The sequence below is a fragment of the Ruditapes philippinarum genome, unplaced genomic scaffold (assembly GCF_026571515.1).
Source record: "Ruditapes philippinarum isolate M1 unplaced genomic scaffold, ASM2657151v2 ctg5740_1_1_1_1, whole genome shotgun sequence".
Taxonomy (NCBI): Eukaryota; Metazoa; Mollusca; class Bivalvia; order Venerida; family Veneridae; genus Ruditapes; species Ruditapes philippinarum.
The window spans coordinates 1-70,888 of NW_026851618.1; the positions used below are offsets into that span (position 1 = coordinate 1).

The 70,888-nt window shown below is 33.2% G+C and overlaps 3 protein-coding genes across 3 annotated transcripts; all 3 read right to left on the reverse strand.

The window, feature by feature from the left end:
* Window positions 1-13: 13 nt before the first annotated feature.
* Window positions 14-6,064, reverse strand: LOC132716382 (transmembrane matrix receptor MUP-4-like; the record flags this gene model as incomplete). Its single annotated transcript, XM_060699680.1, has 8 exons — window positions 6,007-6,064; window positions 4,307-4,423; window positions 3,060-3,194; window positions 2,634-2,768; window positions 1,686-1,817; window positions 1,192-1,332; window positions 579-746; window positions 14-118 (listed from the first exon to the last, which is right to left on the reverse strand). Coding segments are annotated over exons 1-8 (991 nt in total), but the record flags the coding sequence as incomplete, so codon positions are not given.
* Window positions 6,065-11,810: 5,746 nt separating this feature from the next.
* On the reverse strand, window positions 11,811-51,221 carry LOC132716207 (phosphatidylinositol phosphatase PTPRQ-like). Its single transcript, XM_060699457.1, has 17 exons — window positions 51,015-51,221; window positions 46,590-46,733; window positions 33,249-33,545; window positions 32,359-32,661; window positions 30,442-30,639; window positions 26,301-26,399; window positions 25,096-25,283; window positions 22,865-23,057; window positions 21,085-21,240; window positions 20,505-20,636; window positions 18,916-19,058; window positions 18,139-18,234; window positions 15,696-15,765; window positions 15,109-15,285; window positions 14,808-14,933; window positions 13,081-13,141; window positions 11,811-11,850 (listed from the first exon to the last, which is right to left on the reverse strand). The coding sequence occupies exons 1-17, from the start codon at window positions 51,187-51,189 to the stop codon at window positions 11,811-11,813; spliced, it is 2,598 nt and encodes an 865-aa protein (XP_060555440.1). The 5' UTR covers window positions 51,190-51,221.
* Window positions 51,222-59,768: 8,547 nt separating this feature from the next.
* On the reverse strand, window positions 59,769-68,580 carry LOC132716290 (fibropellin-1-like; the record flags this gene model as incomplete). Its single annotated transcript, XM_060699570.1, has 10 exons — window positions 59,769-59,827; window positions 60,166-60,279; window positions 60,876-60,989; window positions 61,215-61,328; window positions 61,575-61,688; window positions 61,914-62,027; window positions 62,499-62,612; window positions 67,771-67,884; window positions 68,130-68,243; window positions 68,467-68,580. Coding segments are annotated over 10 exons (1,085 nt in total), but the record flags the coding sequence as incomplete, so codon positions are not given.
* Window positions 68,581-70,888: the final 2,308 nt, after the last annotated feature.

Genomic DNA, 70,888 nt, shown 5'->3' on the forward strand with positions numbered 1-70,888 from the left:
TCATTACATTTACACTTTTGAACATCATTCATACTGTCATAAATACATGAAGCACTTGAATCTAAACATTGGTCTTTGTTGTAAACTGGTTTGTTGCATGTTTCTCCAAGAGCTAATCCTGAAAAAAAAATATTCTTGTCACAATTCAAAATGTATTTTTTTTTCAAAATATTTTTTGTTGGTACAATAACAAAGATGATGTGGCCTACCTGTATAAAAATGAGAATATTCCGTAAACTTTCTCAAATTATGAAAACTCAAGCTTTTTATTGTCATATCAAGATTTGTCTAACGGTTCTTATCCAGACGTAAAATAAAGATTCTAGCTGATGGAAAAAAGTGGGATCGGCTATGATACAAATTTCGTAACAAGTTCCTGCAAACTCAAAGGCAAACAAATAGATGGAAAAAATCGGTTATCCCATAACTTATGCTAGAACTGATAATACATATCTCAAGTTAAATATTTCACAAGAAAATTTTATGTCTGAGACCATGTTTAAGCTCAAATTGAAATAGTCAATGAACAGGACTATTACAGAAAATTTCTTTCTTTTAGAATGTAGTGATTCACTTACTTAAGATACATCGCCTGCTCTTATTATTTCGGTTGTCGTAGTAAGTACCAACACATTGGCATGTATAAAAATTACCATCTGGCATACATATTGTATTATTGTCGAAGCAGGTAGCTATGTTTTGAACGGATGCTGTTGGCTGTGGGCATTTTTCACCAACAGAAACCTCTGATACATAAATAATAAGTTATTAATAGTGCTAATATAGCAACATACTTTATAATTATTAGAAAGTTATTATTCATTAACTTTTCAATATAAGGCACGTTTTCGCTTCAAATGTAAGGCTAATATGAAGTTGACCAGGACATTATGAACATAAAACAAGGCCATTATGCAAAATGTATGCCCTTTATGAGAAAACTCGGTTATATTTGAAATTGGAGGATTTTGGCTGGCCATAGGCTAATATGCCAGTCTTCAGCCCGATAACAAGGCCATTCGGAAAATACTTAATTATTAACATTATATGAACAGTAGACTAATATTGTGCTTTATAACATTTTCTGATTAAAAGTCAATAAAAAACCTGTTCAATAATACATGCTTATCCTAATTGCACGAATATAACAGAAAACTAGTATCACAGATCAATTAAATTTAAAATACAAACTTAAAGCACAGGATCCACCGGGTTCTGGACCATTTGTATCATAATACCCATATTGACATTGGCACACTCTAATGACATTGCATTCTGTATTGGCAGCTGAACACTGATTGGAGTCTGAACACGCTTCTCCTATTTTTTGCTCTGTTCATTTGGTTTTTTTTAAATTAAACATATTATAGAGTTTTTAAAGATTAAAAACACACTGTAATTGTAACGGATGCTTCAATTAGTATTAACCTGTCTAATATTTATATCACAAATACGTAAATCAAGAAAGTAGTTCATATAAATAGATAAAAGTGGATTTTATATCTAATTTAGTTTGTCTTTTAAAAATAAGAACACTAATAATTGGACACAATTTTTGTATATGCATTTAATATCAAGTCAATTAAACGATAAAATATATTTACATGAATATAAAAAGAGAACCAGCATAACAACTGTAAAATGTTTATACATTTCCAAAAAAACATGATGAGAGGTTAACTTACTCGTACATGTTCCAGCGGACCCGGTCCCGGTTTGAAAGTAATCGAACTTACATGAACATTTATTATCACTACATTCACTATTATATTCTTTACATTGAGAATTTGCATCACAACTTTGACCCAAATGTCTTTCTGTAAAGCAAAGTATGGAAACTCATTATTGCTTAAAATTGTAACAATATGAACTGAATTGGCCGAGTGCCATGTTATCAAATGATAAGGTAAAGTCATTGTTTCCATGGTCATGAAACTTAACACTCAGTCTATTATTTATCTGATTTCCTTATATGCTTATTGTATATATTTATGTTGTATCAATAGAAATAAAATATAGTTTAAACTAACACTGCCTAATACTGGTTGGTTCAATAGAAAGGTTAAAAAGCGTGTCTATAAGCTCTAGTTTCCTCATCAATCGGAAATAAATATTTGCGGTTTAAATAATATACGAACTAACATAAAATAAAGCTAAAATAAGTTATTTTGAGTTGAATTTAAATGTCTTCTGAATTGAAAATTTACATGCATGAGTATATGATTATCTACTAAACATACGTAAAATCACATATTATGGCTACTTAGTCCTATTTATAATATGAATTTATTCAAATGCGCAGCTGTGGTTAAACATATAAAACTATTTCATTGCAAATCATATATTCAAAATAACTTCATTCAGACAAAAAAAACATACACTTACAAACTAAAGATTAATAAAGTAGCAGTCTTAACCAAATACATATATTTTAATAATGAATAAACACATTTGTACCTGACTAATCAAATAAACATTTTTTAAAAACAAAGTTTTCACAGGCATCTAAAAATGAAAAGGAATATTTTCGTAATAACCGTAAACAAAATAATATTAACAATTACAGCAATAAATTGCAATGCATAAATAGATTAATTTTCCTATTAAATAAAAGTTTTATGTACATAGCATACTAATACAAGTGCCTGAAGGTCCGATGGCGGTCTGATAGTATCCACTCTTACACAAACATATGGTGCCCCTACATTCACTGTTTTGTTCTCTACAATGGAAATCGTTTTCACAACTCTCGTCTAAATGTCTCTCTTCTGAAATATATCCAGACAGGTTGTGATGAAATACAATGTAACGAATATTGTCTATTTCTAAAGGCGTGCGTACAATGTACAAAACATCTACTATTGAAGACAAGTACATTATGAAGTAATTTAATATTTAATCTATTTCGACTATAGCCAACTTCAAACTGTACAAATCAAACCACTTAGCTTAACTGCATATATTTCATGCATTTATTGAATATATTTTCTTTTTGTTGAAGAATAAACTTTTTAAATAGAATAAAACTTTATAAAACTTTTTCTTTCAGATTAGCATACTTGTACATCTGCCTGCTTGACCGTTTGCCGTCTTGAAGAATCCTAATGGACACGAACAAAAATCATTACTACATTCACCATCAGTAATTTGAGAGCAATGGGAATCTGTTTCACAAGTCTCACCGAGATATCTCTCTGAAAAGATTCAAAAGTTTCTCAGGCTTAACAATATCAAATATTAACTGATTAGAATATGTTTTAAACATGCAAACTAAAAATTAAACCTTTGAGCCAATGTCTATGATGTATTAGAAAGGCTTTCTGTGTCCGTTTGACAAAGGAGCTAAATACATTATTCTAACACTATCGGATTTTTTTCTATATAAACAAAGAAGGCCCGAAGCTAGCATTATTCTACAAAAATGCACTCGCCGTTCTTATTATCTCCCTGTGTATTTTCACATTGAGGGCGCCATTTTGTTTGAAAATCTGATAAATAAAAAACATTTTTTGTCGAATTTTGTGATGAAAACTATCTAGAATGAAAGAAAATGGTCTAACTAAGAAAATGAGTCCGAACACCAATATCATTAATTCAGTCGTTAACGCTGTATAGACGTTTAAAGTGTTGTTTACGTGACGTCACAATGTAGCGCCAAACAGCACGTGCAAAACAATCAAGTCAGGTATGCTATTTTAATGTCGCAAACGAGTTAAGTTTTTCATTTATTTCACTTTTAATAATTTGTATTTCGCTTGAAAAATTATAGAGTGAAATAGAATAAATAAACAAAGTTTTGTCAACGTTTTCAAAATTCGTTATTCTCAAAATGTTTCTACACACGGTAGATTTAACGGCTGTTTTTTTCAACCCACTGGAACAGCCTTTAAAGAACGTTTCTATTGGAAACTCTGAGGCGAAAACAATTTTAACCACCACACATAAAGTCCAACTTTATAATAATAATTATATTTTTTCTTGACGTGTTAAATGCTTTGTTATTAATCACTCAGGCCTATCAGCCTTCGTGATTATATTACTACGCATTTGAACTCAAACCGTGCATTATTCTACAACAATGCACTCAGAATTGATATCTATTTCCTAAATTTTATATTTCAGGCTGAAAAATAACCATTATTTAATTGTATATGTCGACATAAAATTCCAATGACTACTTTCTAACTTTAAAACGTCTGACACTTCAAACTTGCCTGATTTTTTCATTGTCTTCACTGATATAATTGTTGTCTGAAAACAACAAACTTCTTTAATTTTGAAATGAATACAAATAATATATACATACTCAGACAAAAGTTTCCTTTTGTGAAATAACCAGTTTTGCAAGTACATAATCCTGTGCACTGGGAATTTTTTGCTGAACATGGAGTTGCTGCTGTACATGTTTCGCCAATAATTTTCTCTTAAATGTGGGAAAAAACGGAAGTATTTAACAGGAATTTCAAAATGGTTGCTGTGTTGCCTGTATGTTTGAGGGGGTAATGTTTAAAGAAGACAATAGTCGTGTAAATGCCATGATTTTAAGGAGAAGTTTTAGTATTTAAGCTGGCAGTTCTATTAGGTACACAAGTATGATTTTATTTTAATAAGTCAGTAAAATGTCGTTGGGTTCATTCGAAGTGAATATTTAAAATTTAAGTTTAATTTTGTATTTCAAAATTTCATATGTTGCATATATTCCAGCTTTTTTAAGGCAACTTTTTTCAAACTTTCAGAGAAATTTGCAACATCTTGGTATTTTATGATGACAGAAATAACTGGCAAATTCTATGTCATGATAATTACTGTGTAAGTTCTAATTTTGCGATGTGGAAATAATAGTGAATTTTGCAAATTGAAATAATTTGCAAATATTTGATCGCGCAAAAATTATTATTTTGTTTTAGGCAAATTTTCTTCTATCATTTGAAAAAACGTTTTCATACAGCGTCATACATAAATAAGTTTTACTGCTCAGGTAGTGAGATTAATTTTTTAAATTTTTTTCTTATTGCTTGTTTGTTTTACGTTCGGTCTTAACAAATCACAAATGTTTGAATGAAACAATATATGTGTTAGTAACACAATAGGTAATTTATATAAAAAAGGAATGTTTCAAAATATGACAAAGAGAGGTATGATCCTTTATCAATGTATATTTCAAACAATTATATAGATAAAAAAGGTATTGAACAACTGATATAACGGCATATTTCTAATATGTACCTGCTTGATAAATGATGTCACAAAAAGTATTATATTCAAGAAATCCTATTTTCACAAATATATTTCCGCACGCAAAAAGTCCACTTTTTGACATTCGCAAAGTTTTTATGACGCATAAATATCCACGTATACAGTAGTTCATGACCGTCAGGGTGGTAGTAGGATATCCAAATAACCTATCCTAATAGAGGGTAGTTGGTTAATCGTAATTCTCAACTATATAACAGCTGGTAGTTGGTAATTCAATCCACATACTAGCATAAATATTCAACACATCATTCATTCGTGAAAACGGAATAAAAGAGAGTAGTCGGATGTCGCATACATTCCATTTAAAACAATAAATATTGTTTGGAAAAATTGTAATGGATTTATGAAAAGATAATGTTTTCTACAATATAAAACACCAACTTCACATTAATTCGACCAGGGGTCTATCCGATTTTAGTGCAGGGGGTAATTGTAGTATATAGGAAACACTTTACTGGTTATATAACAGTAATATTTATTTCTAAAAAAAACTTTCCGTTTTCAGAGAAACATGTGCAACATCCGAAAAACTAACTAACATCGAGTAAGCAGTTCTGTATTCGCACAAATAATCAACTGAGTTCCCTGGTCGATATAAGGAGACATAGTGTTTCCGTGTTGGAGAACACATCTTTATTGCTTTATATTCGTTATATCTACTCCGAAATACTTTCTGTTTTGAGGGGAAAACATGCAAAGTTCAAATAACCAACTACTTTCTGGTAGGTAGTTAGGGATTCACGGAAAAACCAACTGAGTCCTCTAGTGGACACAATGAGACAGTGTCTTTCCATGTTGGAGAAAACATCTTTCTTGTTATATTTCCATTACGTTTTTTACGGAAAAGTACTCTTAAGGGGAAAACAAGGAAGTTTCGAATTTAGCAACTACCTCCTGGTAGATAGTTTGGGATTTACGCGAATAACCAACTAAGACCCCTGATCGAGAAGACGGAAGACGGGGGAATATTATTTGTAAGAATTAATTCTTCTTTTCATAATTATATTTGTTACTTTTATTCTGAAAATTTGTTTTATGTTTTAGGGAAATACATGTAATGTTCCAATAACCAAGTACTTCTGGTTGGTAGTTGAATGTAAACGCGAATAACCAAGTCAGTCTCCTGGTAATCTATTGCAAAGGGATGTAAACACATTATAAATAATATATATCTCGTTATAGACCCTTTTATTTAAGCGATTAGCGTCGAGGAAGAGTAACTTCCCTTGCAGGATGTGACGTTAATTGGGGTTATTCTCTACGGACCGCTTTGAATGTAAGCTAATCGAAAGTTAAAAATGTTCATGATTAGTTGGAACATTTGAGTTATGCATACATAACTTCCATATATAGAGCAATAAAAACAATGATTCATGTTTATTATTGCTATGGGGGGCGTTATCATTTATTAATTAATACATGTATATTGAATTCAGAGAATTTCAAAGAGAATATTTTACGATTTTTTCTTATGCCAGTGCAAAAAGTAAGTATCAAAATCAATTACTAATGATTTATATTATACACCCATACACAAACTGAACAAATGGATATAAGATTAAATGGTCATTTTCTAGTTTTCTGTGAAATTTTCTCTCATTTAAAAGAAATATTCAGCGTTCATACAAACATAAAATAAAATTGTCAATGCTTTTTTACAAGCTTTGGAAAAGTAGCGGAATGCATCCCGAAAGGTCTGTGGTAAAAGAAATTGATTCATATAAAATCTTACAAGGAATCCGTAATGAACGTCCTGAAAGAACGTAAACATGAGGCAAAATTTCAGATTCGTAGCAGACGATAATACGATATTTTTGATATTACAAATCCATTCTTTTGATAATAAAAGTAAGATGCTTTTCCTAGAACGGTGTACATATATTTCCACAATTTAAATTAATTGAAAGTGAATGAGGTTAATTAATTGTGACAATAGATAATAGATTCATTAGTTGTTATTATAACTGCCACGGAACCTATTTAATTTATAAATAGCTACATTGTATCTTTTAGAGCTACTACATGTATTATGGTGCATATGTTGTATATACAAGAGACTCGAGGGCGTCAGTGGCGAATGGTTAAGGTCGTTGACTTCAAACCACTTGCCTCTCACCGCTGTGGGTTCGATTTCCAAAAGTGACTTTGGGTTCTTTCATGTAAGGAAGCTATCCAGCTAGCTTACGGAACGTCGGTGGTTCTACTCAGGTGCCTGTTCGAGCGAGCCTGAAATAATGCACGGAAGGGCACCTGAGGTCTTCCTCCAACAGTAAAGCTGGAACGTCGCCAAATGACCTATACTGTGTTGGTATGACGTAAAACCCAATCAAACAAACAAACAAAATATACAAGAGACACTGGGCCGTTATTTCATATATCACCAGGCTGCATATGGAAGAGTTTCATAATTACATTAGATTGCGTCACTTATACAAGATTTTTTAATTTTGACCCAAATTTGGTTAAGGATAATCCTTTGGGCTTCATTAGTGATGCCTTTCTGAATTGGTTTCTTTAAAATGTTTAATTTTAATAAACTAAATATTAAAAAGCTAAATGTACAAAATAATATTTAAAATCTGTATTTTGAATTATTACACCGCCGCCGTTGTTTTGAATCTACGGAAAACTTACGTTTTTGAAACTCAAAACACCTATTGGGTACGTGTGAATAAGCGAGTAAGTACGATTTTTAACTGCGTGGTAAAATACGGTGTTACGGAGTTACATTATTTAATTTTTATTTAGAATCAAACGAAAATGGTAACCATTTTGTTATTTAGCCATTAAACATATTGTCAAACTTATTATGGTAAACGTTTGTTTCACTGTTTCAGAGAAATATATACAATATCCGAAAAACAGACTACCTTAGGGATTTGATTAAATAACCGACTGAGTCCCCTGGGTGATTCCTTTTGAGGGGATGTAACTATATTATATAAAAGACATATCTCGCTAATAACCGTAACATTTGTTTCATTTTATAACTGCCCAAGCGCTAATTCGTCATTAGCTCTATTAATTCAACTCAAATTAAATTTCTACTGCCTGATTAAAAACTTGGACTACCCAATTCAACCGTCTTAAAAGGCCCGGTCACACAGCCTTTCGCGTCTGTATCGCGGTTAAAATTTCGCGATTGTTATTGCCCACGGTTGCCCGTGGTGGAAAATGTGCAAAATTGGCTTACCCGCGGTTTACCCGTGGTATGCCCGCGGTACAGACGCCGGCGACTGTTCCGCGTTCTTATCGCGGGTGAAGCGCGGCGGTACCGCGGCCTACCACGGGTATAATAAAGCAGCCGAACCGGGTTGTAGAAATCATAACCGCCCAGTCCCGTGAAGATCAAGCTATGGCACCGAAGAAGAGCCCACGTCGAGTTCCACGACCAAGAAGAAGAAGCAGCGTGCGAGCAAGAAGCCGAGGGCGAAGGCAGCAGATGAAGGCAGCCCAGTGCCAGTGAAGGCCGCCAAGAAGCCCAAGGCAAGAGTCACAGTGGAGGTGCAAGCTGTCGTCCACTCTGCTGCCGAAGTTCCGAGTGCTCGTGGCGAGGTCGAGGCAAGTCATGCTCTCAGTCCAAGAGCTGCCAGTCTAGTTGAAGGGGAGGAAAAATCTCTTGATGGTGAGTACAATTAATGTTATAATTTTTAAATCTTCGTCAAAAAATGGTGGACCATTGTTCGTTCAAAATTCATTCATATATAAAAAAATTGTTATGCATTGTAGAAGATAAGTAGGAAATCTTTTTTTAAATTTATTTTGTGTAAACTATTAATTTTGAGTAACGTGCAATGCATACTGTGATTAGAAACAATTTAATGGGAGGATATTTTATCTCGTGTGCCAAATTTGGAATGAAAAGCATGTCGCTGAAGAAATTATCCCCCCCCCCCCAAAATTATTATTTGTATGTATATTTTTTATAAACGATTATTGTTTATTAAAAAATACTTTTATCATTCTGCCTTTTCAGGTGTTACATCTGCTGCCACTACCACTGCTGCCATCACCACCCCTGTGACCACACCCGCTGCCAACACTGGGGAGGGGGTCATGCGAGTGGAGGAGGAGGATCCTGTGTCGGAAGAGGGCTCCATTTGGACGCTCGAAATCCACCAGTCTGTTCTGCATCACCGGGTAACGTGTACTCATCAGGTTGTGGAGGAGTACACACGCCTTGACCAGGAGCCTCACAGTGTCAGTTTCATGCAGTCAGGAGAACTTGAAATCGGTTGGCAAGGATGCAAAACGAATTCTCAACTACCCTTCTGGCTCGCGAGTGTCTATAGTTGAATATCCTCTGCTTCCTGGTCATGTCCTTGTTACTATACGGCTTCATGATGTAGGTCCGGAGTGCGCAAGCATCATCTCCCATCAGAAAGTAAGATATATTCTCAGTGTCACCTGGGAGAGGATCAGGCTGTGGGAACCAAATAATGTCATTGTTCTGGAGACCCTCTCTGAAATCACTTGCATTGTAGATGTGGGCATAAGACGAAGACCCCTTGCCGCTGACGTCTATCCAGAGGAACTTGTAGTCAGATGTGACGACTGCCAGGAGGATGGCAATGAAGAAGCACTTGTAGTTGAAGTAGTCGGACCCAGTGTTGGCAGGAGATTTACAGGCAATGTGCTTGCCGTCTATTGCACCAATGACATGCGGAAAATTCCAACTGTTCATCTTATTGTCACTAATCTGACGCCACTCTGCGGAAGTCTGTGGTGGCGCGAGCAGCTCATCACGGAACTCCTCGACGATGGCCGCACACACTTCGCGCAACACCAGATTGATGGTGTTGTGAGGGACCCTCCAGCCATACTGCATCTCACGGTACTTGGCGCCAGAAGCAAGGTGCCTCAGGGTGAGGGCAACCTTCAGGCCTGGATCAAGGGGTGCTCGCCAGTTGGTGGTCTCCTTGGTAAGGGCTGTTGTCAGTCTCTGCACAATTTCATCGAACATGGCAGGTTGCATTCTCATGAAGTTCTGGAAGGCCCTTGGATCTTTATAACGGAGCTCCACCATGAAACGATCGTACAGCCCAAGCTCAGGTCTCCCGCCAATCCAGTCGCGCACCCAGATGTTCCGGACCACCCTCCTCCTTCGTCTTCTTCTGTCAATGAGGAGCTGATGGACCTGTACGACTGGAGCAGCAAAACGAGTTCAGTACGGTGACGGGGATCCATGTTCACCCCTTTACGTCTGGAGCACAACTGACGAATGCTCGGCAAATCGCGCTTTTTATATACCTAAAATCAGACGTTGTACGGACGCGATTAGGCCATAGACGATCGTATTTGGGACGTATACAAGACGCAATTGAACGTGATAAGGCCGGTATTGGGGCGCGCTGTTAACGCGGAGAAAGGCGTTTGTCCGTGCTTACACGCGGTACACACGCTAATGCACGTGATAACAACGCGGTACAGACGTGGAACAAACGTGCTATGACCGTGCTCCATCCGCGATTACCCGCTAAAATTTCGCGTCCTACCGCGTGTAACCACGTCTTAACCGCGGCCTCAGCACGTCCTAGCACGTTCGTTCCGCGTCTGTACCGCGTCTTTACCGCGTGTGTACCACGTGTACCGCCCGCGATTACTCGCGGTCTAAATTTTTCGGCAGCCCAAAACTTTTTCATACCACGTGTAACGACGGGTAAAGTACGGCTGTATCGCGTCTTTATCGCGACCTCAAAGCGTCGAACGGCGTCTGCTTCACAGGAAGAAATTTATGGCCGTTATTCGGCCTCGATACGCCCGTGGAGGGCGTGTGACCGGGCCTTAATTTTCCGATAAGAGCTACCATCAATGCACCAAACCATGCAGCCGAATAGCTCGTATGATATATGCTACTCTGACGGAAATCAGTTATGTTCTGTTCTGTTCTAGTATGTATAGTGACGGGTTTTTACACCGACAAACAGTTTGGCCGAATTGTTAGTAAAAATAGTATTTTTTCCGCTGAAATGAAGGAACTGAACTGAATTGAACAGACACCAACCGTTAGCTTCCAAAGAGCGGGATTTGTAAATTGATTTTATTGGTTTTTTTGGCACCGTTTATTTTCAACGTTTCACACAATGTTAATGTTTGCTTACGTTCAAACCTATGTCTTAACAAACCAAAGCAACGTGAGAAATTAGCAAAACTACAAATACTTTCAGGAGATACTGAAGCATGTTGGAGTATAAGTGCCAACGTGAGACCTCCCAACTTAATGTTCTTGTATCAGCAATATGCCAATTGATCAGCGCCTCAGTATTTCAGGACGATGTGCTTTACGCACCACATAAGAAAAAGAGTATGAAATCAAACTTCCGTAAAAAGCACCTTGGAGATCATGACTGAAGAGATTATGGTTCCTGCAAAAACTACACCATGATAATTTGTGTTATGACTTTTGCAACTTTATCAAATTAGATGACTTTAAGGGTGTTTGGGGGGGGGGGCTAGAATAAGGATAAAAATGTGAACTTCCTGTTTTGATAATACTATCAAATATTTTTTCTTGTTATGTTTTTTAGTCATTTATACGTACATATGCTCGACATTTACCACTCGGCCATTGACGACCCTGCAATCAATGAATGTCTATAAATATTCAAGATCATGAACAGATCAATAAATCATTAAAACATTTACGAGGTTAGATGCATTTATTAGCGCTACAAACACCAAATATATGAACATTTTGTTTCCGTGAAGAAAAAGATGTAACAATACCTTTCAATAGTCGTAACTGGACATCATGAGTTTCGGATAACTAATCAAAAAAATAAATAATGAAATCCCTTCACTGTGATGCAAGAGATAAAGCAATGTGAACAAATTCAACAATAAAGTGAAAAATGTGATTCAGTTTAATGGTATATACATGTACATGGTGGTGAACCAATGCAAAGTTTGTGGTTCAGTGCACGATAAAAAACACTAAAATTCAATTCACATCGGGTTTTCGTAAAAACAAAGTTTAACACTTTTAAACGCTCAGTAGAATTCATCTTATAATTTGCATCAACAATTACATTCAAGCGATTTAATGTCAACCGATTAAACCGACAAAATATTTTGGCAACATGCACGGCGGAATCATCTGAATCAGTTGGGAAATGATTATTGAAAGAATCTTTTTACACAACAAAATGCCTGGTAACCTCATCGAAGAATGATCTTTCCATGTTTATCCGTTTGTATAAGATCGAAAAAGTACTTACTTATCTATATAGATACCTTTGCAATTATCTAACTGGTATAATTTACATAGATCAGACCTTGAGATATGTTTTCCATAAAATGACATATGATAACAGCAACATAACATAACAACAGGTAAATAAACAGTTATCTATAAATTATGGTGCAAAAGAAAAGGGTTCCAGTATTAACCGGTCCAACGGAAAAAGAATGCGGTGTTTGAATTCAGTGCTGTACGGTGCTCCAAAATTCGAGTTAAATAGGCCTTTTTTAATAGAAACACAATTTTGTATGGAACTTGAATTTATGATTAACCATAATATATATACGAGCACGTTAGGTCATAGAATAAATACACGTACATCGTCGTTTTAACACGTTTTTTTTCTGTGACAAGTACGAGTCATGTTGAGGTTTTTGTTTGTTTGTTTTGATTTTTACGGCACGTCAACACATAACTGACCATATCGTGCGGAATGCTATAAATGTCTTAAAATGTTATGTAAAACTTTGTAAATGACAATAAAAATGAGCCAATAAGATCCTAGAATACAAGTTAATCTCATTCAAATAATCAATGATGTTTTTTGATGGAATTGTATTAAAGAGTTCTTTGAGTGAATTAACACAATAAAATCTATTATGCCAACAATGTACTCAATATTTGTTACTTTCCGTTTATTTCTTCCTAAAAATAAACTATTACAATGTACTCAATATTTGTTACTTCTCATTTATTTCTACATGAAAATAAATAATATAACAAGGTTCTCAATATTTGTCACTCCCCGTTTATTTCTCCCTAAAATAAATTATAACAATGTACTTAATATTTGTTACTTCAAGTTTATTTATCCGTAAAATAAACTATAACAATGTACTTAAAATTTGTTACTTCCAGTTTATTAATTCCTAGAAATAAAACAATCAAAATCATGGAAACATGACAAAAACAATACCACAAATAATATAAAAATCATTAATAGAGCTTTAATTTCGCTGATCCAAATCTTTACATTTGTTAGTTAGGCAAAGCACGTTAATCAATTATGGCTGTGAGAGCAAAATAAAAACTATTTAAGGCAGCGTTATTGACTTTGGTCAACATACTCTCTCTCTCTCTCTCTCTCTCTCTCTCCCTCTCTCTCTCTCTCTTGTGTCTATCACACTGCAATATTTATCATAAAGGGAGATAATTAAGAAACCAAACAAGAATTATAGCTTTTGTACACTGCACTTTTATTTGCTTTTCTCTATAACTGTGTGAAATTTAAACAGTTTTCTACAACGCTTTCCAAGTTATTCACTGGACAAGCATTATTATGTATTTTAAGATTATTTAAAAGCCAAGTTATGTAGAGATATGGTTCTTTGACATTGCACTTTCTCTGACTAGTTTCTATAGTTTAGCAGTTTTAACAATAATTTTATTTTTGACAGCTAAGAAGTTAAACTCTAGACAAGCATTAAAATTGATTTTTTTACTATCATAACGGGAGATAGTTCTTAATTTTAATCAATATAGAATAATGACTTGTGTATTCTGCACTTCCTCTTACTAATTTAAAGTAATAATCCTGACAAGCAGTATAAAGTTATATAAAGGAAGATAATTAAAAAAGTAAGCCATGTAGTTTTAGTTATCTTACTCTTCACTTCCTCTCATTAGTCTCTACAACTGTGTGAATGTTCAATGGTATATCAAAGTTTAGAAATTATATACCGCACAACCTATCATCTAATGGAAGATATTTAAAAAAAGCAAAGTAAAATTTATGGTTCTTGAACACTTTAATTCCTCTTACTGATCTTTATCACTGTGTAAAGACTAACTCAAATTCTTTCTATACTTATTATTCTCTGGACGTACAGAAAAAGACAGACAGGGCAGCGCTTTTGGGAACATACAAGGTCCCAATGTTGAACTGATTCCATCTTTTCAAAAACAATTTCAGCTAAATATTTGAAATGGAATTTTCCGGTCTTTGATGGTATTTTAATGAAAAATACGAAATTTAAGAAACAAACATGAAAACATGTTCAGAGTGCGTGTCGGTGGTACAGGCTAATCATCCGTTTGTTCAAGAGGGTTTAAGGTTAGGTAAATGATTTTCCTTTACATTAAGAATTATGCACTGTGCAAGTCTTTTTATTAATAATTCAAAACATACTTGTAGAGAAGGACCAATTCAATTGATTCCGTCAAATCTTTCAAACATATATAAGTCCTACACTCAGTCTCACTAATGAAGATATAAAAACTACAATTAACTGACACGTGCTTGTTATCAAAATGAATGATACTCGAGTTGAGTTCTAAATATTCAAACATCTAATTAAGAATTGCGACATACCACATGAACATTGTGTATTAGCCCTATCTAACCAGTCAGATTTTGTCGCCCGATATGACGTCAAACCTTTCTTTGATGCTCCTGTCCAATTTTCCATTGCATTCACATCTATTATTGTCATTACGCCTATAAGATATTTTATATAACATTTAATAAGGGGTCACCAAATCAACAGGGTAGTATTAATAATTGACATTTCTGGCTGATTTTCCGTTTAAGTTTCATATCATCTGCAATTTTTTAATGCCTTGCATGATCATTATGTTTTTTCACAACTTATACAAATGATAGTAAAGAATACCTTCAAAGTCACAGCTGTTTACACATACTACGAGCCCAGTGGTTTGTACTTTGCCATTTGTAGATTCTTCAAAAAACTCCCGAACTAATGTAATCGTTATTTGTCTTTCAGTTACAGTCTTCTCTCGTTGTAAATCGATAACATCCATTTTTAAACTTTCCTCGATGTTTAAAGGAACTGAAATGACAGTTGCTTTCTCATAGTATTTACTTTAACAAATTATTACCTCTTACCACCACATAAATTATATCTATAAATAAAAACCTTTCACATTATATCCTTAATTCAAAAATGTACAAAGAAGTTCGAAAAAAAAATACATTTACTATGACACACATTAATAACTACTCGTTTTATGACAGAAAGAACCAAACTAATAAAAGATATATATATTAACAGTCCATTTCTGTGTTCAAAAGTAACACAGCTTTTTTTTCTTCAAAATTTCATTAGATAAATTAGTTTAAGACATTTTCAAAAAGTAGCTAATTACTACATGTAGTTAAAATTGTCCATTAATTATCCATTAATTATTTTTGACTTCAAAAAGAAAGAGTTAAAAAGGCTAAAATATCTAAGTAACATACCTCCTGCAGGAGCCATTGTTGTAACCATAATGTGTTCTCCTTCCATGTTTTGTTCATTTATTGCAAACACCTACAACTTAAATATCTGAGCTAATTTTGTATAACTTGTATTTACGCAAAGTGTGCGTTCATCACATCATTACAAACATAAGTAAAGGATTACTCCCCTTGTCTTTTACTGTCCATGATCTGATATAGAAATCTTATTCCTAAAACCACTTTATAACAAACAAAAAGACAAAGTATTAAGCATCATTTCAAAGTAGTTTTAATCAGTAATTTATTGATATCAAGAAAATATTCCTCGTTGAAATACAAAACAATATTTTCTGATATCAGTTATAATTTCTTTGACGCAGTATTTTGTTTGACAAAAGAAATATTTTTGTTGGAAGCGTTTTGACAATTATTTACTTGATGTAAATGTAAGTTTGAATTGTTTAGTTTTTTAGTCTTTCGTAGATAAAGTAAAAACTTGGTGTCCCTGTGTGCGTTCTTAAAGGTACAAGCAGGTTCAAACCCTGGACAGTGAGGGGCAATATGTTTGATGTCAATGAACTTAACCAATGGACCACGGAAGTTTTGATGTAAAGATTTAGCTTAGCATATCTATTATATCAATAAATAAATATATTTTTTTATATCTTTGAAACACTTTGACAAGATTTTTTTTGAATCAGTAACAACACTACACACAAAATGATCTTACAAAGTATATTGCGTTAATAGCAATGATATAAGATTAATACGAATAACTTATCTAGACGTATCTTTAAACAAAAGCATAAGAGTACCTATGCCCGAATGCAGATGTGTTTGATTAGTTTTACATAACGGAAGAAACTCATGCATTTAAGTTTGCTGGAACATATTTTATACGTGTATTAGTTTTCCTTATGATACAAAACCACCAGGGTGGGGGCATGTATAACCCTATGTGCATGACAGTCCGTATCATTGAAGTTATCCACAGTTACTCAAGTCTCCTAAAAATCTATATTTACTGACTTTCAACAATACTCTATATATTCTGACTTTAAGCAGCAATCATGTTGGTTTGTAAATGAGTAAAGACCCATTATTGCTCAGAAATGGTGACATTTTTATTTCTGACAAACTGTTTATTTTTCGTCCTTTTTCTACTGTTTCCTAAAAAATATACAAATTTGCTATACATCTGAACTATCTTTTTCATTTTTAGCTCTGCTGGCAATTGATAAAATTATAGTGAATTAGTATTTTGTATGGAAGTCAAAATACTACTTGGTTTACATTTTGCTACCTTAGAGACACATAACAGTATGCTCAAGGTTACTTTTAGTTGTATAACTTTTAACATATTCTTAATTAATCATTTAGATATTAGATAAACACATCTTTGACATTTCTAAAAAAAATATGGATTCCTCAGACTGATGTGCCTTTCAAATTATAAGACACTTTATATAAATGAAAGTTTTACCAGTAAAACAAATAAAACAAAATAGTACCACAAAACAGAACCCTTTATAAAAAAACATCAAAGTCATGAAACATACTAAATGCATGTATCTATGCTCTTGAAAATGTATGTTCAGAGGAAAAGAGATTTTAGTTAATATGTTTAATGTATAAAGCTATGTAAATTTATTGCGACTCCAGTCTGCCCCCTGCAGAGCAATGTTTTACATCAGGATAATGAAACTTTGAAATTTTGTAGGGGTATATTAGACAATAATAAATGCTCAATATCTCAATTATTGGAATGTATACCAAAGGGTTTTCTATGTAAAGAGTCACCCCGGGACAGGCTAATATTGACCACAGGGCATGATTTATATCACATTTGTAGAAATTCACAATGTGCCAAAAAGCTAAGCGTAAGGCATGATTGTAGACTGGCACATTAAGACGTAAATATGTTTTCAAATATAAGTATTTGCAGTCTAAGTCACTCCCATCGTCGGTTACCCACGGTATATATTCCGTACATACTTCGATATATGAATATCCCAAGGTAGATAATGAAGTATGTACGGAATATATATCGTGGGGAACCGATGATGAGTCACTCCCTGGTTGGAGAAATTTTCATATGAGAATGCTCAAACCTGTTTTACAACATATCATTACTAATACAATTTACACAAGATTTGAAATACACATTTAATGACTGTGACCTTGAACCGGGGAATTCAAAACCTGTTAACTCATAATAGTTTAACGTTTTCTTCTAAGAAGTTTCGATTTCTGTCTATCGGTTCCGAAAATAGAGAGGATTAAAAATAACATAATATCAGACGAACGGTCAACCTGGTGCATAAAAATGTACACAGAAATATTTTTGGTCGTTCACATGTGTGTAGCGTTTAACCGGAAAACCACACACGTTTTCATTTAATTTAAGGTACTTGTATATTCTATTTAGCTTTTGCATGTTTTAAAAAGGTAAAAATTTATTTACCTTAAATGTGTATTGTTCTTCTGGCTCTACAAGTACCGTTTTTGTGTAAATATAACCCAGACGATTCTGTTGAAAATTTGTTGTCGCCGTCACATTCTTAAAGAAATTAAAGACACTTATTAGAGCATGTGTTGTAATGTTTAAAGACATGGCAGTTAAACAACTTAAAGAAAATGCAAAAGGTTGCCGGTTATCGTGGCACCAAAATATTCCATAAAGTTAAAAAGAAGTCCTTATTTGATACACAGGATTTGAAGGAGAATCACATTAACAAATCGTGGAAAAATTTAGTTTTTCATAATAATATATGGAATCATTTTTTTTATTTCATATTTGTTATTTATAAGGCGATTGGTGCTCACATGTGCTCACTTATGATAAAAATCATACATTGTACAACATCATCTTGAACGTCAAAATCAATAAATGAATAGCTGGCAGTCATGAGATTATAGTACAATGTTAAATTAAATACGGAATTGTATTGTAAGTGTACACGTACGACTGTAAAATATATATTTGACGAGTCACTAGCCGAGTCTGATATAGGTTTTTCTTAACAGAATCAGTATTGTTCTAAACACAATGTATAATGACCAGAGCATCACATGGTTCAAACGTTGAAAAATTGTTACATATGTAAAATTACAACCTACATTTTAAATAATACAACGAAAATCGTGCGCAAATGATTTTTAACGCATTCTTAATTAAATATAGGGCATACATTGTTGAAGTAACAAACATAAAGACTTCTTTATGTATTCAAACACATACCCCTGGTTCATAGTTTTCGAAACGGTAGCTTTTGATGACTCCATTTCTGTCTAATATAGTCGGCATTTCCCATGATATCTTCATTTTTGTAAAGTCTTCATCGGGATGTGGTTCTATAGAAAATTCGGAAACTTTGCCAGGTGCTAAAAATCAAACACAAGAATACGTAAAGTTCTATATCTTGATGCTATAATTAGCAACATAGGTTTACATAGCAATTCATATTTAAGTTTGGCTTCTACTTTGCATATAGAAACATTTTCCGTTCGTGGCTATGCCAAACTTTGCCCCGTAATCATAAAGATAAGTTATATCATAAAGTTTTTATATGATAAGGTCGATATTCAAGTCTATACATCTATTATTTTATAATATGATCATAATAAATTCTTTATTTGATTCATCCTGAAAGTTGTCTGATAACTTCTTTTACGCAAATTATAGAATCTTAGTCCTTAATATCTGGATGGCAAACACATTGATTATCCTCTTGGAACATAAAGTGTGTAAAAGTTCATTCGGATATAAAGATTCCAATTATCGTATTTTTCACATCTGTATCTGTTTTCAAATGAAACAAAATCATGTATGTAGTTAACCGATTAGAATTATTATTCGCATATAATTTATATTTCATGTAAAATGGTTCGTTAACGCTCTGTTGAAGGACGCTGAAACACGGGCTTACATAAAATCTCAAGAAAGGTTAGGAATGTTTATTATGATATTTGTAACATGTATGTCAACAATGATGTATCTTATGCAACTGTTTCTAGGTGGATGTAAAAATGAGCACAAGTCAAAGATGCCTCTAAGTGCCATAGTTACTGTCAGAAACATTCATAAAGTCAGGCTTATCATTTACATAGATGCCAGACTTTAAATAACAACAATAGCCAATATCGCAGCGATATCAAAAGGGCCAACTGATACGATTTTGAAGAATCACTCGAAGGTTAGGCGAATAACGGCTAGACTTAAGTTGCTAACATGTCACAGGGAGAAGAAGCACAAATGCGCTCAAAAATTTCTTAAAATGTCACAAAAGTTTTGTTAGTTATATGTTTTAATACCAATGGAACTTCTGTCAAAATTCTCTTTTTTAGAGGTCGTTCTGTTACATGCAAGTATTCTAGATACATCGTTTGAAGAGTAAATGAGAAACACTTCAATAAATTTTGTCCTTTGACTCGTATGATAGGCATTTTCTGCAAGACAAAGCTCCTGCACACAAACGTTATTGATTTGTTTTAAAGAAAATTGACTGTCCTTTAACATCCATCATATTCGCTACCTAGGCACCCTGCGGCTTTTTTCCCTTTTTTCTTTACTACAATTATATCTTGCAGAACATCGCTACAAGAGAAGAAATACACTTGGGTTGGCCTTTTTCAGTTATTGAAAGATAAACAAACCTTGGATTAAACGTCTGAAACTTTGTATTCTTGTACAAGGAAATTATTGTTAACAAATTGTAGAAAATTTGTTCTTCTGAAAAAAAATTATTAATGATACTGCATTGATGAATTCTCGTAATTCAGACATTCTAGGGTGAACAATTTGAAATCAGTTCTGTGTTCACGGATTACCTGCAGGTGAAGTCCTGTACTCATTTGTCACTGCTGATTTACTGCTTCCAATTGATGTACTGGCCATCAAAGCGACACTGTAATTCCAGTACTCTTGTAATCCAAATGCTTTGTATTCTCTCAAAGCAAAACCTGAACATTATTTAAATGTTTATGACAAGACATACAATTTACACGAATACAGCGTATGGGAAAACTTTTGTATACTTGACATTATTTATATTTTTATACTGGCAAGTTCAGTAGAATTAATTACATGTTTCAAAATAGTGTCCGTCTTAATAGTCAATGACCAGTAATTGGAACTGTAAATGTCAAGGATGAAATATAAATTTTGCCTAAAATATAAATGATCGCCTTACTGTTTTTATCAAATGAACGTTGCCAATACATAACCAATCAGCAATTTCCATGGGTCATTTAGGTTATAGATTTTATATGTGAAGAAGAACTTTAAATTGACAATAATTATGGCAAATTGTAGTTATTTTGACATTTGTCTTCTCTCTCACTATTGACACTTGAATGGGCAAAATGTAGCTGTTTTGCCTACAAGAGAAATGAATGGAAATATATTTACCAGTAGCAGTAAAGTTCATTGACTCTGCAGGAACATCTGCTGTAAGCATTATAATATATGTTGTAAGTCCTGGCCTTGGTCCATTTATACTCCAAGTAATATCAAATGTTGTTGCAGTCATGCCTACAACTTTAACATTATATGGAGTCTGAGGAGCTGTTAAAATAAAATTTACTGATTATTTTTGTACAGTATGTGAGCTATTCTGTTTATGCTTGTTGTATGTTAATTCAGATTAACATTCAAGAAATATTATTCATTACACATTTAAAACATTTGTATTTCTTTTAGTATACATAATTTATTCTTAGTTAAATTATGAAGGAAGCTAAAAGCTTATAGATACACTATCGAATCCGTTCCTAGAAGCAACCAGATCTGAGCCAACCAACACTGCAAAGGTCATAATGCGACTTTTCAGCTTTATTGGTGAAGAAAGACTTCTCGTGTGCGTTCGTGCAGGAATTTTTATTGTTTAATCATATTTTATTGCTATATACATGTATATACAATACAGATACAAAATTCATATGTATTTTAAACAGCAAAAGCAAATGGGTTGGGCCCGAGTTCTTACAACATTAGCGGTCGGCCCTCCCCGGTAGATAATGAAACGAAAAAACTATATTCAATACTTAATGGCATATATAACATAAATATAGTGTATATCATGTATAATTGCTGATGGAATGAATCGTAAGAAACGATTTGTAACAATATACAATAAAGTAATCTAACAAATAGAAATCAACGTTCATGTATTTTATAAATTTTTGAATATGGATGATCTAAGGATTTTGAGGCACAAAAAGGTTTACATGAAATAATCGAAAGTCCCTTGCTAGATTCGAACTCAAGCGGTGAGGGCAAGTGGTCTGAAGTCAACGACCGTAACCACTAGGGCACGGACGCCCAATAAATCGAACATAACTTTTATTTTTTAACATACTTGCATGCCTAATATAAACAAACTTCTTGAAATCCTTTAAAATTGTCTTGCAGAAACGACTAATGTCACTAAAAATAGCTTTAGAAAAGGCATTACTCTATTAATGATAAGCTGATTGCAGCGAAAATTGACGTTGACCAGCATGTTGATTTAACATATATACATGCTTATGTTTACACAATCGCTAAAATCCTTCAAGAGATATTCAGTGGAAACCATTAATTTCGCAGAAAATGTGTTAAAAGAGGGCATTACTCTATTAATAAGGAGTTGATATCAGAAAATATCGAAACTAACATGTATTTTGATCAAACATACTTAAAATGTTATGCCAAATATATATAATAATTGAAATTCTTCAAAAGTTACACTGCGGAAACCAACTGTCAACGGACAGATGGTGGGCGTTCGAACAAGATTTGTGACTTCTTTATTGTTCCCTCCATTGGTCTTTTAACCACATAAAAAGAGCGTCATAAAAGCTTATGGAATGAATGACATCAACGCTTAAGGACACTTACCTGCCACATAGGTAATCTATAAGTGCAAATAGATGGACAGGTGAACGGACAACGCTTTCCTACTACAGTTCACCGAATGAATTCTTAATTATATTGAAAAAAGATGTGCAATAGGTATTTTATGACAAACTTCATTGCATTATATGTAAGAAAATGTTTCTTGGAAAAAAGACAAATGTCTTTTGTTCTGTAATTCCGTAAATCAATTTAACTGACCAACTATCAAGCATTTCTTTCTGCTGACGTGATGTAAAGTCAGACAGTTAACTTTGCATTATAAAGGACATAATAATTATATTATATAATATACCTTCTTCTTTTGTCCTTTGTGTCAATGTAGCAGGATGACCTCTCCCTTCGTCATTTATTGCTGTAACAGTAACTATGTAGTTAATGTCAGGATTAAGGCTTGCATTGTATGACAACTGACTCGCTAACTCGGCTGAAGTTTTGTAGAAATCGGGCTGTTTATTTAAAGAACATAATCCTGAAACTTTAGAAGTCTGAAATAAAAAAATACAAATGACGTATATGTATTTTAATTGTGAAATAAATACTACAAACAATTCATATCCTATTACAATAAGGTCATCATTACTTAATTCATGATTAAGTTATATTAATTGTGTTAAATTTGGGTGTGCCAATTATGACAATAAAGGTATGATTGGTATAACTTCACTAAGAAATGATACCTGACAAATATCTTCACTTTGCGCTTTTTACCTCAAATAAGAAGATTTGAAGCTTTTTCCATCAAAGTGACTCCCAGAACAAGACCAGTTTTGGTCGTTGGGATATGATTCATTCAATTTTTATAGAAGGCAACAAAGTTATTGTACATACCAAATATCTAGGTTCCTGGGTGAAGTGTCTGGGATAGAATATAAAATTGAATTTCTTTAAGTAAGAACAGAAAGAGTACCGCATCTGATATCAATGCTTTTGTGTTAAGGGTGATGACTATCAAAAACCAATTTTCGCAAATATTCTAAGTTAAAATTGAGCCTAAAAATATTGCTTTCAGTGAACAGCACCTTGTCTTATACATTTGCCTTGTCGTGATAATAATGTTAGGAAAGGGCATAACTCCATAACAAGAATGCATTTGTAAAACAAAAAGGCCATGATGGCCCTTATATCGCTCACCTGATTATTGAGGCTCTGAACAAGAATGAAAGGCTGATATAATAAATAAACCTAAACGGATATCAACATTAATATCTGCACCTGAAATAGTACAAATGTTACAGGTTCTTTAAAAAAAGGTGGTCTTGAAACGCGCTACAATTAAACATGTCTCGGTATAACTCGGTTAGTTTGCTATACGCAAATTATGTAAGTGTTCAAGAAAAGGGCGAAAATTAAATACAAGAGCAAAAATGAAAATTTTAACGGTATGATGTAATCTAAAAAAACTTTAAGCTTGTGAAAAAAATGATAAACATTTCAGAAAATTATGTTTTCAAAACCATATTTGTTGAAAAATATAAATTGCTTATTCAGAATATTTGCCGTTAAACGTCGCCATTTTGAAAATGCACCAAATTAAACATCAAATATTTGTAAATAACATCGTGAAATATTATAACATTTTTACATGATACGATTAAATAACATTTCTTTTTCTGTAAAATAAATTTCTACTTTGTCATTGAACAATGCATAAATTAAAAAAAGCTCGTGAAGTTCGGACCTATTTTCAAATATATGCAGTAGATTTTTACCTTGACACCGAGAATGAAAAAATTCTAATTTCATTGCAAATCTATAAAATTGTTTCTTTTTATAGTAAAAACTGATAATATAATATAATATAGCCAGGGTTATAGTAATTTTTGATTGATTTAATAAAACATGATCTTATAATTTAATTTTTGAATGGTGATGTACTATGCAAGATCACGGCCGGTAGATAACCCAATAACTTGACTCAACCGAGACATCATCTTTCGTAAAATTGGTCCGACTTAATAAGGTTTTCCAATTATTATGCTTTTTATATGCTGTGAAAGGTTTTTGACCTCAGATGACCCTTATTTAAACCTGAACCTGGTTATGACAAGTATACAATAATTCATGTTGAAGCCTTTCATAGTTTTGAAATCATTATTTTTACATTTTAACAAAAATTCTAGTTAAAAAGTTCATCACTATTCTATCACTATCACTGATCTAAAATGTTTGAATAATGAACTACATTGCAGTCATTTAATATTGATTATCATGTTATAACAAAAGTTCACCTCTGAACACTTTGAGCTTCAGGTGAGCTACAGATAATACTGTTTCATGCAGTGACAGCAGACTAAGATTGTTTTTTTTTTTTGTTTGGCTAAAATAGGCTATAAACTATATACCTGATGAAATGATAAAGCCGCTTATATATGATAATATAAATGATAATGATTGGCCACGAGCCAAGATTAACTGGTGTATACTTGGTAAGCAAGATGTCTAGAGAAATAGAAATGACATTTTATTAAATTACAAAATAAATGCACATATTCAACCGATATAAATCATACTGTTACACTTTACCGGAAAACTTCCTGTACAGTCTGAGCATCTATAAAGAACCTCTTCTTTACACTTGACTTGTTCATCCTTAACTTGCAGAACATACCCATAGTTCTCATCGCTGAACGTATCTACAGGTTTATCCCAAGAAATCAGAAGACTTCGACTTGTAACATATGTTATTTGTAGATTTTCTGGCATAGCTGACACTGATTAAAATAGAAATAATCAAAGTTTCACATCCATCTCATACAAAGGACTCATTAAGAACAGTTTTGAGATAAAAATGATAAGCCTTATTATATTCACCAATAAGTTAATTGTTCTACAATGGTCAAATTTTCCATAGTATAAACATGAACCATGAAAAAATAATGTTTTTTTCTTTAATAGTTAATTATCTGTTTTATGAATATATGTAATATCAAATCATTAATCTCACACTTGCCAACAGCAAACATATAAAACTTTGTTGCTGTTACTATACATAATGTTAAACTCTATCAACAATTTTATTTATTGTATAAACAGATTTTCCATCATAAACTAATTCACTTTAAACCTTAAAACTAGGGGAACAATATTTAATCAAAATAGGTCTCATAACAAAATTTCATCGATAATCCTTGGCTATAGATGGTTTATAAAAGAAAATATTATGCTATGCTATATGTAATATTCAGACAATTTCTGGATATTTTATCATCTCTAGCGACCTTGACCTTGCAATCTTGGTAGATACTCAAAAGACAATGCTTCATGCAAAATACCTAAGCTCTAGGCCTTGGGGTCTTTAGGAGAAGATTAAAAAAAATTCTTATAATTTGTCTGCATGAAATCAAATTTTTTGAACAACTTTGGAAGCCCTTCACCCAAGGAAAAATCCTGCAAAGTTTGGTTTAATTTGGAGTTGCCACTTTTTAAGTTCACTATATAATTTTTATAGCGTGTGCGTGCACACACGCACGCGCACACGCACCAACACACACGCACACGCACACGCACACACACACACACACACACACACACACAAAGGTGCATTGCACAGATGCTGTGGTGGCATAAAACAAACCTTTCATATCAAAAGGAATTTTTTCTCTTTTTTAATATCTATAATAAATCATTGTGAGTTTCAAGTTTTTTCAACATTCAAATTTTCACTTAGTATTAAATAATTGATATTCAGAACATACTTATGTAGGTCTACGATATATCAAAATACATACTTTTAGCTTTTGTTTTACAGTTTGTGGATGTAATTTGTAGTGAACTTGTTGATTGTCCAACTTCATTCACCGTGTATATCTTAAATGTGTAAAATGTTCCTGAAACATTAATCAAAGTAAACCTTTGACTATCAGTAGTCAATTTCAAGGATAACTCCTGAATCATGATATAATATTAATCACAAACAAATATTACTAAAAGTTTAATCTTTTTTTCTATCAAGAAGCCTTCAGTATTAACTTAAATTATCTTTCTTCAGAACCTAGAAGATATTACATACATTTCTGAACTATTTCATTTTGCTTAGTGGAGTCCTTAGAAGAATTTGTATTTAGCACATTTATAATTTAGCAAATGGCAAATAAGTTATCATAACCATATTTCTTTTGTCTGTTTGTCATCAGTAAAAAAACAAAATTAAATAGCATTGTATTGAATTGATATCTTCATAGCAACTTAACTTGTGTAAAGATCTGGGTCTCTAAGAAAGAAAATACTGTGTTGTTTCAGTGTAAATTGCTAAAATAAGGTAACATACTTGAGCATTATAACCCTTAAATTTCATAGAAGAAGAACTTTTTTATTTGCACTAAAGCCCTAAAAAGAGCCATTGACAAAGCATCAATATATATACATACACAAATATAAACATGGCAATACGTGACAAGAAGTCGAGATGGCATGTGTATTCACGGGAAATAATTCTTTGGTGGAAAAGTAGCTCATACACTTTAAGCTGATTCACTGTGCTATATAAAATTACCAAATCAAAGAGCTTCAGGGTACAATATTAAACAAAGAGTGGTTTCACATGACATCTCGCTTGGGAGAGGCAGAATGATGTAAATATTACAATACGACAAAACATATTAATTTCTATATAATAATAATATGGTTAACGAGGTTGGATACTCCTACATAATATGTTGATATCATTTAAGGATTTTGCTCTTTCTTGGAAAGGGGCGCTATCCACAAATGATACGTAGTGCTAAATATGATACATTCACCAACACATAAATGCCCCATCGAAAAAACGAAAATATAGAGCACATGATGGTGATTTGTACATAGCAACGGCATTATAAACAGAAAGATTAGGAGTCTCCATCAACGGAACCATTTTTAAAGGTATCTATGACTAGGTTATCATCAAAGTACTAAATATTATGCATACACCATAAAGCATTTTGTTTAACCAAAAAGATTAAAGTAGATCTAGTCTTATAAAATGATATAGATATATCTATATATATTTTATCGAGTCACCGTTTTCATTTTAGATGAGTTAACCCTTGACAGAAAGGGTGAATATCAACAGCCGGTTATAATATTCATAATTTAAAGCAATTTATTTTTACAAAACGTTTTGTCTTAGTAAGCATTAACCTAGAATAATGCTATAGATATATCTACATCTAAAATTGGCAAAATCTACAGTGAATCAATCTGTTGCTGACGTTTAATAAAAGCATGATACGTGTAAATACTTAAATTACGAATATCTGTTACATTTTCTGTGTTCATAAGAGAAATAAATTTAAAATTACTAGGGTGATTCCAATAGTATCTCTTGATATATTTTGTACGAAGTTCTTTAAACATATTACATACAAGTACAAAATGGTATTCATCTTCTAATGAATTACATATATGACAAATTCGTTCATTAAAAGGAACACATTCTGGTTTTCTCCACCTTCCAGATTCTACAGCTAATCTATGAGATGACATGCGTAAACGTGCTAAAGCTGTTCTGTACTTACGGATATTTATAACATCTAGATATTTGCTAAAATTAAAACTAACTATTGTTCTAAAAAACAGTGCTCTTGTCGAGTTTTCTAATCTATTATTAAAATCAATCAGCCATATATCTTTTATCCTTTGTTTTAATATCAATAAAAATAGTTCTTTATTTTCAACACCTTGGTTTAACCATACATGTTCAAACCCTAGTTTTATTAGTAAGTTCTTAACATTAGTCACCCAGTTAGTTACATTTGGTTCGTTAACTGCGTCATTCTTTAACATCAAATAAATGTTTCTAATATACTTTGATTCTGGACATGTACATATTTTTAACCAATATTTTATAACACTAAACATTCTATATGATATCAAACTTTGTCTACCAAGCTCGCCATATATAAAATCATTTTGAGTAGATGCTTTAACACTTAACAATCTTTTACAAAAACTTAAATATGTTCTTTCTACATGTGGGGCTTTATAAAAACCCCATACCTCTGAGGAATACATTAAAATTGGCATAATTAACTTATCAAATAAATCAAGTGTGTGTTTGGGTAATAAATCTGTAAATTTATATAAATATTTATTCATTTTGAAAATAGCTTTTAAAGCCTGTCCAGCTAATAACTTATCATGTTGAATATATGAACCACCTGACGTAAATAAAACACCTAAATATTTAAAACGTGATACAATTTCTAATTCCTGATCATTATACAAGAAACGTAAATTCTGCGGTAATCTACCCGCTTTTCTGAACACCATGACTTTAGTTTTTCCCGTATTTACTGTTAATTTCCATCTATTACAATATTCTAATAAAACATTTAGAGAATGTTGCAATTCATCTGCACTTTTCGCAAAAAGAATAATATCATCGGCGTATAACAACAGACCTATCTTTATCATTCCAACATCAATACCTTCTATACCTCTATCATTTAAAGTTTGCTCCAGATCATTTAAATACATGCTAAAAAGAAAAGGTGAGAGACTTTCACCCTGACGAACGCCTAAATTACAGTAAAACGCATCACTTAACTCATTATTACATTTCATTTGTGACTTAACATTGCTATACATTGACTTTATAACATTTAATATATTTCCACTTACACCACATTGCAAAAGTTTGTACCACAATATATCCCTAACAACAAAATCGAAAGCTTTTTGAAAATCTATAAATGCACAGTACAAATATTCCTTATTATTTAAAAAATGATTAATTAACCCATTAAGAACAAAAACATTATCAGTTGTACCCATACCTTTTCTAAAACCTGCCTGAGCTTCAACATATATAGAATAGTTTTCAGCCCAACTATCGAGTCTGTTGTTCAAAATTCGACTAAACAATTTGCCAAATGTACTCAGTAATGTGATTCCACGGTAATTTCCTGGTTCATTTATATCACCAGACTTATGGATTGGAACAACAAAACCCTGACTCCATTGCTCAGGAAAATAACCCATGCTTAAACAACTATTAAATAACACATGAAAGTAACTTTTTAATTGATCAGCACCATTTATAAAAAATTCATTTAAAAACATATCTGGTCCACTTGCCGTGTTACACTTTAACTGCTTTATAGCTTTGATAATTTCTGTGATTGTTATTTCTACATCTAATTCTTCAAACATAACTTGTATTTCGTTATTGAGAATCATATCGTTAAAATATAAAATATCATCATCAGCTTGATAAAAATGGCTATCTGGGTTATTTATTGCGCTAAAATAATTCGCAAATGTATCTACACCTATTTTGGGAGAGCTATTATTACATACAGATTCCTTAAGTAATTGCCAATAAATTTTTGCATTTTTATGTCTTGACTGTATAAACCTATCAGTATTTTCTTTTCTATGTAAATATTTTTTGCTTCTTATCATGTTTTTATATTCCTTTCTTGAATCGGCCATCAAGTTACGATTGTCATCTGTTTTATTTTTATTGTAAATGTTAACATTGTTATAAAACTGTTTCCGTTTTCTTGAACATTCGCCATCAAACCATGGTTTATCGGAGTTTTGTTTTGTATCCCTCTTATCAAAAATACGCTTTCCAAACAAAGGTGTACAAATGTTTCCCATAATTTCAGAAAATTTATCAACATTTGAATCAATCTCTGTTGGACTCGGGGCGACACCCAAATCCTCCTTAACAAATATTTTAATTTAGATATATTTCAACAATTTCGTTATCATGCGCTGTTTACAGTGTATTTTGTATACTTTAAGAATGAGATATTTTTCTCTTTTCTAATCACTACTAAGATCTTTGGTTTATACTGTCATTGTATATTCTAAATTTAGATGAGTAGACCATTTTATGAATAAGAACTTAAATTCAAATGTCATTTAACTTTAACATCTTACTAAGTTCAAGATTTCCAATAGTTTTATCTGTTCGTGTCCCTGTTGAGGTGACATTGTTAAACACAAGACTATCGTGTTTATAAACATGGATGTTGTACTGTACTAAATGACCATTTGGATTTATTGGTGCTTCCCAATCAAGTGATATAGAACTGTCTGTAGGGTATTTACATTCACCATTTATTGGTGGTTCAGGTGCTGCAATTAGATTTAAATCAAGTCAATCATTGTTACACTTTAATATATAGAGGGTATTTGTTTAGTTCAGTGTAAGATCGGAAAATATATCACCTCGTGAGCACCAAAAGAGTGAAATATGAACTTTTGTTGTTCATGAGGTTTGTTTGTTTGATTGGGTTTTACGTCACACAGACACAATATAGGTCATTTGGCGACGTTCCAGCTTTACTGGTGGAAGAAGACCTCAGGTGCCCTTCCGTGCATTATTTCAGGCACTAATGGGCACCTGAGTAGAACCACTGACGTTCTGTAAGCTAGCTGGATAGCTTCCTCACATGAAAGAATCCAAAGTCTCTGGCGGGATTCGAACCCACAGCGGTGAGGGACAAGTGGTTTGAAAGTCAACGACCTTAACCAATAGGCCACAGACGCCCCGCTGTTCATGAGGTGAAATATATTTCAATCTTACACTAAACTAAACAGATTTTCTTTTTATTATATGCAAAGAAACGTTAAAAAAGACATTTTAACATAATACTAAATGAAAAGCGCGCCAAATAATAATACAATATGACGTTATTTACGACGTCACGTTATTAAGTTGGTGCCAGCACTGTGTACGCTGATATTTCACTGAAACAACATAAGGGGCAGTTTAAATTCAAAACCGTAAAACTACCAAATTGATAATTTCACTGTTTCAAACAGGTAAACTATCAGTTATATATTTCACCGATATATTTCTATAAACAACAGGAAAGCATGTGATGAATAGAGGATATTTGTTTAGTTTACTGTAAGATCGGAATATAATTCACCGAGTGAGCACCAAAAGGTATATTTCACGAGTGGCGCAGTGTTCACAAGGTCAAATATATATCGATCTTACACTAAACTAAACAAATTTTCTTTTTATTATATGCAAAGAAACGTTTTATAAATACATTTAACCTAACACTGAATGAAAAGCGCGCCAAATAATAATACAATGTGACATCATTTACGACATCACGTCATTAAGTTGGTTCCCAGTACTGTGCACGTTGGTATTTCACTGAAACAACGTAAGGGGCTAAAATTCAAAACAGTGAAATTATCAAATTGTTTAAAACAGTGAAATTATCAGTTTTATATCACTGATATATTTCTATAAACCACCGAAAAGCATATAATAAACAGTTATAATGCATAAATCATATAAATATTGCAACAATACCTTTTTGATAACAATACAAACTTATGTCAACTAATCTCTACTTGGAAAATATAAACTGAAGTAAATCAATATTTCACTATCAAATCACATAATGACATACACTAAATATTTCAAGTGATAAATATACATGGACAAAACTTGGACTTTTTAACCATGAAAAAAGCCAACTTTTATTCAATTTATTAAACTGAAATAAAATTATTAATATTATTATATAGAATCTATCTAATATCAATTATAGAACTTTAACAGGCTAGGCTATATTTATCAAGTTCTTAAATAACATAAAGATGAAAGTTTATTCTTTATTGCTATTTACATTACAGAAATGGCATACTTAAAATGTCATGGCATTGGTTATAGGTAAAATAAAGGGATACAATATGAATGTTTTTTTGGGGCCTCCAGTTAACCATAATAATCATCATAATTATATACTTTACTGATGATAAAATCAGTAATTCTATAGATAACATTGCATGGTATGAATATTATCTAAAATGAATTTTATATCAACTTACATTTTGGAGTGGTTTTAAATTCAGAAGTGAAAATTTCACCCAGTTCAGTCTTCCCATTATCAAACTGTTCACTTTTTGCTTGAATTGTAACATCATAATTGTATCCATTCTTTAATCCTGAACTTGACAATGTTACAGATACGCCGTTAACAGTCCTAGTAAACTTTACAGTTTCTCCATCTTTAAGTACTACAATGTAGCCACTTTTGTAACCAGGGGCATTAATCCAGGCAACTTTTATACTACCACCACTGATATCTTTATCACTGTTTGAGTCATCAATTCCACTTGTTATACTTGGTTCTGAAACGAGCAAATCATTTGTTAATAAAGTCTTGTTTTTTCTCTTAAAAAAGGCAAGCAAAAAATAAATACTGCAACATTTTAGAATTTTAAGTATCAAAAAATAAAAGGAAAAATATTTTCAAAATTTTTAGGCACCTTTTAGTACTTAAACTCTAGGTAGACATCCAATTACTAAAAATGAATGCAAGTTATACCAGCTATCAAACTATTTAAATAAAACTTTTTATTGCAAAGAAGAAAAGTCACATTAACACAAAAAAAATGTATTTTGGAGACTTTTCAGCTTTAGTGAAGGAGAAAAATAGGTATCCTTCAGTACATTATTTCAGGCACCTGAGTAGAACCACCAACATTATGAAAGCTAGTTGTATAAGTTCCTAACATAAAATAGTCTAAAGTCCCTGTTGACATTCATACTTACAGAGGTGAGGGACAAGAAGTTTGAAGTCTTAACCAATGGGTCACTGACATCCCTAAATATCTAGTATATGATAATCTTCACAAACTACTGTACCAGCAAAAATAAAATTGCTATCATATGACAAGTGTTAACAACTAGAATAAGTTAAATTAAATAATCTTACTAGCAGACTGATATCTAACAACAGATGTACTACGAGAAGATCCTAGTTGTGTCCGATCGTTGATTGAGATGATTGTAACTGTATATGCTCTACCAGGATCTATTCCTCTTGTCATTGTGTATGATGTACTATTGGAAGCTAGTTCTGCTGACTCAGTGTTTACATTGTTTGTTGGTCTCCAAATCACTTTAAATCTGTTGATGTACTGTCTATAATTCTGGGGTATGGCCCAAGTAACTGTTATGTTATCAGTTTGTATAGAACTGAAGCCAACGTTACTCACTCGAAGATTTGACACTGAAAATAGTGAGAGTAAAATGATGAGGAAAGAAAAATAATTGTTCACAACTTCGTAAGTTCTTTTAAATTATATATATGTAGAAATATCTCAAAAACATCTCAAAAACATTGAAATGTTTCCAAAAGGAAATAGAATAAAATCAGAAATTAAAGTACTTGCGTTGTTCTCTACACATGCTTCAAGTTTCATAAATACTTTCAAGATTCAATCAAATTTTTAGGACTCCCAAAATATTACAGGACTTTACTGACATTCCTTTGGCAGATTGTTGCATATCTGCATCCCTCAAAGGCATATCAAATGATGATACATTAAGTTAAAATTCCTATGATAACTGCTATCTCTCCATCTTGACTAATTACAGAGTTATTGCCCTTTGTTACTTTTCCTTGTCCGGAGCATAACTTGAAAAGTACTTGTTGCAATTCAAAACAACTTCATACAATGATCAAGCGGATTAAGGGAAAGTGCAGTGCACACGAACCATAACTCTATCTAAAGAAATTACAGAGTTATTTCTCTTTGTTACTTTCCCATTGCTTTCTTTTGTCCGAACCATATTTTGAAGACTAATGGCTGGAATTCAAGATAACTTCATACAATGGTCAAGCACATTGAGAGAAAGTGCAGTGCACAAGAACCATAAGTCCATCTTGACTAATTACAGAGTTATTGCCCTTTGTTACTTTTCCTTGTCCGGAATATACTTGAAAGATACTTGTTCGAATTCAATACAACTTCATACAATCGTCAAGCATATTAAGAGAAAGTGCAGTGCATAAGAACAATAACATCATTTTGACAAAGTAGAGAGTAATTGCCCTTTGATACTTTTTCATGTCCGCAGCATTACTTGTAGGGTACTGGTTGGAATTCAAAACAACTTCATTCAATTGTCAAGTACAATAAGAGGAACTGCAGTGCACAAGAACCATAACTCTGTCCAGAGTAATTATAGAGTTACTGCCCTTTATTACTTTTATATTGCTTTTTTCTTGTCCAGAGCATTACTTGAAAACTACGAGTTGGAATTGAATACAATTTTTAACAAAAGTCTAGTATATATTTAGAGAAAGCGCAGTGCACAGAAACCATAACTCTTTTGTGACTCATTTAAGAGGCTTTGCCCTTTGTTACTTTTTATTGTCCAGTGCATAACTTGAAAATTAATGGTTGGAATTCAAAGAAACTTCATACAATGGTCAAGGGCAGTGAGATGAAGTGCAGTGCACACAAACCATAACTCTATTTGGACTAATTACTGTTATTGCCATTTGTTACTTTATTGTCCAGTGTATAACTTGAAAACTAGTAGATGAAATTCAATACAACTACACAAATGGTCAAACGCAATGAAAGGGAGTGCAGTGTACAATAACTCCATCTTCAGTATTTGTAGAGTTATTGCCCTTTATTTCTTTTCCTTGTTAGGTGCATAACTTTTAAACTTTTGTTTAGAATTCAATGAAACTTTATTCAATGGTCAAGCGCAATAAGAGGAAGTGCAGAGCTTTAGAAGCGTAACTCTTTTTGGACTAAGTACAGAGTAATTCAATTAAACTTCATCAATGGTCAACCACATTATAAGGAAATGCTACATACAAGAACCACAACTATCTTTAATTGTCCACAACAATAACTCTATTTCAGTTCTTTTGCAAGGTATTCTGTTACTAGTAATTTCCTCATTTCCAAAGCAGCATTACGGGAGTATTAATCAAATTAAGTTATAGTCTTTGTTCCTTTAGACATTTCACTTAAAGTATGACTTTCAAACAAGCTCATTTTCTGATACAGAAAAAAACAAAACCTTTCTTGCGAACAATACAACTACGAAGAATAATCCAGAATAACTATAATTATTAGGTCGATACTTTTCTTGTTGTCTTAAATTGATAACTGTGTTAAGTTCAATATTTCATTTATAAAATCTTAAAATGTTATTTAATTGATAATTTCAAGTTTTGTTTCATCTGCTTTATAATAACAATACAAGAAGCACAGCGGAGCAGCTCATAGAACTTGATAAACGCTGATACTGTAAATATACAAAAGCGCCGGAAACCAACGTTGATTTTGTCAAAATTTTACGGGAACTTGGATCTACGTAAAACAAGAAAAATGTCACATTTTATTTCATGTTATATAAATTTTGGATTCTTCTGTAATCAAGTATCAACATTTGAAGTTGCCACATTTAATCATTCAAAAACATCTTCATCAAAGCATATCAAAGTGCAATCATAAGCAATTGTCAACATTTTGGAAAGAATCCTTTTGAAACGTTGAATATGACAAGAGAAACCCCCAACATGTGTCTTGTAAGACACAGATGTTTTTCAGACAGTTTGACCAATCTTGAAGATGATACAGATTGTTTGTGGAATTGAAAATTGCACATGGCATTAACATTACCATCCGTGAGGCAAATGAAAAGACACATGTGCTTCCCTGTGTGATCTCGTTGAAATTTTCATCTGATTTTTAAAAAAAATAAAATTCTAGCTGAAGAATAACATATATCTAAGGTTTGTGTAACTTATAAATTTCATTTCTTATTCTTAGAATAAAAAATTAGTAGAATCTGTCTATGAATAGTTAGCTATGATAAATGCCATTTTCTGAAAGAAAAAATAAAAACAGTTCAAGAATCAGGCACACATGGGGGGATTTTCAACAAAAGGACCCCTAATAGTATGAAAACATTATTATTCCCAAACAGGTTTTATAAGCATTGGCCTTGTATTGTGTACAATATGTTTTAACATCAATGCTAATGACATACCCACAACATACAGACTGCACTGTATGCACATGTTTCCTTCGATATGAATGTGCTGGTCATAATGTGTTTTAACATGATTTTCTCTTTTCTCAATATTGTTTATTTTTTCAATAAAAGTGAAGGTTTTATGATTTCTATTTATAAACATCAAATAAATCAACACCAAGAGCTTATCACAGACCCTACTGGTAATAATCCTGAATAATTCTCTACCTCAACCCATATAGATATGGAAATTGACTATGAAGAATTTGTTTCAAATTACATAATTAGGAAGAAATTATGCTTCTCCAATTTAAGGAAACTGAAGTAATTAATTGCAGGGAACAAATGTAAATGTTTTGAGTTACCACAGGATGTTAGTAATGTATCAAGTATCATTGTATTTTTACAATTTCTATAACCATACTTATAGCAACCACATTTTTTTTCACTGATGAAAATATTAATAATCATAATCACAAGAATGATCCTTAGTCTATCCACATCAACCAAGTATCATCCATCTACATTTTATCCTTTTTGAGTCATGGCAGGATCTAAATTTCTTGGGACAGACAAAATGACAGACTGACAGATGGAGTGAAAACTTTAAATGATGTGAGTATTCTCCATATGATACTGTATCCACATAACAACCTAGCTTTAGTATATCTTGCAGGATCCAGATTTCTTTTAACAGACAGAATAATAAACAGACAGAGGGATGCATTAATTAACAAGATTGCATTTGTGAAAACAAGGACAACATGGTTGAAAAATACGCCCGTCATAAAAGCTTTTGATGGACATGTGGGCATGGTAGATATGCAAAGCAATTAGCTCTTAACGTGACCTTTACCTTTGAACTGGATCATATGAAGCAATACATTAATGGTGGTGAACATTTGTATAAAGTATCATAAATATATTACTATGCATGTAGGAGATATGATCCAGACAAAATCCAGGGGCAATGCCAATTTTGACACTAGGGGCAAATTTGAACAATTTTGGTAGAAAAAGAATAGATGATATTTTATACCAAATATCAAAGATTAAATAAGCCTTGTACCTTCAGAAAAGAATGTTTTTTTTTTAAGTTTTTTTTTATATGTACATATTTAATGAAATGTACATATTAAGTGAAAATTAATGACCCCCTTATAATTATTTTTGGTTGCCATGGCAACTAGATTTCAGCATGGAATCAAATTCTTTGAACAACTTTAATTTAGCCCCAAAGTTGTATCGCTATATGCCACCACATCTCACATGCTGCGTTGATATTAGAAACTAGAAATGTGTCCATAGGACACAGTTGCCCCGGCTCTCCACTGTCCACTGATGTACAGCAGGACAGTATGACAGAGGGACAGGCAAAAAACATTCTTCATGACTCCCCCCTAACTGGTTGGGGCATAAAAACAACATCCAGTTTTTCCAATGTTGCCATACTGATTTGTCCCAAATGCAGATGCACAATTACACAGATTGACCAACAGTCCTGCAAAGTTTAATGTCTCAAGGTCAAATAATTTTTAAACTGTGCAAAACAGAATTTGAAAATTGAAAATTTTCATTAAGTCAAAGACAACAACCTTAAAAGAGCAAAATGAATCCACATGCAAAACGCAAGGTGTACAGCTTCCAATGCTGATTAACATTCCTATAAAGTTTGATGGTTCTAGATCAAGCACTTTAAGAGGTACATATGACACAACAGTTTGAAACATTCTTTTGTCAAGGGCACTTACTCTACAAATTCTGATCAAGTTTACAAGCAAACCCCCAGCAGCACAATTACAAATGTTGACCAACATTTCTGTAAAGTGTCATGACTCTAAGTCAAATACTTTTTAGGCTAAGTGTGACACAAATTGAAAATTGCAAAGTTTTATTAAGTCAACGGCAATTACAAAACTCTCACAAAACTGAATTGATCAACATGCCAAACCTCAAGTGCACAACTTCACATGTTGATCAACATTGCTGTAAATTTTCATGACTTTAGATCAAATACTTTTTTGGGCTAGTCTGTTTTGCGAGACACAAGTTGAAAATTTTAAATTTTTACTTAGTCAAGAGCAATAACTTTGACAAAACTGAATCCACATGTCAAATCCCAGGCGCACAGCTTCAGATGCTGACCAACACTTTAAAGTTTCATGACTCTATGTCAAATACTTTATGAGCTATGCGCAACACATGTTGAAATATAGCAAATTTTTACTAAGCCCAGGGCAAAACTGAATAAATCAACAAACCAATCCCAGGTGCACAACTATACATGCTGACCAACATTCCAGTGAAGTTTCATGCCTCTATGTCAAGTCCTTTTTGAGGTAAACACAACACAAATTGAAAATTGCCAATGTTTACTTATTAGAGTCAAAAACTCTCACAAAAGTAAAATAATCAACAAGGGAAAACTCAAGTGCAAAACTTCAGATGCTGATCAACATTCCTGTGAATTGTGTTCACTCTAGCTCAAGCACTTTTAAAGCTACATGTGACACAACAGGAGAAGGCACACACAAACAAACAGATAGACGGACAAGGGACAATCTAAATGCCCCCACTCCCCTTACAGTTGGGGCACATAAACAAGGGAGCCATGATGGCCCTTATATCGTCCCATTTTATTTCGGCTGTGTGACCTAGATTTTGACCTGAGATGATCCCTATTTGAACTGGACCTAAAAATTATCAAAACAACCTTTCTGACCAATTTCCAGGATAATTTGACTAAAACAGTAGCTCCAAGAGTGTTAACAAGGTTTTTTCTATGTTTGGAATGGGTGACCTAGTTTTTGGTCGGAGATGACCCACATTCTAACTTGCCCTAGAAATCATCAAAACAACCTTCCTGACCAATTTCTAGGATATAAGATCAAGACTGCAGTCACAAAAGTGTTAACAAGATTTACTCCTGTGACCTATTTTTTGGCCTGAGATGACCCATATTCAATCTTAACCTTGAAAACATCAAAACAACTTTCCTGAGCAATTTCATGTAAATAGGATTCAAAACTGCAGACAGTAGATTGTTAACAAGAGTTACTATTTTTAGCTGCTGTAACCTAGTTTTTCACCCGAGATGACCAAAACCGTATCACTGGATATTTCTGTGGATAGCTAATTTCTGCGACATTTTGCGGGTCCCTTCCGATCGCAAAAATTACATTCGCAAATATAAAGTAATTTAATATGTAATTTACCTTGTTTGTCCCCTCAATTTACCTGTTAAATTAATCAATACACACACCCTGCTAGTAGCCTCTCGCTCTAGTGAAAATCGATAAGAAATGTGAGGTGTTTATAACACGTTCTCGCTGAAGTCAATATAACAAACATAGTGTATCGTGTAATAAGTCTAGCAGGCTGTAGATTAGGTATCATTTTCAGTTTTTAGCAGCAGTGTTATGTTTTACTATACCTTTTTAGCATTCTGCTTTTAACTTTTTAAATGTACTTGATGCATATATTTTATCATATGAAATACATACTTTTAAAACTTGGTACTTTACCTTTCTCTTCAAAGAACTCGCTCCCAAAAAATAAATAGAAAAATGCAAAAATTCAATTTTATAAAGGTTTTTGATGAAAAACGCAGAAATAAAACTTGCAAAAGTTAATATACCTATTTTCAGTCCCAAAATGCAAAAATTTGTATACTCAGAGATAACAAAGTATAAGGTATTCTATATTGACCTAGAAATCATCAAAACAACCCTTCTGACCAATTTTCAGGATATTTGGACTAAAGCAGAAACCCCTTCTGTTAAACAGATATTTCTATATATTTGGGCTGTGTGACCTGGTTTTTTGACCTGAGATGACCAATATTTGAACTTGACTTAGAAATTATCTAAACCACCTTTCTAGTTAATTTCCAGGATATTTAATACATCAAAACTGTAGACACTAGAGTGTAAACAAAATATTTCTATTTTTAGCTCCTGTGACCATGTTTTTGACCCAAACTTACACATAATTATTCAAACTTGACATAGAAATCATCAAAACAACCTTCCCAATTCATTTTAAAGATATTTGGATCAAAACTACAGCTAAAAGAGTGTAAACAATTTTCTCTACTTTTAGCTCCTATGGCCTATTTTATGACCTGAGATGACCCATATTCAAACTTGACCTACAAATCATCAAACACCTTTCCTGCCCAATTTCCAAGATATTTGGCCACTAGAGTGTTAACAAGATTTTCTATTTTTTAGCTCCTGTGACCTATATTTTTACCCGATATGACCCATATTCGAACTTGACCTAAAATCATTAAAACAACCTTTCTGACCAATTTCCTAAATATTTGGAATGAAACAGAAACCCCTAGAGGGTTAACAAGATAATTCTATATTGGGCTGTGTGACCTAGTTTTTGACCTGAGATGACAAATATTGAACTTGACCTAGAAATCACCTAACCAACATTTTTGATCAATTTCCAGGATATTTGGATCAAAACTGCAGCAATTAGAGAGAAAAATGATATTTCTATTTTTAGCCCCTGTGACCTAGTTCTTGACCAAAGATTACACATATTCAAATTTGACATAGAAATTCTCAAAACTACCTACCTGATCACTTTTAAACATATTTGGATCAAAACTACAGCCAAAAGAGTGTTAACAATTTTTTTAACTTTAAGCTCCTACGGGCTTGTTTTTGACCCGAGATGATCCATATTCAAACTTGACCTAGAAACTATCAAACACCCTTCCTGACCAATTTCCAAGATTTTTGGATTAAAACTGCAGCCACTAGAGTGTTAACAAGATTTTATATTTTTAGCTCCTGTTACCTATATTCGAACTTGACCTTAAATCATTAAAACAACCTTTCTGACCAATTTCCTGGATATTTTGACTGAAACAGAAACCCCTCAAGGGTTTACAAGATTTTTATATTTGGGCTGTGTTTTGACCCGAAGTGACCCATATTCCGACATGATCTAGAAACCATCAAAACAGCCTTCCTGACCAATATTTCAAGAATATTTGAATCAAAACTGCAGCCACAAGTGTTAGCAAGATTTTTCTATTTTTAACTCCTGTGACCTTAAAAGTTCATAGACACGGCTATAAAATTATTATAAGCAGTCATATCAATATGATGATTGAAGATTTTGCTAAAGTATTTATTTGCTACATAACTTCTAAATAAAAAAAAATGAGATAAAAGTAATATTCGCAAAGTGCCAATCACCATTGCAACACGATCAACGTATCACGGAGCACTTTGATTTCATTACTATAGCTACTCGGATAATAAATTGTTAAAATTGTAATTTTAACCTTAGGCACGAGTATTGGACCTGGGAAGGAAGAATATGACCAGATTGATAAAAAACCTGTGTTCATCTTAAAAGTGTCAACAAAAAAAATGTAAATAATGATCTTCTTTAAAAATATACTATAAGTTAACTTATAGTATATTTTTAAAGAAGGTCATTATTTACAATTTTTTATTTGGTTTTTGACACTTTTAAGATAAACACAGGTTTTATTATCAATCTGGTCATATTTTTTCTTCCCAGGTCCGATACTCGTTCCTGTGATTTTAACGCAAACTATCGTTTTGTTATTACGACACCATTACATGATATTTAGTGAAAGTTATGACATCAAACTCAAATAAAAAACTTGTTTATAGTCAATGAAGGTGCATAAATTATGTGTAGCAAAAATGACGTCAAATTCAAGGACGGAGCAACGTCATGTTATTTAACTTCATAGCACGGTAATATGACACCAACTGAGATTCAAATGTTTATTCTAAAAACTGAATCGACAAAAAATTGTTAAAGGCAACTTGTGTTTAAATGCCAGAACAGATTAACAGCTTTTGTTTTCCATTAACCTTTAGCACTCTATCCAGGAAATGGATGCATACACTACAGTACACTACTGCTGAGTAACACCTCAGTTTACAGCCGCCACTAACATAATTTTCACAGAAATGGTTTTACATGTATTGAGTTATTCAAATGGATATATCTACTAATCTACTCAACCAATGTTTATGACATTTGGCCACAATATAGATATAATCATATATAAACTGTGTATACAACTTTAAACATAAGCAGTTTAATTTTTTTTGTATTTAAACCATTTTGATACATAAAATTCAATAAACTCTTGAAAATAACAAGAACGTGTTTGTTAAACACAAATGCCCCCGGCTCAGATTCTTGTCAGTAACAATATTTAAAATAAAGGCTGTATGGGCAAAAGTGTAAAAATTCTATTTTAGAACTGATGACCTTGACCCAACTGACCCCTAACTCCATCCAAAGGAAGAATATTATGCAACTTATTTTCTAACCAAATATGAAATAAATCTTTCAATATATAAAGGCTGTATGGGCAAAAGTGTAAAAATCTATTTTTAGCACTGTTAACCTTGATCCAACTGACCCTTACCTCCATCCAAATGAGAATACCTCAATTTTATGTTCCTACAAAATATACAAGACATCTGACGATAGAATAAGGAAGGTTAATACACCTGTAAAAGTGTAAAAAATCTATTTTTGACATTGGTGACCTTGACCCAAATGACCTCTTACTATTAAAGGAAAAGGAAGAGGACATCCCTTGGTATGACTATTATAAACATGAAAGACATTAACTTAAAAATAAAGGCTGTATGTCTTGAGTAAAAATGTTCATATTTATTTTTTTTACACAAGTGACCTTGACATTGACATAGAGACGCCTAACGCCACAAAAAATTAGAGGATCGTTAAAGGTATCCACCTACCAAATATGAAAGATATCATTAAATAAATTAAGTAATTAGGTAAATTTTTTTTGATAAATCCAACTTGGTGGAATAGGTTAACCATAGAAGGCCCTATTTTCAAAGTGATAAAAAGGGAAATTACTGGGAAAATGGATGGCACATTTATATAACTTGGCAATATCATGTACATTGTATTGATAAGTAAGTGTGAAAATTATTAAGCCATTAGTTCAGATAGAACATAAGATATTTCCAACTTGCCGCTTTAGGTTAACCATTATTCATTTTCTACGTGCTGAAAAGGGCCATAACTTGGTGCAAATGGAAGCCATAGTTATGTAACTTGCTCAGATAATATACTTTGTATGGATTAGTAAGTGTGTAAATTATGAAGCCATTGGTACAGGTAGAACTTAAGAAAAATCCAACTTGCCGTTCTATTTTAACCTCGTACGGACAGACGGACGAACGGACGTTCTCACAGGACAGTAATTATTTGGCTACTCTTTTGTTCTCTCTATTGTTCTTTTTAGCCACACAAAAGAAAATAGCCACATAAAAGCATTACGGAATGAATGACATCAAAGAGAAAGAACAGTTACCTATTGTCCCCCTAGCCACATAATTACTCTCCTGTGAGTGCGGACAGACGGACGGACAGACGGACGGACGGACGGACGGAGAGACGGTTCAATTACTATATGCTCGGAAGGCATAAAAAATGTTTGTCATTTATTCAAACACCTTTATCATGTTTATTGTAGTTTAGTAATATTCTTTGACTGGTGCAGTTCCTGTGTGCATAATACATGGTATGCTACATGTGTGTGCCACCTTTCGAAGCATGGACATGGACACATAGGCTCCTCACACTGTTTGCATATATACTGTGTTTGGTGACGTTTATGTTTTCTGTCAGAACAAACTGAGCAGTCTGATTTTGATCTCTTTCCACCCAACAACAGACCACTGTTCAGTCCAATAGTGGTCTTTTATAGTGTCTCAGCATACCACGTACAATTTTCAAACGGAACATTTCAGCATTGGTTCTTTTCCTAGACTGTGCTCTCCAAATTATAAGAGCATTACAGAAACAAATCTCTAGCAAGTAGAAAAAAACTTTTTTTCACCACTTACACCATCTGTGCAATACAGTATAGAAAGTCATGGCCTGATTGGCACGGTCAATCCCGCCCATGTGTTTAGAATATGCTTGCACTGCGCATGGCTTGTCAACTTCTCTCACATGATCATTACCTCTTTTTGATCTAACTTGTTTCTTTTAGGTATCTGCTGAATGAACAGTGGTTATCAGATTCACAACTTTTCTGTCCCATAAGCCCCTATCTGATTGTCAGCCAGATCTTTGAAAAGTGCAGGGGAACTGAAAAAAATGTCCATGTATATGATATGGCCCTTATGTAGCAAAGGTTGAGCTATATACACAACTACCAAAGCATCTCCCGGGGATCCATGCCAGAGAGGTAACTGGATTTGAAGTCATCAACACTAACCCCTCGACCATGGAGGCGGTACGTCACTGTCTGTGAATATTTGATAATTGCATTTGATAATTGCATTTAAAACGTCATCTACCAATAGTCTAGAACTGCGTTGATTGAATCTCTGTGCCATGTTTACATGTATCGCTAAGATATGATAATAAAATGCTTTTTATGCCCCCACAAAGTGGGGGGCATATAGCGTTGCACTTGTTCGTCCATCTGACCGTTTGTCCCAAAATCTTGTGAACGCAACTCCTCTTAAACCGCATGGCAGATTTTGCTTTAACTTCCAGGGATGAGCAACCTTAATGTGAAGATGGTTGTAAAGAACGGAATTTTTGCTGCGACCAAATTTAACAGAACTATGGCCCTTTGTTGATTTTTTCACTATATACCATATAGAAATTTTGTGAACGCAACTCCTCTAATACCGGATGGCAGATTTTGCTTAAACTTCCAGGGATGAACAACCTTAATGTGAAGATATAAGTGAAGGAAGGCATTTTTGCTGCGACTAAATTTAACAGAATTATGGCCCTTTGTTGATATTTTCACTATATAACATATATATGTTGTCAGTGGGGGCATCCGTGTCCTTTGGACACAGTTTTAGATATTGGTTATTTTCAAGTTTTTCTATCAAAACGGAAGAAAAAATATAAACAAGAATTGTACATGTGCTAGCATCGGTTAACGGGAAGGATAAGTGCAGCCGAGGCTTGAATACAACAGCGCAAAATTCAAACAAGTTTCGGCGATTAAATCGCCAATAGTGGTAATGTATAAGACAATATTGACGACTTATCAATGGAAGTGGTACACGATAAATATTTCCGGGTGATTTTAGTTGCTGGTAGAGTGCTAAAGGTTAATTATGAATGTAAGTCTTACAGAAAAAATTGAAACAACTTTATGTGTTTGTTCATAAATGCATGTTTTTATTTGAAAGCTTAAGAACACAAGAGGGTTATGATGGCCCTGAGTCGCTCACCAGCAACAACTTCTTTTCAGTGTTGGAAATTATCCATTGTCAATATTTTCTGATATTTAATTTGAGCCAATCAAATTAATATGAGCAAACTTGATAAAAGACTACCTAATTATATCAAGTTTGGTGATCATCTATCAATTCTTTCAGTAAGAAATGATGTTCAAAGGTTTTCTATTTTTGTCTTTAATATTTAATTAATATGAGCAAATTTGATAAAAGCGTACCTAAAAATGCTACAGACAAAGTTTGGTGATCATCCATCAATTAGTTCTGTAGAAATAAACATTAAAGGTTTTTTTTATTTTTAGCTTTAGCGGCCCCTATAAGGGGCCAATCATATAAATATGATCAAACTTGATAAAAGACTACCTAAGAAAGCTACAGACAAAATTTGGTGATCATTCATCAATAAGTTCCATAGAATAAGACGTTTAAAGCTTTTTCTATTTTAGCTCTAGCCACCCCTAAAAGGGGCCAATCAAATTAATATGAGCAAATTTGATAAAGGACTACCCAAGAATGCTACAGACAAAGTTTGGTGATCATCCATCAATTAGTTCTGTAGAAATATACTTTTTTAAAGGTATTTCTATTTAGCTTTAGCTGCCCTTAAAAGGGGCCAATAACATTAATATGCGCAAATTTGATAAAAGACTATCTAAGAATGATAGAGACAAAGTTTGGTGATCACCCATCCATTAGTTCTGTAAAAGAAGATGTCTAAAGGTTTTTTCTATTTTTAGCCCTAAAGACCCCTTAAAGGTGCCAATTAAATTAATATGAGCAAATTTGATATCACACTACCTAAGAATGCTACAGACAAAGTTTGGTGATCGTCAATCAATTACTTCTCTAGATATAGATAAATCTGCCCAGCAGTTTCAGAGAAGGAGACGATTGTTGACGCATGACGACGGACGCCGGAGTATCCCCCTATGATACTAATAGCTCACCCTGAGCCTTCGGCTCTGTTGAGCTAAAAACTGTAAACATAAAGCCATTGAAACACTTACTTGGCCTGCAAGTTCCGGCTATAGCAAAACCATTGTCATCGTAGTAAGAACTTCTACAAATACATATACTTCCAGTTGCACATTCAACATTTGTATCCTTGCATGTTGTCCTTGCATCTGCACATGATATTCCTAAATCCGCCACTAGAGGAAAGTTTTACTTAGTTGCATTGGATAATACATAATGCATATGTTCACACATATATAAACACTAAGGTTACTATGCAAGCTGAGTTGGAATCACTACTTTAAGAATGATAAAGAAGCAAGTGTTTGAAGACTCATGTATACAACTCATAAAATAAAGAAGTTACACTAAAAATGTTTAATAAGGAACATTCAACATTTAAAGGAAAATAAATTCTATAAATATAGGTTCTTGCCTTATGAGGCTTATTACAATGTTGCCATTAGGAATTATTAGGAACATGAAAATTCCGTAAAACGGATAACTGCCCCCACCCTGAATTGGCCCCACCGGTGAATTGCGCCCCCGGACAGTTGCTCACTATAATGTAAAACAAGACAGATAATTGCCCCCACCCCCAAAAAAAACTTTAAAGGGGAGAATTGCCCCCCTCCCCAATATTACAGATATCGTATCTGTAAGTTAAAATTTGGTGTACTGATTGACAAAAAGTTCGGAAGCCGATTGTCGTTTGTAGGTACATATAAAGTGCACATTGAGTCTCAGTTTGCAAACAATGTTTAACACCTTTACATTTTAATTGATACTGCCTTGTCCTTAACCCATTACTTCATGAGCATTTTGTGAAAAATGGCTGTTTTCATTGAAAAGTCTCCAGTTACAAGTTCAAATTGCTTTCTTTAAAACTATCAAAAATGCTTCAGTACTAATCAAACTTGGCACAAATGTTGACTAGACCATTGCCTTTGTAACGACGTGCTCAGTCTAAAATTTCCTGTTACCATGGCAACGACGGGACATCTCAAAATTGCCAAAAATCACTATTTTGCATTGATTTTTTCCATCATAATTGATTTCAAAGTGCTGCAACTTCTCAATGGATTGAGAAAGAGTCAAAGGCTTTTCAGCGTTGGTTACATGTGACCTTATGATCGATCTGGGGTCATTTTTAGCCTCTCACAAGTCCAAAATTTTCTTAGTGATGAGGGAAACTACCACTCCCCTTCAAACACCCCAAACAGAGGGCCACTTCCCCCTTCTGACAACCCCCTTATGTATCTTTTGGATAGGAGGCCGCGCCGAAAAAGTGGTCACTTTTTTAAGCAACATTTCTCACACAAAACAAGTGTTGGGGGCCTAAATAAGGCATTTTTTTCACCATTTGGGACAACAAATAGGGGGCGGGGCTGTGTGAAAAAGACGTTAAAAGGTATATAGGTGTATATCGGATAATGGGTTAATTGCTGCTTATAACAATAATAATAGGAACTGCATACTTATATAAACTGCATCAAAACACATCAATTTACCATAAACATATTAACAGTTTCTGCAATAAAACATTTTAAATATTGCATTTCATTACATCTTTTGTATTAGCCTTTGCCTTATCTAGTTTTGTTGACAAGGAGTGGGTGCGGGGCAATTTTGTCCGCAATTTTGTCACAAAAACATATGTCTCCCAAAACTAGGTATGGCATGATCACTAATGTGTTTTGTTTGTAGAAACCCTGCAAGCAGTTCAGCCAGTGAAAGCCAGACAAGATGTTTTATATAAAGCTCTGGTAGCCATTTTGTGCCCGCATTATGCACAACTAGGTATGGTACTGATCACTTTTGTAAAGTTTCATTGAAATCCCGTGAGCTGCGTTTGACCAGTGAAAACCGGACATGATTTTTCTATTTTATAGCTCTGGTGGCATTTTGTGCAGCCAAAGGGAACATAATGGCAATGTGCACAACAAGGGATGGTATTGATCAATCCTATTTCCCTGTGAAATAAGGGCAACATATTTCTATCTTTAGCTTTTCAGGTGTCCTTTTTGTGCAGCGAAGCAGAAAGTGCCGGCAATATGCACAACCAGGTATGGTTCTGGTAACTCCTGTGAAGTTTCATTTAAATCCAAACAGGAGTTTGACCTGTGAAAGCCAGAGAAGATTTTTCTATTTACAGCTAGCGAAGTTGAACAGGCCCGTGAAATGCATCACTAGGGATGGTACTGATCACTCCTGTGATAACGTTTCATTGAAATCCTGCAAGAAAATTGACCTGTAAAAGCCAGCTATTTTAGGAGACAATATTTGTAAGTGTCATAAAAAGTGAAGATAATAAATACTCAGGCGTGACAGTTATTCCAAAAAACAATTTATTAAGTACTCTTTCTGGTGCAATATTTCATTTACTCAATTTTATTACATTCACGCAGAACTTAAAACGTTTTATGTAATGAAACTTGACTTCACATGACTTAAATATCAATTGCATATCTCAATAAACCACACTCTAACAATTGCTTGGTGCACCTTTTCCATCAACAAACAAACAAGGCAGTCTGAAGGACAGCTAAATCCCTTTCCGCAGCAGACATGAATGAGTAATTTCTTACCTTTGAATAACAATTACCTTCATGTTGTACCTTGCATATCATAAGTACATTTGCTCAACACAAACGTCTGTTTCAGTTATTGACCATTTAACTTCAATATTTAGATGTAAATTATCCAATTTTGTTTGAATTTTATCTAATTTTCTTAGACTTTCAGGATAGTGACCTGAATATTGCAATCCTCACATTATGTCATTCTTATGACTATTTGTGCAAAGTAAATATAAAAACTTTTCAATAGTTTAAAAATTGAAAATCGAGCAAACACGATCAAGATTGCATTTGTGAAAAATGCTATTCCACTGCATTAATACAACACTAACACTTAATATTAGTGTAGGAACACTGTCAGAAGACTTTTTCTGCTTCTATGCTCTGATATCAAAGTTCAAATTTACATCTTAAACTGTGCACATGGACACATTCATGGCTATACATCAAAGAATAAGAAAGTAGGTCACTTGTCAAAAACTAGGTCAGATGCATGCATTATATTAAAATTCAATTTTACATCTTAAATGTGCACATGGTCCAAATTTCATTGCTGTACATCAAAGGACAAGAAAGTAGGTCACAGTCCCCTTGTGCAAGGCAAACTTTTGACTCAATGGTTTCATTCAAACAATCTTAGTTAGTTTAAACATATTTTTTTTCAATATTTTACATTTTATATGTACATGTATATAATTGTTACACAAAAATGAAAGGTATTAAAACGAAACAAATTATAGAATTCCTCTCCCTATCAAACAATCTTGACACAGGCCCTAGGGACAATGTTTCATGTCAAATATCTAAGTTTTAACTTTCTCTTATTAAGAAAACATTTTTTCTTTCTCTTTTTTCAATTTGATATAATGAAAATCAATGACCCCCTTGGGGCAGGGCCAATGTTGACCCCAAGGCTATGATTTGAACAATCTTGGTAGAGGTTCACTTCACAATGTTTCATGCATAATATTTATCAGGGCCAAATTTAAAACTAGAAGCAAAACTTAGGAAGAGGACCTGTAGATGATATTATATACCAAAAATCAAAACTCTAAGCCTTGTACAAGAGAGAATTTAAAAGTTCTTACTATATGTATATAGTGAAAAACAATGACCTTGAGGCAGTGCCAATTTTTACCCTTGGGCTATAATTTAAACAATCGTGGTAGAGGTCAACTACACAGTGTTTCATACAAAATATCTAACCTCTAGCTTTTGTCAATTCAGAAAAGACAACTTTTTAAGTTTTACTATATACATATAAGGAAAACCAATGACCCCTAAGGATGGGGGATGTTGACACTAGAGGCAAAATCTGAACAACTTTGGTAAAGGACCTACAGAAGATACCATATACCAAATTTCAATGCTACAAGCTTTGAACCTTCAGACAAGAATTTTTTTCTAGTTTTTTTTTCTATATGTAATTAGTGAAAATCAATGACCATTGGGCAAGGCCAATTTTGACCCATTTGCTTTAATTTGAAATCTCCGTACAGGTCAACTATGCAATGCCTCATGCAAAATATTTATAATTGCTTTTGGATTCCATGACAACCAGGTTTCTGCATGGAATAAAATTCTTTGAAAAACTTTGGAAACCCTTCAGCCAAGGAACAATTTGCCAAGTTTGGTTGAAATTGGACTAGTGGTTTTTCTCAAGAAGATTTTTTAAGTTAAATAAATCTATGTCACAAACACATGCATGCACACACACGTAGATGTTTTCACATTGGATGTCTGATTCGGATATCCAGATGCCCTTTCGGCTCCAGATGACATCCCTACTTAATAGCAGTGTGGTCATAAGACAGCATTTAATAGCAGTGTGGTCATTAGGCGGCATTTTACTGAATAGTAAAATTAAAAGCTTAACTAAAGAATCCTTAACTGACTTACTTGAACATGTTTTACTTGAAAAACCTGACCTACACATACAGGTGAAATCAGCAACCTTATCTGTACAACTGCCTCCATTCAGACAGGGATTAGGAGAACAATCATCTATATCTGAAAAGAGAAAAACAAATTGATATATAGAGCTTTCTATACTCACTGTAAAATACTTTTTCATCCTAAAGCTTACTGGAACTAAAGCACTGCAAAGACAGGGCAATTATAAGCCTGAATGTAAATTTATTTGAGTATTCAAAATAATATTTCAATAAGAAAAGAGACCCAATCACGACTTGTCTGAACAATGTTTTCTCTTAATTATTCTTATGATCCTACATGACCTCCAGGGTGGAAGAAGTTTTTACCCTAGGTGCATAATTCATACAAGAAACATGGCAATGCAACAAAACCAGGTTTTCAATTATCACTATGTTTGAAAGTTCTGTTGTCATTGGAATATAAATAGAAAAGTTATCATAAGAGATTAACTTTTACCTAAGCTTTATATACACCAAGTTTTATTGAAATATCTCATTCCAAACTCTTGTCCAGAAATGTATTTTCTTTTTTTTTAATAACAGTGACCTTAACCCAGCAGGCCCAAAAGAAATCATAAGTTAGGTTTTTACATAACCTTGCTCTTCACCAAGTTTCATTGAAATATTTCAGTTCAAACTCTAGTTATTGACGAGAAATTTATTTTCTATTTTAGTAAAAGAGCCTTGACCTTGACACAGGGGGTCAAAAAGCAATTATAAGTGTTTAAATAACCTTGCTCTACACCAATTATTTTTGAAATATTTTAATTCAAACTAAGTTATTGACAAGAAACTGATTTCCTATTTTTAGTAGAAGTAACCTTGACCCAAGAGGCCCAAAATCAATTGTAAAAAGGTTTTTACATAACCTTGCTATACACCAAGTTCATTGAAAGATTTCAATTCAAACTACTGTTATTGACCAGAAACTGATTCTCATTTTTATTGTTAAACAGTAACCTTGACCCAGGAGGCCAAAAGCAATTGTTAGCTAGGTCTTTACATAACCTTGCTATACCCAAAGTTTCATTGAAATATCTCATTCTAAACTCTAGTTATTGACCAGAAACTGATTTTAATTTTAAACATTGACCTTGACCCAGGAGGCTAAAAGCAATCGTTAGCTTGGTATTTACATAACCTTGCTATACACCAAGTTTCATTGAAATATCTCATTCCAAACTGATTTTCTATTTTGAGTAGCAATGACCTTTACCCTCAGGGGCCAAAAGCAATTGTTAGGAAAAGACCTCTATAAGCATTGTATGCTTTCAGATCTGATCCTTTTTCAGCATTGTCAGATCTGATCCTTTTTCAGCATTGTATATCATAAATCTAATGATTGCATGATATGTTTGTGTGAAAATGTTTCAAATAAAATATGTTTGAAGTAGTAAGGTCTTTTCATATGCTTGTCTAACACCAAGTTTAACTGAAATATCTTATTCCTTTGAGAATAAAAGGAGAAGTTGCGCACAGAAGGAAATTTTCACAATATAAATATTCCATATAAGGAAAGAAACAAAGGGCCATAAATCAGGAAAAAAAAATCAAGTAATAAACCCTGACAAAATGCCCAAGGTCACTTGATGACATAGCTTCTGTGAAAGTTTGGTCTAAATTCCTTAAGAAATGAAGGAGAAGTTGTGCACAGAAGAAATCTTTCACTATACCTTCTATATAAGGAAAATAACAAAGGGCCATAATTAGGTCAAAAATTATCAAATTGCAAACAAGCTAATGTGGTGTTATGCTACATTCCAAATATCTTAAGTTTAGACATTATTTTCTAGGCAGAAGATTTTTATCATTTCCCTAGATACCAGCTCTAAGTCTTGCACTTTCAAAAGAGATTTTTAAGTTTATACTATATATGACTTTTAGTTATTTTTACTATATACATAAAAGGAAAATGAATGACCCCCTGGGGCGAGGCCTATTTTGACCCAAGGGCTATAATTTGAACATTTTTTATAGAATTTCATTAGCTGATGTTACACACAAAATATATAAGCTCTACACCTTGCACTTTCAGAGAAGATTTTTTACAATATACATACAGTAAAACTTGTATTAAGCGAAACACCCTAAACGGTCGCTAAATAAAAGGTCTCTTAAGATAAAGCATGATAAAAAGTCAAAATTTATAATTGACATCTTTCTTTTGCAGTGGGAATGTTTTTCAACTTCAATAATATAAATGTATAATAATTAGAACGCTCCGATAATCTAAATGGATGCAAATGTAAACAAGAGTCCGGTTTGAGCCGGGTGATGCTCCCCGAATAGGTTTTGGACACGTTAAAGTACACTTCTTGTAGTTTCAGAGTTATGTCCGTGGAAAAAGTTCAATGTGCAATTATTTCAAAATTAGGCAAGGCAGAGTTACTGTTCAATGCATTGCACTTCTAATCAATGTGATCTATCAACCTTCAAAGTTTCTTGATGATATCTCTTATGATTTCCGAGTTATGTCCCGGACAACTTCAAAAAGTTAAAATAAACAAAGGGCAATAACTCCAGAATTAGTCCAGGCAGAGTTATGATTCTTGTGCACTGCACATCTACCCATTAAGATATATCTACCTACAAAGTTTCATGTTGATATCTCTTATAGTTTTACAGCTATGTCCTGGAGAAGATTTTTCTTAAAGGGGAGATAATTCAAAAATGAGGCTCAACAGAGTTATGATTCTTTTGCACTGCACCTCTACTCAATTAGATCTATCTACCTACAATGTTTCATCTTGATATCTCTTATAGTTTTAGACTTATGTTCCGGACAAAGTTCAAAGTGTTAAAATTAACAAAGGGCAATAACTCCAAAATTAGGACAAAAAAAGTTATTGTTCTTATGCACTGCACATCTACCCATTGAGATCTATTCACCTACAAATATGATAAACAAGATCGACAAGGAAAGGCGGCATTCAATGAACGCAGCCCCCACCCGACCCAGCAACAAGCGCCAGCGGCAAGGAGCCCAGGAGGACCCCAAAGAAAAACAGGACAGGGCACAAGGCAGAGTACGGGCAGGCAAACCACTACATCAGAATACATAATTAGTAACTTATAAGGAACTAAAACAAAAAAATAAATGATTTAATATAAGGCCCATAATGTCAAAAGGCACAGGGGAAGGGGACATGAGACACGGGGAAGGGGGGGGGATAAAATAAATAAAAACTAGGGACAAAGGGAAGATACTTACCGTAGACGAGAAAATTTTATGAAACAAAGTTTCATGTTGATATCTCTTATAGTTTAAGAGTTATGCCCGGGACAAGATTTTTCTATAAGGGGAGTTCTTTGACACTGCACTCCCCCTCAATGCCCTCTACCACTGTATGAAGTTTCAACAAATTATCTCCAAGGGTTTTCAAGTTATGCTCCGGACAAGACAACGGACGGACGGACGGACAGACGGACAAGGCGCCGACTATATGCTTCCCCGAAATTTTTCGGGGAGCATTAAAAATAACTTTCTAATATTTATTAACAAATCAGTTTTGATACATTACGTACATGTTTGACATTTTTCCAGAATTTTTAAACTTTTCTGTTGTATTTCCATGTCTGAAACACCAAAACCCTGATAAGTGAAGCTTTTTTTTAGTGCATTTTTCATTTGAAATAAACAAACTACCTCTGATTGTAACGATTAATTTAATTGCTGATTAAGTTCAAGGTCAATGCAGTGCAGTCTAAATATCAACAGCTAAGCGTATACACCATCTGAGTAGCGGCGGAGTGTTGCATTGTTTTATCGATATTATTGGATAATACACGTCACGCGTATATCTACCTTTATTTGCATACACTTAAACGGTTTGGCAAATAGAGTTTTTCACACATCTATATATATTGTTTTGATTGTTGACACTTGTGACATTACAAGGCGGCGTTCTCTAAAATCAATTACTTGAAAGGTAAAAGTGGCCGTTTAATGAAAAAATTGATCTCAATTGGCTGATTAATTAGCGGTCGTTGGTCACGTTGAGCAAAAGTCGCTTAATACGTTGAAAATATAGAGAGAAAACGAACGGGGGAATTGAAAGTGGCCGCATAAGACAAAGGTTGCTTAATACAAGTGGTCGCATGGGCAAGTTAGACTGTATTAGGAAAATAAATGACCCCCCTGGGGGGAGGCCAATTTTGACCCCAGGGCTGTAATTTTAACAATTTCTGGAAAGTTTCATTAGATGATGTTACATACAAAAATCTAAGCTCTACTCCTTGCACTTTCAGAGAAGAAGATTTTTAAAAGTTTTCATATCAAAAATCTTTTTTAGCCCTCCTGACCTACATGTTCGATTGAGCAGAACCATTTGATCAATTTAAGTAGAGCTTTATGCCAGGAACATCCCAGGAAAATTTGTCCCAGTGGTTTCTGAGAAGTCGTTTGTATAAAAAAAATTGACGATTGGCACACTGACGTCCAGCCGAAATCGAAGAAAGGGCCATTTCTTTTGTTATTTTCTTTTCTTCAATAGAGGGCCAATGGCCCCTAACCCTATTGTTACAGAACTAACTTTTATGTTTTCTTTTGTTCTGTTAACAGTTAAATGGCCCCCTATCCCTATTCAGTTATGCGGACACACTGACCGATGATGGACGCTGGACAAATTGTGATCACAAAAGCTAACCTTCCTTACATTGTGCTCAGGTCAGCTAAAAATAACTAAATACAATAAATACTTAAAAAAGCATTTTCCTAGAAAACTAATATATGCTTTGTCTGCAATGAACAAGAGCCGGTTGAACCGGGTGATGCTCCCCGAATAGGTTTTGGACACAGGAAGGTATACCTCTTGTAGTGTCAAAGTTATGTCACAGACAAAGTTCAAAGTGTAAAAACAAGGTAGCACCTGACACGTCCTCTCAATATGGTGATCATTTCTGTGAAAAAGTTTTAAATCAGATTTTAAAAAACAAAGTTATAGGCTGGACACAATTTTGCTGCAAGGTCATGCTGTGACCTTCATGGTAGCGACACAAATGTTGCGCGCGACACGACGTAGTCTCAATATGATGATCATTTCTGTTACAAAGTTGTAAAATTCGACTTCAAATAACAAAGTTATAGGCCGGGCACTATTTTGCTACAAGGTCATGCCGTGACCTTGACCTTCAAGATAGCGATCAAAATTTGCACACAACACGTCGTTTCAATATGGTGATCATTTCTGTGAAATAGTTGTAAAATCCGTCTTCAAAGAACAAAGTTATGGGCCAGACACGATTTTGCTGCAAGGTCATGCTGTGACCTTGACCTTCAAAGAAGCGACCCAAATGTTGCGCGCGACACATCGTCTAAATATTGTGATCATTTCTGTGAAATAGTTGTAAAATCCGACTTCAAAGAACGAGTTATGGGCCGGACAAGAATTCAGGAAAACATACCGACGGACAGACTGACAGACAACCCAGCGACTATATGCTCCCCCAGGTACATAAAAATATATTATGACTATGTTTCCGACATACCTTCTGTAATAAATAGCAAAATGTTAACATTATAATTAATAATCCATGTAACCAAGTTTTACAGTTGAATTTTGGTAAGTCAAAGTTGAAGGGGCGTGCGTAAAAACGTCGACACATCAGGACTTCAACTCATTAATACACGCCCGGCAAACTGTCGCTCCACTTCAAAATTGTGGTGCACGGTAAAAGGAGCGAACAGCATTTCCGAGATAGAGCGGAAGGCCGATTTAAACGGATAACTGTAAATATTGTCTATGTTTTTGTCTTGTTATTCATTTAAGTTTTTTTTTTGAAAAACGGAAAATGTAGTTCCGTGTAGGATTGTTTTAGGCTTCCAGTGATCTAAGCTGTTACAAAAAGGAGATTAAATTAACCCCGGGAGAACTTTTTTCCCTGACGGAGTGAACGACGATTTGTAGAATATTGAACTTCCCAATCTATAAAATTTTTTTTTCAAAAAGTGTATTAGAAAGATATCGACCCGTAATAGGAACTTGTTCTTCGTGCCTGAAGGAATTCTTAAATTTGTAAATCAAGATTTTTCGAAAGAAGTGGAGCCAAAGGGCAAGAGATAGATCGAAAGGTAAGATGTTGAGCGCAAGGCGATATTAATTTTGCGTATTGGGAGATCGCAGTCTATGATTTGTTATGCATGTATATTAAAGCTATATAAGTTAAAATAGACATGATCAAGTGTTGTGACTGAGATATATATCTTTTTAATACAATTAATAAAGCGTGACATCTAATCGCGAAAGTGTCACCTGTGACTGCCGTATAGATTCCATTGTTTGTGTTCAAAATTTGGATGAGGCCTGATCATTGAATCATATGCATGGCGTAATACAGGGTGCGATTTATTCGCGGTCAAACATGGTTTTTGACACAGTTATGTACATTTAAAACGTGTGTGCGTGGAAATTTGACAAATTGAATATTTTCAGTTCTACCGCGAACAAATGTTTCCGAGCAGGTACGTCTAACGCGATCGTTCTCGCCAAAATGTTATGTTTTTCGAAAAGATAGATATTCAAGGTGCAGAATAGAGACAAAAATATGTAATGCACGGGGCACATTAAATGAATCACTACTACCGAGTTCATTATACATGTACTATGACTTTATGTAATTAATTGCTCTAAAGTACATGTTCAGATCAAACACATATAAGCCAAGTTTTCATGAAATAGAAATACTTTTGTAAGGTGGGGAATCTCTATGAAAATGGTTGTTAGTCGTTCTAAGGATATGAAATATGATAAACAAGATTAAGGAAAGGCGGCGTTCAATGACCACAATCCCACGCGACCATGCAACAAGGAGCCAAGGAGGCTCTCAAACAAACACAGGACAGGGCGCAAAGCGGAGAACGGACAGGTCAATCAATAACTATGAAATGAAACATAAAAAGAAATGATAAAACCGTCAAAAAAACAATTTAAGAAAAAGAAAATTCATAATGATTTACAATCTCATTGAATAATAAAAAACGCTAAAACGTGCCGTGATTTAGCGCAAGAAACACACTGGCAATAACAAAAGTTATCATAAGAACTCTATGACATCTTCAGAGTCATCACAAGAACTCCGGGACATTTGAAAAATCGGGTATAAATCTGTTAGCCGGTGCTTTATATTTGCAATTTTGCATTATAATTATGTAATTATGTATGGCAAGGATGAAGACCAGAAATAAACCGGTCAATACTTGTGATTTGGCAAATAATTTGAAAATTTTACGATGAAAAATGGCCTGTGAATTAGGCTTTGACACATAATACAAGATGTAAGACAAGCTTAATCATTTAAGTTTAATTTAGCACCTTAAACTCATTTTTGAAAGATAAAAAGAACCATTTTCAACGAGTGTTTTTGTAGTTTATACAAAAGTTTTCCGACGAACTCCGTGACAGTTATCACCAGAACTCCTGAACAAGTTATCATAAGAACTCCATCTTTCGTGTAACACTTCCTCCCCCGTGCTCTTTACACCAACTTAATATCGCCTTGCGCCCAACAACCGACCTTTTGCTCCATCTCTTGCCCTTTGGCCCCACTACTTTCGAAACAAATCGAAATACAAATTTAAAAAATCAACCAATAGTAGTTTATTTTGCACGAAAGAATAGATCTTGTTACGGGTCGATATTTTTCTAAAACACTTTTTCACGAAAACCAATGTGTAGAGCGTTTCCATGGTTGGAAGTTTGACATTTAAGAAATTGTCGTTCACTTCGTCAGGGAGAAAGGTTCTCCCGGGCTTAATATAATTTTCTTTTTGCAACAGCTTAGATCACTGGAAGCCTAAACAATCCTACATCGATTTTTGAAAAAATACAACTTAAATGAATAACAAGACAAAAAACATACATAACACTTTCAATTATCCGTTTAAATCATTTCGCTCGTTTTACCGTACACCACAATTTTGAAGTGGAGCGACAGTTTGCCGGGCGTGTAATAGGTCTCATTTTGATGACAAAATTTTGAGCCGTTTATGTTTACAAGCAAGGTACAAAAGGCATAACAGAACAAAAGGGAGATAACTTACCCAGCTTATAGTAAATATATCTCCGTGTGATTATCACACGACACCGGGTCACGGAAGTTCTCAAATGAAAGTCGTTCTTATTGTTTATTTTCAAATACCACTACAGCAATTTAAATGGTAACAAAAAGGCCTTTATCACATATTTAAACGCAAACAAAGGCTATGTAATTAACACCTGTCATACAAGTTGATTGGAAATCATCTTAGCGACTAGAAAAGGTGTGAAAAAGTCTCGAGATCGAAGCTGTGAAAATAAGCGAAGGACTTTGACTTATTTGTGGTAAATTGTACTTGATTTATTCTATACGGACCTCTAAAAAGTTCAACACATCAAAAAATTCCACACATAATAATTATTTCGACTCATATATAGGTTTTTATAAGGAATATATAGGGGAGAAATCGGGACTTTCATTTAACTTCGACAAATCGTAAAAATCGAAAAAATTGAAGTTCGACTCATAGAAGTTCTACTGTAATTGATAATTACTAGTATATAATTATATTTCTAATTATTATCTTTTATTATAATACATATGTTTCTATATATAGTAACAAAATCTAGGGTATTTTAGGGCCATCATGGCAAGATCTAGGTCATTATGCAATTTTGGCCGCCTTGCTACTCGTATTATTTTCAATAATGGACAAGTGAATGAGCGCACGTGCAGAAAGACATAATCAAATCTCAGTGACTTTCAAGATGGCTGCTGACGTTGAATGAACAGTTACTGTAGTCACTGCACACAAAATATTTTAAAGTTTAAATGGCATAATCAATCACAATCAGCAAAGCTCAACCTTGAAGATTTAGAAACTCAAGACAATACATGACTCTCAGAAATTTAAAAAAATGATTTCAGATTGACGTTTAGAAAAATATCGGATCGGTGGCATTTAGAATTTAGATCCAGTTAAAACTTGGTTGCTGCTGGCCATAATGCAAAATGGCTCATGAGTTCATATTGTCCTTAGGGCTTGCTGCCCTCGGGCCATTATGTACATCTTCGGGCCATTATCACATAATGGCGAGCAGCAACCAATTATTAACCTCTAAATAATACATAACAAAACATACTTGTTTGACATCTTTCGCCTGTATACCCAGTAACACAGCTACATGTATATCCATTGACTTTGTCAGTACATGTACCACCATTCTCACATGAATTGGGACTACAATCATTTATTTCTGTAATATACAAACTTTTTGATAACCAATTTTCTAAATGTATACATTCACTGTAAACACATTTAAAAAACAACACTTAGTGACCAGGTCTGGTAAAGACATTTATGCCTCAAGCCAAGATTCCAAAATATTAACTTACTAAGCCAATTATGTTTACCGTATATATGTAACCAAATTTATATAATTATTTATTATAAATTATAATTATATTTCTATAATACATAACAAAACATACTTGTTTGACATCTATCGCCTGTATACCCAGTAACACAGCTACATGTATACCCATTTACTTTGTCAGTACATGTACCACCATTCACACATGGATTGGGACTACACTCATTTATATCTGTAAAATTGAAACTTGAATTATTTTTTCTTTCATTTTTTTTGTCACTACATTGAAAACATTAAAATAACAGAGAAATTGAACAGATTAAACAAAAATGATTTTTTAATTCTTTCTCAATGTATGCATTTGCCTATAAAATGTTTAGAAAGAACAAATTTTCTGAGACTAAATGCTTTTTAAAACATCCAAAATGGAGCTCTGTTTCAGTTAAATCATACTTTGATAATTTCATGACAAAACATACTTGTTTGACATCTATCGCCTGTATATCCAAGAACACAGCTACATGTATATCCATTTACTTTGTCAGTACATGTACCACCATTCATACATGGATTGGGACTACAATCATTTATATCTGTAATATACAAACGTTTTGATAACCAATTTTCTTAATGTATACATTCACTGTGAACAGTTTCAAAAAACAACAATAAGTGACTAGGTCTGGTAAAGACATTTATTCCTCAAGCCAAGATTCCAAAATATTAACTTACTAAGCCAATTATGTTGATATATGTAACCAAATTTATATAATTATTTAAAATATATTTCTATTTCTATAATACATAACAAAACATACTTGTTTGACATCTATCGCCTGTATATCCAGTAACACAGCTACATGTATACCCATTTACTTTGTCAGTACATGTACCACCATTCACACATGGATTGGGACTACACTCATTTATATCTGTAAAATTGAAACTTGAATTATTTTTTCTTTCATTTTTTTTGTCACTACATTGAAAACATTAAAATAACAGAGAAATTGAACAGATTAAACAAAAATGATTTTTAATTCTTTCTCAATGTATGCATTTGCCTATAAAATGTTTAGAAAGAACAAATTTTCTGAGACTAAATGCTTTTTAAAACATCCAAAATGGAGCTCTGTTTCAGTTAAATCATACTTTGATAATTTCATGACAAAACATACTTGTTTGACATCTATCGCCTGTATATCCAAGAACACAGCTACATGTATATCCATTTACTTTGTCAGTACATGTACCACCATTCATACATGGATTGGGACTACAATCATTTATATCTGTAATATACAAACGTTTTGATAACCAATTTTCTTAATGTATACATTCACTGTGAACAGTTTCAAAAAACAACAATAAGTGACTAGGTCTGGTAAAGACATTTATTCCTCAAGCCAAGATTCCAAAATATTAACTTACTAAGCCAATTATGTTGATATATGTAACCAAATTTATATAATTATTTAAAATATATTTCTATTTCTATAATACATAACAAAACATACTTGTTTGACATCTATCGCCTGTATATCCAGTAACACAGCTACATGTATACCCATTAACTTTGTCAGTACATGTACCACCATTCATACATGGATTGGGACTACAATCATTTATATCTGTAATATACAAACTTTTTGATAACCAATTTTCTTAATATGAATTTTCTTAATTCACTGTGAACACATTAAAAAAACAACAATTAGTGACTATGTCTGGTAAAGACATTTATGCCCAAGCCAAGATTCCAAAATATTAACTTACTCTGCCAATTATGTTGATATATGTAACCAAATTTATATAATTATTTAAAATATATTTATATTTCTATAATACATAACAAAACATACTTGTTTGACATCTATTGCCTGTATATCCAAGAACACAGCTACATTGAAAACATTAAAATAACAGAGAAATGAAACAGATTAAACAAAGATAATTTTTAATGCTTTCTCAATGATGCATTTGCCTATAAAATGTTTAGAAAGAACACATTGTCTGAGAATAAATGCTATTTTACCACATCTCAAATGTAGCTGCTCTGTTTCAGTGATATAATATTTAGATAATTTCATGACAAAACATACTTGTTTGACATGTATCGCCGGTATATCCAAGAACACAGCTACGTGTAAATCCATTTAGTTTGTCAGTACATGTACTACCATTCATACATGAATTGGGACTACAATCATTTATATCTGTAATATACAAAATCTTTGATAATTTTATATTACAGATCCATAGAATGAAACAAAAATTTTGTTGAAAAGGATCAGAATGCCCCCACAATTATGAAGCAAAATAGAGTATGATAATAATTGTGCAGAAGTACTTAACAGTTTATAATAAATTTAAAATGTAAAACAGTTATGTTGTTTGCACACAATTAATTTTCTCAATGTATACATTCACTGTGATTATTTTCAAACAAGAGGGCCCAGACCGCCAAAAATCACTCACCAGAGAAATAGGTCAAAATGTCAAAGTAGAGTCCCTTTTCATCCAAGAAGCACAATTTAAAAACAAGGGATAGCTGAATCTGAACAATGTGTGTACACTGTCATCAAGGTAATATTTTAAAATTGAACAAGTGGTTTTGATGTTGTGTATATTTCTAATTTTAGCTCTGGAAGCCATTTTATTAAATAGTTCAGCCTGTTACTAAGTGTGAAGTGAGCTTATAAGAAGATGACAGAAAAAGAGAAGGTAAAGAAACATTTAACCTGGCTTGAGATTGAACTGTAGACCTCTGGTGTAGTAAGTTGTAAGTCTGGTGCGCTACTTAACCACACTTTCAATTAAAGTACGTACAAGTAAATGTTTAAACAAACCAAGCACAATTTCTGATAAAAAGTCATTGTTGACAGACAACACATGACATATAGTCCACCCTAATGGGGCCCCTTTTGACCCTAAGGGCATAATTTGAATAATATTTGTAGAGGACCACTAGATGATGTAACATACCAAATATCAAAACTCTAGAACTTGTGGATTTTGACGAGAAGACTTTTTAGATTTCCCAATATAACATTATTAAAACTGATGAGCCCCCAGGCAGGGTACCTTTTGACCTTAAGATCATAATTTAAACAATTTTTGTAGAGAACATGCAAATGACAAGAAGTGTATATACTGACTGAAAACAACAATAATGTTTGAAATGATAAAAATTCAAAGACACATATAAATAATATTATACCAGAAAATCAAAAGCACAAAAAATTATGCCTAAAAATTAATCAAAAATTAAAATGCTATACTTACAAATAATTTTCTTTTTTATTACCCCCCACCTTTACATTTATTACAACAATACTCTTGCAAACCTGATGACCCCGTGGGGCGTGGCCAATTTTGACACCAGGGCTTTTATTTGACAAAACTCTGTAGACACCCATAAGAAGATTTTTCATACTTAATATCTAACCTTTAGCTCTTTGGGATTTTTAAAAGAAGATTTTTTATGTTTTTACTATATACAATGTACATATAACGGAAATTAATAACATCATGGGGGAGGGTCCAATTAAGACCCAAGAGCTTTTATTAGAAACTAGAACTCCGCGAGTCGGATGTGTCACCTTGTGAACAGTAAAGCTGTCACTTTAGGCATTTTCTTCTTAAATATAATTTATTTATAAACACCGCTCTTACAATGTACATGTACCTTGAATTTTAGTGGCATTTGAACTGACTGAAACAATGTTACATCAGGATTAACTATTATAAAAAATAAAAATACCATGGAAAAGTTTTACACTGACAGATCAAATGGTGGACTCTGTGATGGATTCTCAAGCACTGCACTTCAGGTCAATGAAAAAGCTTACATACCAAATTTGGAGTCAATCAAACTTATAGTGACCAAGATATGTTTTTGACAAGTCTATTAATTAAAAAAAATAACAAAGGGCAATAACTCAAAAATCAAGAAGTGCAAAGTACAAGCTCTGATGCACTGCACTTCTTCTCAATGAGATATATCATCCTCTGATGTTTCAAGTCAATAGCTTTTAAAGTGTAGGAGAATTGGCCTGGACAAAAATAAAGTATTATAATTTACAAAGAGTAATATCAGAGTACCGGTACTTGTGCACTGCACTTCTTCTCAATGACATCTATAAACCTATGAAGATTCAAGTCCATAGCCTTAATAGTTTAGGTGAAATGGCCGGGATAAAAATAATGTAACAAAATAAACAAAAGGCAATAACTCAAAAATCATGGAATACCGGTTTTTGTGCAATGCACATAATCATAATGCGATCTATCATCGTATGAAGTTTGCATGTCCATAGCTTTTATTGTTTATAAGAAATGGCCCGAACAAAAATGAAATATGAAAATAACAAAGGACAATTACTAAAACATAAGAAGTGCAATGTACCAGTTTTTGTGCATTGCACTTCTTTACAATAAGATCCATCATCCTATGAAGTTTCAAGTCCATAGCTTTTATAGTCTAGGAGAAATGGCCTAGAGAATTAAGTAAGAAAATAAACAAATGGCAATAACTCAAAAATCATCAAGAACAGCGTACCGGCTTTTAAACACTACATATTATCCAATTGAGATCGATCATCCCATGAAGATTCAAATCCATAGCTTTTATAGTTTATGAGAAATGGCCCGCAAAAAAGTATAAAAATTAACAAAGGGCAATAACTAAAAAAATAAAAAGTGCAGAGACTGTTCTTGTGCAATGCACTTTTTCTGAATGAGATCTATTTTCCCATAAAGTTTCAAGTCAATAGTTTTTATTATTAAGGAGAAATGGCCAGCACAAAAAAGTATGAATATTAACGGGCAATAACTCAAAAAATCAAAAGTACTGGTTATTGTGCACTGCACTTCCTTTTAATGAGATCTATCATCCTATGAAGTTTCAAGACCTTGACCTTTGACCTAGTGACCCAAAAATTAATAGGGGTCATCTATTAGTTATGACCAATCAATATGTGAAATATGAATACTTTGTGATAAATAGTAACCAAGAAAATAAGCGGTAATCATATTATCATTCAAGACTCCTGTGACCTTGACCTTTGACCTAGTGACACCAAAATCAAAGGGGTCATCTACTATCTATGACAAATCAATATGTGAAATATGTAATCTATGTGATATATACTTTATAAGAAAATCAGCGGAAATTATTCAGACATTTATTGACCCTGTGACCTTGACCTTTCACCTAGTGACCTTATAATCAATAGGGGTCATCTACAAACCAATCACTATGTGAAATATGAAGACATGATAAATAGTTTTCAAGATAATCAGCGGAAACCATGTGGTCTACCGATGGACAGACCAACAGACAGACAGTCTGACAGATTGACATACCGACATTAGCAAAACATTTAACCCCCTCTTCTTCGAAGGGGGGCATAAAAATTAACAAAGGACAATAACTTAAAAAATAAGAAATGCAGAATAACGATTCTTGTGCACTGCACTTCGGGTTATTGAAAAAAGCATGCAAACCAAGTTTGGGGTCAATCCGACTAATAGTGACTGAGTTATGCTCTGGACAAGCCTTAGGGGTCACCGCCCATGCCATTATCGACGCCGACACAAAAATTTGGTTGAAACCCATAGAAAGATGTTTCATGATTTATATCTAAGCTCTATCCCTTTGGGTTTTTTAAAAAAAGATTTTTTTATTGTTTTTACTTTATTCATATAGAGAAAATCAATCATGGGGCGTGGCTTATTTCGACCCCAATGCTTTTATTTGAACAAACCTGGTAGACAAATGTAAGAAGATGTTTCATGCTTAATTTCTGAGCTGTAGCACTTTGAGTTTTTTAAAAGAAGATTTTTGAAGTTTTATACAATAGACAAACAAGGAAAACAATGACCCCAGGGCGGGGTCAATTTTGACATCCAGGGCTTTTATTTACCAAACTTGGTAGACACTTACTAGAGGATGTTATATGCTCGATATCTAAGCTCTAGCTTTTTGGGTTTTTTTAAAAGAAGATTTATTAAGTTTTAACTATATACATATAAGGAAAACCAATGGCCCGGGGCAACCAGAGTTCTGCATGGAATTAAATTCATTGAACAATTTTTAAAGATGACCACGAAAGGAGCATTCCTGTGAAGATTTGACTAAATTGGCTTGGTAGTTTATTAGGATATATCATTTTCATTAAAAAATTTACGGACACACAACGGACGCCAAACGAAAAGCAATAACAAAAGCTCTTCATGATTTTGTGACAGGTGAGCTTAACATCTATGCTCTGCATGCTGTATGTTGGAGGAAAAGAACTTTAAAACCAACATATATCTGTGCATATCTAAACAATGCAAGACCTACCCATTCCCCACAATTTCACTTGGCATAGCCATTATTAAATATCAGTAAAATAATTTTTAGAACAATTGCAGGGTTCTTTGTAATGATCCATTCCAAATAACTGAGATATGGGATTTGTAACTTTACGTAGGAATACATATATATGAAAATAAGTTTTTCTAGCTATGTGACCCCTGGGGCAAAGCCAATATTGACCCCAGGAACATGATTTATATAAATTTTGAAGATGTCAACAAGGGAGGCTTCATGCAAAATATCTATGCCTCAACATAGATATAATATTTTTGGGCATAGACGTTCTTATTACCTTCTTTTGATTTAAAGCTTTTAAAATTCAGCAAATTCAAAATGCAGTGGTAGACATGGACTAAACTTATTCTATAGACATTTCTTCCTGTTTTTTTTTTCATGTATAATAAAACAGGTTCAGTTATTTTACATCAGCCCTTCAACCAATATTAGTCTTTATGCTAGAAAAATCCCAGGAAAGTTTCATAAAATTTGTCCCAGTGGTTTCAGAGAAGTCGTTTGTATAAAAAATTGTCGATGGACGACTGAAGTCCAGCCGAAATGGAATAAAGGGCCATTTCTTTTGTTATTTTATTGTGTTCATAGAGGGCCAATGGCCCCTTACCCTATTGTTACAGAATGAACATTAATGTTTTCTTTTGTTCTGTTTACAGTTAGATGGCCCCCTCATCCCTATTCGGTAGTGCAAACACACTGACGGATGATGGACGCCGGACAAACTGTGATCACAAAAGCTCACCTTCAGCACATTGTGCTCAGGTCAGCTAAAATAACTAAATACAATTAATACTTAAAAAAAGAATTTTCCTAGAAAACTAACACATGTTATGTCTGAAATGAAAAATATATTATGACTACGTTTCCAACATACCTTCCGTAAATAAAAAGCAAAATGTTAACATTATAATTATCAATCCAATAATGTTACATGTTACTAAGTTTTATAGAATTTATAATTATATAATTATATATCTATAATACATAACAAAATATACTTGTTTGACATCTATCGCCTGTATATCCAGTAACACAGCTACATGTATATCCATTAACTTTGTCAGTACATATACCACCATTCCAACATGGATTAGGATCACAATTATCAATATCTGTAAAATTTAAAATTTGATGATTTTTTTAATCTATTTGTCACTACATTGAAAATATTAAAATAACAGAGTAATTGAACAGATTTAACAAGGGTGATTTTGAATGCTTTCTCAATGTATGCATTTGCCTATAAAATGTTTAGAAAGAACAAATTGTCTGAGACTAATGCTATTTTACCACATCTCAAATGTAGCTGCTCTGTTTCAGTGAAATCATATTTTGATAATTTCATGACAAAACATACTTATTTGACATCTATCGCCTGTATATCTAAGAACACAGATACATGTATATCCATTAACTTTGTCAGTACATGTACCACCATTCATACATGGATTGGGACTACAATCATTTATATCTGTAATATACAAACATTTTGATAACCAATTTTCTTAATGTATACATTCACTGTGAACACATTCAAAAACAACAATTCGTGACTAGGTCTGGTAAAGACATTTATGCCCAAGCCAAGATTCCAAAATATTAACTTACTAAGGCAATTATGTTGATATATGTAACCAAATTTATATAATTATTTAAAATATATTTCTATTTCTATAATACATAACAAAACATACTTGTTTGACATCTATTGCCTGTATATCCAGGAACACAGCTACATGTATACCCATTAACTTTGTCAGTACATGTACCACCATTCTCACATGGATTAGGATCACAATCATCAATATCTGTAAAGTTTAAACTTGAATGATTTTTTCTTTATTTTTTGTCACTACATTGAAAACATTAAAATAACAGAGAAATGAAACAGATTAAACAAAGATAATTTTTAATGCTTTCTCAATGTATGCATTTTCCCCTATTAAAATTTTTAAAAAAGAACAAATTGCTATTTTACCACATCTCAAATGTAGGCTCTGTTTCATGATATAATATTTAGAAAAATTTCAGACTAAACAACTTGTTTGAATGTTTTCGCCGGAAATACCCAAAAGGGAAGACGGGCTAATGTATATCCAAAAAAATTTTGTCGGTCATGAAACCCCCCATTCATACATGGTTTGGGACTAAAATCATTTATTCGGGTAATATAAAAAAATTTTTTGAAAATTTTTATAGCTAAAAAATTTTAAAAGTAGAGTCCCTTTTCACCCCGAAGCAAAATTTTAAAAAAAAGGGGAATAGCTGAATCTAAAACAATGGTGTACTTTGTCATAAAGGGTAAATATTTTAAAAATTGAACAAGTGGTTTAGATTTGGGGAATTTTTTAATTTAGCTCTGGAACCCTTTTTATCAAATAGTTCAGTCTGTCACTAAGTGCGAGGTGAGCATTTAAAAGATGACAGAAAAAGAGAAGGTAAAGAAACATTTAACCTGGCTTGGGATTGAAGTGTAGACCTCTGGTGTAGTAAGTTGTAAGTCTGGTGCGCTACTTAACCACACTTTCAATTAAAGTACGTACAAGTAAATGTTTAAAAACAAACCAAGCACAATTTCTGATAAAAATTCATTGTTGACAGACAAAACATGACATATAGTCCACCCTAATTGAGCCCCTTTTGACCCTAAGGGCATAATTTGAATAATATTTGTAGAGGACCACTAGATGATGTTACATACCAAATATCAAAACTCTAGAACTTGTGGATTTTGACAAGAAGACTTTTTAGATTTCCCAATATAACATTATTAAAACTGACGAGCTCCCAGGTAGGGTCCCTTTTGACCTAAAGATCATAATTTAAACAATATTTGTAGAGAACATGCAAATGACAAAAAAGTATATATACTGAATGAAAACAACAATAATGTTTTAATTGATAAAAATTCAAAGACACATATAAATAATATTATACCAGAAAATCAAAAGCACAAAAAATTATGCCTAAAAATTAATCAAAAATTAAAATGCTATACTTACAAATAATTTTATTTTTTATTACGCCCCCACCTTTACATTTATTACAACAATACTCTTGCAAACCTGATGACCCCGTTGGGCGTGGCCAATTTTGACACCAGGACTTTTATTTAACAAAACTCTGTAGACACCCATAAGAAGAGTTTTCATACTTAATATCTAACCTTTAGCTCTTTGGCATATTTAAAAAGATTTTTTTTTTAAATATTTTACTATATACAATGTACATATAACGGAAATCAATAACATCATGGGGAAAGGGCCCAAATTTAAAAGGCCAAGACTTTTGATTAGAAAAATAGAACTCCCCGAGTCGGGGTGTTACCTTGTGAAAAAAGGAAAGCTGTCCCCTTTTAGGGATTTTTTTTTAAAATTTTATTATTTATAAACACCCCTTTTAATGGACAGTACCTTTTTTTTTAGTTGGGATTTGAACGATTTGGGAAAAAATGTTTTCATCAGGTTAACTTTTTTATCAAAAAGAAAATACCATGGAAATGGGGACTTGTTGTGGATTCTCAAAACACTGCATTCAGGTTTAATGAAAAAACTTAATACCAAATTTTTTGGGGTCAATCAAAACTTATAAATGACCAAGTATGGGGTTTTTACAAGTCTATTAATTAAAAAAAATAACAAAGGGCAATAACTCAAAAATTTCAAGAAGTGCAGAGGTACAAGTTCTGATGCACTGCACTTCTTTCTCAATGAGATATATCATCCTCTGATGTTTCAAGTCAATAGTAGCTTTTTTAAAGTGTAGGAGAATTGGCCTGGACAAAAATGAAAAGTATTATTTAATTTTACAAAGAGTAATATCAGAGTACCCGTTTCTTGTGCACTGCAATTATTCTCCAATGACATCTATCAACCTTATGAAGATTCAAGTTTCCATAGGGCCCTTAATAGTTAAGGTTAAAATGGCCGGGATAAAAATAAATGGTAACAAAATAAACAAAAGGCAATAACTCAAAAAATCATGGAATACCGGTTTTTGTGCAAAGCACATAATCATAATGCGATCTTATCATCGTATGAAGTTTTCATTGTCCATAGCTTTTATTGTTTATAAGAAATGGCCCGAACAAAAATGAAATATGAAAATAACCAAAGG

Excerpts from the sequence above, each read along its gene's own strand:
- LOC132716207 (XM_060699457.1), bottom strand. The coding sequence starts at position 51,189 with ATGAAAAAGTATTTTACAGTGAGTATAGAAAGCTCTATATATCAATTT. Across the intron at positions 32,662-33,248 it reads TGTTAGATATCAGTCTGCTA|AACCAAGTATAACAAGTGGA; the intron begins GTAAGATTATTT and ends TGCTCGTTTCAG. Across the intron at positions 25,284-26,300 it reads CTGTAAAACAAAAGCTAAAA|TGTCAGCTATGCCAGAAAAT; the intron begins GTATGTATTTTG and ends TATTTTAATCAG.